This window comes from Petaurus breviceps, unplaced genomic scaffold (assembly GCF_028583685.1).
Source record: "Petaurus breviceps papuanus isolate PSGF00001 unplaced genomic scaffold, PetGlider_PUasm1.0 220, whole genome shotgun sequence".
NCBI lineage: Eukaryota > Metazoa > Chordata > Mammalia > Diprotodontia > Petauridae > Petaurus > Petaurus breviceps.
Genome location: NW_027185876.1, coordinates 1,910,103 through 1,982,191, shown reverse-complemented (window position 1 = coordinate 1,982,191; position 72,089 = coordinate 1,910,103).

Below are 72,089 nucleotides of genomic sequence, written 5' to 3'. Positions count from 1 at the left end.
CTTCTGTCCTATTTGCGTTTGACACTGCTCCTCCATAGTCCCTTCCTACTGTGGGATTCTGTGGCCCTAAGAATGTGACAGAAGGCACTAAAAGAAGAATAAAAGGATTGACATGTAGCAGTAAATTTAATAAAAGACACACCGTATCTCATAGAAGAGCCTGGATTGCTGACCCAGTGGTCATTACCTCCCATCAAATGGTTCTCTCATTCATTCTTCATTAATGCAATTGCTCAGGCTGTGCAATGAAAAATCATTCTGTCAGTATAAAAATGCCAAATGTGTTGGCAAACAGACTGTGGAGGTTTTGGAGTTCATTAGGAAAGGGCAAAACCGAAGGCTTTATATTAGAGAAATGTAGGTTTAGCCTCTGTTAGAGAAGCAGTGGGTAAATTCCTACCAAAAAGTACCTTGAAGTACCTGAAGCTTCTCTCCATTCCCACGAGGGGCCAAAATGGCTCCCATGGTGTGGCCTCTTCCAGTTCTCAGTATTTACACTGACTTTAGAGTGCAGAATTTAGAATCAGGAACCCCTACTATCGAATTTTTCCTTGATATTTATAACCAGGAGCAAATCACTTTACCAGTCTGAACCTCAACCTTGTGATCTGTAAAATGGGGGTAAATAACATTCATAATACTTCATATGGTTATTGTGAGGTACAAATGAGATAATCCTCAAGAGTTTGTAAAACTTTGTAAGCTTTAAAGTGCTACATGAGTATTATCAAATCACCTTCGGCATTTATTATACTAAATTGGTCATCATCATCTTCATCAACCAACATTATCATCATTAGGGCAATGATGCCCTGTGATTATCAGTATATAGAACTTCCAGGAAGGTTACTCTCTGCCAATTCAGCTTAGCGACTGTTAGGCATCTGATTGTCTTAGAAAAGGAGCTCTTAACCTTTTTTGCATCCTGGACCCACCAGGCAATCTGGTGAAACCTATAGAAATCCCTTTTCAGAATCATGTTTTTAAATGTATAACATAAAATACAAAGAATTATAAAGGAAGTCAATTATATTTAAAATGAAGTCAATGTGTGTAGATATGTGTGTATGTATACATGTGTATGTGTGTACAAATATACTCACTGAGATACCTATCTACATGTAGATATAGATATACCTGTTGTTCATTTTTCATTTTCAAAGAGTCCCAATGACAACATAGGGTGATGTTTTGACTCACATGTGAACTGGATTTAAGTGAGGCAGAGTTGCACAGTCATCAGCTTCATTCCTCTCTTCCAAAATCATCAAAGGTCAGTGTAGCAGCAAGGAACCTGGCATCCTCAGGGTTTGCTGCCACCACAGGTTCTTGGATCTGCTTTGTTAAAGGAAAGCAACTCAAAATGGGTTAACAAGCTTACTTTAATCAGTCAGACATATATCGTTTACCTTGTTCAGGGGAAAACGTCAGCACCCCAAACTTCAAAGTATACAGGCAGAATTATCAAGACAGAAACAGATCAAGTAGACAGATTTCCAAACTGTCCAACCATTACATCCATACCCAGTCAACATCTGGGTTTCCACATCTGGGTTTTTCAAAGCCGGGGGGGCCCTGGACAATGGCTTCCCAGAATACAGATCAAATCACAGAACACTTCTCAAAGTGAGCCCCCAAAACAAAGCCTCACATCAGGGCTTATATAGCCTTCTCCTGGCTCAGAGAATGTAACAACCTTATTGACCCATTGGCCAATCAAAAAGTATCTACTGAAAAACAAGCCTCCCACCCCAGGCTTCAGGTGCACTTTAGCCTAGGGGCAGGGAAGATCTTCCAAATTTGCATTCCCATTACAGTCAGTGGCAAAACAAGTCAAGATGACTAGTGATGAGGAGCCGGAATGCAGTCAAGAACCTTTGTGTCTTCCACGTTTGACCAAGCTCTAAAGCAATTCATGTGCCTGCTTCAGTTGCTTTCATGGCCAATGGAATAAATTGTTCTTATCCACCCATTCTATGTGGATAAGTTGGCTTGGGGTGGACATCTCCCTAACTCATAGATGGCTTTGAAGCTGGTCAGTTACCCTCAACCTGGTTTAGCCCATCTGTCAAGATGGTTCTACAACAGAGTATGGCCATCACTCAGGATACAGCTTCTTGGAGCCATGGGGGAGAGTGAATACACACATGTACATTCACACACACACACAAATTCCCCGACTCCAGGTTAAGGATAATCATATTGGAGAGTTGCTCTGAACACAGAGGTTAAATGACTTGGCCAGGATCACATAGCCAGCACATGTTAAAGGGAAGATTTGAATACAAGTTACCTTGTCTCTGAGGCCATGTTCATTCATTACTCCATGCTTCTTTCATTAGCAACATTCCTATCATTCACATTACCATCTCACCTCTCTGGTTCTCCATCATTTTTGAATTTTGAATTATGAATAATATCATTTGCCACCCCTCCATCCAAATTCATCAGATCAATGGATTATGGTCAAAGCATTTCCAATTGTCTAATCAAGGAGACTCTATTCCATAAAATCATCTGGAAAACATCAATAGGCATATGGCATCATGCCAGGAGCTCTACAAAGTGAACTAAACAGACATGGTTCCTGCCTTTTAGGGCCTCATCAATTTAAGGTAAGGGAAGAAAAAACAAATGGGGATAAAGGTCCCATCACTACAGAACAAATATTAATAGAAAGTTTGGAGAATATTCTAGAGATCTCAATTTTATTCACTTTCCAGATTGGCAAAGTTCCAAATATTGCCCAAGGCTTTGGGGATGTCAGTCCACATTGGAGTGCCTTGGGCAAGGTTAAATGTTATAATTCTAGTAAATTTACTAGCTCCTTTTCTGTCCTTATAGATCTCTATCAGGGTCACATTATAGTCCAAACTTCTCAGTGAATAGTTCTGGGGAATGGCCCACAAGGTCAGAGAGAAGATGGACATGATCTCCAGTGGGGTATTGCCAAACACAATGCTCTTATTTCACTGTACCCATGATACTCAGAGGAGTCTGGGGGATGTTCGAGGCTGGAGTATTGGTAGCATGCTGAAATCTTGCTCTGTTTTCTCACCTGTGTTATCAACAGATTCCGGTGGTTCAATAAATTAGGGGCAACTTTCTGGGAGCACAGCAGCAAAGTAGCTGAAACTCCATTTTGGGAAGATGGAGCGGATACAATCAATTAATCAATCAACATTCATTTAGTCAAAACCACCGAACCATGTGCTAGCCACTAGAGAGAGAAATACAAAGGATGAAACAATTCCTACTCTCAAGAAGCTTACATTCTAATGGGAAAGACAAGTACACATATAAGTATATACAGCATGGATATAAGGAGAATAAATGCAAGCATATACAAAACAGTTAAATACAAGGTAGTTTGGGAGAAAATAAATCAACATTTCAGGAGGCAAATAGGGGGCACGATAGTGTACTGAGAGCCAGAGGAACTCATCTTCATGAGTTCCAATCTGGTCTCAGACATTTACTAGTTGCATGACCCTAGACATGTCACTTAACCCTTGTTTGCCTTAGTTTCCTCATCTGTAAAACGAACTGGAGAAAAATGGCAAACCATGCCAATATCTTTTCCAAGAATGAGGTCATGAAGAGTCAGACATAACTGAAATGACCGAATAACAACTAAAATTATTGTTTTGGCATCAGAATTAAGAAAGTCTCCATAATACTGCTTCTTAAAGCAAAAGAGGGATTCGACGAAAGGGAATGGATATTGCAGGCATAGGAGATCGCCTCTGTAAAGGAGAAATAGAGAGGTCAGTTTAGTGGAATCAGAATGCTGGGAGAAGAATAATGTCCAACAAGGCTGGAAAGTTCATTTGGGGAGTTATGAGGGAAATTGGGAGTGGATACTTTATCCAAGAAGCAATGGATACTACTGGGGCTGATTGAGTAGAGGAGTCATGTGGTCAGCATCAGCTGACTTCAGCTGAAGAAGGTGGGATGGACTGGAGGGGTGGGAGAGTTGAAGCAGGAACACCAATGAGATGATTGTTACAATCATCTAGATGAGAGCTGATAAGGGCCTAAACAAAGCAGGCAACTATGTGACTGGAGAGAAAGCATCAGATGGGGGAGTGAAATTGGGAAGGTGAAAACAGCAGGATTGGGCAACTGACTAGCTATGTGGGGGAAGAGTGGAAAGTCCAGGGTAATGCCATGATTACTAACCGAGGTTACTAAAGGGATGGCAGTGCTTTTGTGAGAAGTAAGGGAGTTTAAAAGAGGGGAGAGGTTTCTTTGGGAGCGAGGGGTAAGACAAGCTCTGTTTTGAATACATTGAGTTTGAGATGTCCAGGATATCCAAGTGGAAATACACTTGGTGATGCAAGATTCAAATTTGGCAGAGAGACTAACTCTGGCTAGAATATTTGTGAGTCATCTCTATAAAGATAATGGTTAAGCCCATTGAAGTTTATGAGGTTACCAAGACAGAGATCAAAAACTGAGAGAAGAGCAAAGGGCCTAGGATAGAACACTGGGGACTCCTACAGTTGGGGCATGATGTTGTTGATGAGCCAGTCAGGTAGACTGAAGAATGGTCAGACAGGTAGGAGGAGAAGAGAAGTGGGAGAGAGAGAGAGAGAGAGAGAGAGAGAGAGAGAGAGAGAGAGAGAGAATTGGAGACTGTATCAAATGCAGCAAATACATGGGGTTTTGCCAAGTAAGAGATCATGGCCAACTTTGGAGAGAGTAGCTTCAGGTGAATGAGGAAGTCAGAAGTCGGATTACAAAGGGTTGGGGAGTAAGCAAGAAGAGAGGAGGTAGAGTCAATATGTACAGACAACTTTCATGGAATTTGGTTGAGATAATAACAATAGCTTTCATTTTTTGATCAGTCACATCATACTCTTTTTGACCCCTCTTTAGGATTTTCTTGATAAAGATACTGGAGTGGTTTGCCATTTCCTTCTCCAGCTCATTTTACAGATGAGGAAACTGAAGCAAATAGGGTTCAATGACTTGCCCAGGGTCACACAGCTAGGAAGTGTCTGAGGTCTGACTTGAACTCACAAAGATGAGTCTCCCTGACTCTAGGCCCTTCACCCTATCCATTGCACCCTAATTGTCCAGAGAATCAATTAAGGAGGAATAAAAGGACTCTCTTGGTATACTTAGTACAGTTATGAGACTTTGTACAGACTCATTCAGTAGTTTGTGAGTAGGAGTAAAGGAGGCAGGTGGTGGGAGTAATCCAGGGCTGAAGTTTGAAAAGGACCTAGGGTAAGGGATTTGAGACCAAAGGACAAGGTAGAGTTGAAATTGGATTGAGATTAGAGAGGAAGGAACATGTCAGATTATAAATAATGACCTCGGAAAATCCTGAAAGGTAGGGGGTTGGAGGTTTCAATGATGGTGAAAAATGGGTTCATGAAGGGTAAGGATTAAAGAGAATGGAAAGATAGGCTTTAGACAGAAGGAGAATATCAGAGTTTCTAATCAGGTAATGAAGATGAGATCAAATGTATTCCTGTCCATATGTGTGACTGAGGTGGTGTATAGGAATAGGTCATGCTATTTTAAAAGGCTGAAGAATTTGGAAACTGAGAGATTTAATGGAGGATCTAGGTAAATATTAAAACCCCATGCTATAAAATCAGGAGCTGAAGAGGAGAGAAAAATGTTGTCAAAAGCTGAGCTCTTTGAGAGCAGAGTAAAAATCACTGGGGTGACATGGGGCCCCTAGAGTCACTATCATTTAGATTAGGTAGAACATTTTGATCAAATGGACTTGAAAGGAGGAAAGGTTCCTCAATGATAGAGGTAAATGGAGACTCCAGAAATGACATTGGGGAGCAGGTCCCCACTAGATCACCCTTGAGGTCCCTCTCAGTTCTCCTTCTTTGATCCCAGAATTTCAGCATGATTTCATCCCAGAGTATCCTTTCCCCCCTATTGTACTAATTTACATGAGCACTGAGATTAGGAGTCTTTTCTCCATGATGTAGACCCTGGCTACTCTTCACATCTTTGTGGCCTTGAGAATGAATTACTACAAACTTCTCCACAGGAGATTTCCCTGAATGACCACCCAGAGCCTTCAGTTGGCCACAGTAGCATCAGTCCATCTGGCAAAAGGCACCTGGCAGGCAGACCACGAACACCTGTGCTCCAGTTTGCCCTGGCTCCCTTCTCAGTCTCTTGTGCATTGTGAGACGCCCATCTTGAAGTCTAGAGTTCTCAGTTATTACTTTCAAGACGGTGCCTCCTCTTGGCACCATCATGATAGTGGAAAACAAAATGCAGCAGCTAAGACACGTTCCCCCACCAGCAGGGGGGATCAAGCCAGGGCATTTTCAGAGAAATACGCTCCCCTCCTGCTCTGACAAAGCCACAGTTTGTCGTCTTTCGGGGGTGCGGTGAAGGAGCCATCTGTTTCGTCAGATTTTTGCCTGATGATGTGTGAGGCCCCATCAAGTGCGGTCCCAGGGAGGAGGCATTTAAATATTGCATTCCAGCTTTGTACATGTGCCTGGAGGCTAAGCACATTTCAAAATTTAAAAATACCATTAATAATAACGTCCTGTGCATCTCCGGAGGCGACAAGCAGTCTATTTATATTGGGGTGTCCTATTTTGCCTGGATTTCCAGGTTGGCAGTCTCACCCGGTTTCCTCTCGGATGCTAGCCATTCCCAATCACACTGTATTGGCAATGCAAAACAAGCTCTTTAGTAAGGTTAGGTCCTTGGCTTTAGATGTTTTTCCCTTTCCTTTTCCTTCCTCTCCCTTCCTTCATTTAAAATCTACAACACATTAAAAAGTTCTTTAAAAAAACCCAACAACAATACAGAGACAACACTTAAAATATCACCCCCCCCCCATCCAAAAATGTCTTGTCAGATTTCTTCCTCTTGTTTGCTTCAGAAAGTGGCGCTTTGATTGTCCATTAGAGAGTTGTTTACATTTCTGCAAAAGCTCCATTTAGTTTTCCTGACAAGGTGGAATAAGTGACTGGCTGTGATGGATAGAAGCACCTGTCCTAATAGCTGCTCACACTGTGCCCACTAGTGCACATTACATTGATAAATTGACAACAGTTGGGACATGCTCTGCTAGCAACAAGAATGAGGCTAGTAGGACAAACACAGGCACTCCGACAGTCTGCTTTCATATTCCTGGGAAAGGTATACAGCCTCCTCATCTAACAGCCCAACAGCTGTGGTGAGAAATTAGTACCGGGGTACAATTTCTTTGTTACCTTGACACACGCATTTGTGAGTTAGCCTCTAAGCATGTTTACCGTCAAATATTCCCCGGCCTTCTAAGTTTATACACCTGCAATTCTGGAGTTTGGTGCCCTAATTAAAATTGCATTATGGGATTTTAATTGTGTGTCTTTTTGTAGGTTTATAGTTTTTCATTTTTTCTTTGTAGACTTTTTTTTGGATAAGGCCAAAAAAAGAGCTACTTATTAGCTTCATGCCAATTATTGGGGAGATGTGGGGTGGGAGCTCAGTAAAGACTTAATGTGTTAATTATCTGGAATAAGGAGCCCTCGAGAGTTTCCAAACTTCAACAAATAAAGTGATGCCTGTCTAATACTTAGCACCACTCAACTAGTGAAATTTGAAGATGTTTGGTGTTCAGTCCAAACAACTCCCTGCTTTAATTTTTTTTCCCCATCCTTCTGGCTTACATCTCATAAGAGAGTGAAGAGAGGCTGTGTGAGGTAGAAGACAGAGAAGCTAGCTGGAGTTCGGAAAGACCTAGGTTCAGGTTCTGTTTCTAAATTACACTTGCTGTGTATGACCATTGACAAATCACTTAATCTCTCAGTGACCAGAAACAATTCCCTATGAGTCACAGAAGGGTTTCCCATTTGCATCAGTGAAAAGAGTTTCCAAAATTTGTTTCTCTGACAGGGAAGACATTAGTGGTCTGAACCTCTCCCTTCCTCTTATAAGAGTAAAGAAACACTCCAGAATGACATCTCCTTTTCTGCCTTTCTATTGATAATGGAATGATGTGGCTATGAGGAAACAGCAAATGGAGTATTGCATATAGTTTTGGACTTGGATTAAGGAAGCCCTGGGTTAAAATTCTGCCTATGACACTCAGCAGTCAAATGGCCATGATCTTTCTGAGCCTTAATTTCCACATGGGTAAAATTAAATTGAATTTAACAAGCATTTATTAAATGTCTACTATGAGACAAACCTTGTGATAATCACAAAGACAAAAAACAAATGAAACAATCCTTCCCTCAAAGAACTTGTAGTCTAGAGAAATGGTAATATTGAAACCTGTAATACCAGCTTCACAAGGTTGTTGTGCAACAACATTGTGTTGTTAATTGCAGTGTATACATTCCTCCTGACTGTTAAGACTATTGGAAAATTAAAGACCTCCATTCCCATTCTCTGATCCAGACCTACATCATTTCTCCAGGCTTCAGTTTTCTCAGCTTCAGGGGTATGCAGTGGCTTCCTCCGATGGAATATTCAGTGTGAAATGGACAGAAAATGCATAGAAATTGATAAACATTACAAATCGGGGATTATTTGTTGTATAGATTTCTATACTTAATAAGGTGATGGCGAAAAAGGTGATAATTCAGATTAAATTTAAAAGTGTGTCCTGTGTAGCATTCCCTGCCCCCACCCCTCCCAATAGCTGGTTGTTAAACATTTACTAACATGACTTTGTTCAGAGGTCTTCTGATCCGTGTGCTAATGTCAGTTTTTACTATTATAGGATCATAATTTTGGAGCTGGAAGAAGCCTTCCTCAGAGATGAACTAATTCGGTCCCTTCACTTTGCACATGAACAGGCTTAGATAAATAACATATGCCCAGTCAGGATTTGAATCCAGAGCTTCTGACTACTCTAAATCTAAGGGCTTGCTTCATCTCATCATACTGTCTGTCCAACATTATTAAAAGATCATTTCAATTTTTTGTCTTTCTATTTTCTTTCCCTTCCTCTTTCCCAGTTCCTTCCCCCAATCAGTGTGATAAAGAACAGAGAGCAAACCTTGAAACCATGTCACACATGGTGACTGTGTGACCCTAGGCAAGTCACCTGAACTCTCATTGCTCTAGGTAGCTCTGTATAAAAAGTGCTTGCCTGTAGTTTCCTTATCTAAGTGAAATCCTAGGTCTAATTCTTCTCTTTCTCCGTAGCCTAAATGCAAGCACCTTTAAAAATGTTTGTTGAATGACTGACTGTTCCAGGTCTCCATTTCCCATCTACCCATCTCAACCTCTCCAGGAAGACCTCATCTGCTCCCCAAGAGCTCCTCCTCCTCCATCCAGCAATTTCCACCCTCATCTCCACCTAAGATCAATCCAAGGCACTAAACAGCCCCAAAGCAAGCAGCTAGAACTTAATATAAAGTCATTAAAAGGGGATGGTGGTGATGGGGAAACGGAGGATGAAGGGGACCCAAAGCCAGGGTATCATGGACATCATAATGCTTCTCTGAGGGTTGGCTTTTAAATAGCCTAGTTACCAATTTTATGAGAAGACACAGTTTGCCTTTATGATTTGCATGGGTAATGAAGCAATTAGCAGTCCATCATATATAAAACATGTGAGTCTTCATTAGAGCTCAACAGAAAGGGCCTGAGCCTTGCCCCGTCTTGGGGCAGCCAGAGGCCCTGTCAGTTTCCTGCCTGGGGATCTCAGTTTTTGTTGGGAGGCTCCCCTCCATCACTGCGTCCCATTAGGTGGCTAGACTGTGGTTAGTTTGATGGTGAAATCCTGACTGGCTGGCAGGCTCCCGCCTTCCCCGCCCCCAAACTGCTACTAAATTTCATTTCAAGTTATAATTATTGACATTGGAAACAGCTCCTCGGATCACAACAACAAAGCAACAATTATGCAGGATCTGGTGTTTCTCATGCAAATTGCAGCCGTAAAATACAGGAAAATCCAGCCCACTTACAGACCAAGCTTTGTCTTTGGAGAACACAGTCTGAACTATTTGGTTAACTAAATTAAAATGTAAATCTTGGCTGGCTTTTCTTCTTAGATAGCGATATGAAACAGTTTCGAGGAGCCCGGCGCAAAAGCTTAAGGGACCACATTTCAAACAACTTGTCATGAATATATATATTTTTTAATGAATTAAGGCTGAAAAGCTTAACTGTCTCTAACAATCAAGGATTCTGAAATACGTTCAAATAGGAGTGGTGTAAATGAAGGCGTGAGGAGCCTGGGTGTTTATTCCTCCTATTTTTGTTTGTAAAGACCTTTGGGGGGCTTTGGAAGAGAGGCTCTAATGCAGTCCCTGGAGTGGACACTTTCAAAAGTAAGGCCCTATCACTCTTATCCCCAACAGGGCTAATACGTATATAATGAAATGCAGGGCCAAGATAGAGAGATTAGTTAAGTATTAAGACTGAGTCCTTCTACTTTATTAGAGTTGCCTTTCTTCTTACCTTTCTCCAGCTTTCTGCACACAGTAAGAGAGGGAGAATTTTTAATGGTCATATCGGTATTCGCCTGGAGAGGAGAACGCCATCACTCCTGGACAGAATCCTAAACACGCAAAGTTCCACAGAGGACTCTGAAGCAATGATTGGGTTCCACAAGGGATAGGTGTGGTTTATGATCTAGGACCATCATGGTTTATAAAAACACACAACAGTAGCAAAATGACAAAACACACACACAAGAGCATAGACACAAAGCCCCCTTAGGCAGGAAGAATTTCAAAAGAAAAAAAAAAGGAAGAAAAGGGATTGCTCATGTCCCCTTGTGTCCCTGCCCAGGCTTAAGCCAATAATGTATCAGGAAAATCATCCTCCCAACCCCCTCTCCCACCCCCAGCTGAGTTTGACCACAAGTAAACTGACCTGCATGAGATGGAGACAATGGTGGATTCTGACATTTTATTTATGTATTTAATTTTTTTATGCAGAGGCAAGAAATTCTGTGATCTCATCTCATTTATAACCAATCTGATCTTTAAAAGGCAATAATTTTACAAATGCACTTTTCCATTAAGAATACTGTTATCATAAGCACTGAACAGGCTGTGTGCGGCCAGTCAAACTCTGACTTATGGCCGCCTGGTTCAGCCTGGGCAAGATAACCAAGAGTAATGGTTTTTGATAATCAGGCCACAATATTAATATAACATGAACCACAAGTGCTATTCCATTGTAGCTCCAGCTAAACTACCAAATCTCATTGGAATATAAAGGAGAAAAAAAAGCCACATTCTGGTTTCTGCTATTTATGCCCCACAAAACAAAACAAAGCAAAATGTTTCAAAGTGCATCTGTAGATAGATGGCTCTTCTTTTTAATGTGGTTTGGAGAGCATGGCTAATGACCACACTTCTCTCTTTGGAACTTCTGAGACTTCCCATCGAGTTCAGGCTCACGGGCTCCTTCTTGGGTCAGAATTTAGGTTACTGGCACTTAGTAGAGAGTTTCTCCATGTTAGGGGGGGTTGTTGGAGAGACAGAAGTCCATGCTTTTGGAAGGAGGCACCCTGGGTTATGGAGGTGTCTCATTGCCTCTGATGGCTGTTGAAACATGGTCTGATCTAAATAAAGCTGCAATTCCTGTTGGTTGATAAAAACTAGGAGGAATGTTGTCCTTTATGGCAAATATACATAATGAATAAGATGTTAGAGAAATGCTATTCCTAGAGTAAAATGAAATAATTATTACAAGCAAAACCAACAGCAAGCAGACCACTAATTTTATTCTTAGAGTGAGTGGTGTTCATTATTTTTAAAAACACTAGACTCTGAGAAAATTGTGTTTTTCATTATATATACCTATAGTAGTACAGATGTATACGTGTAAAGTACATGTAAGAAGTTTCTACATATGTGCACTTTTGTTGTCGTTTAGTTGTGTCCAACTCTTTTTGATTCCATTTTGGGTTTTCTTGACAGAGATAATGTAGTTGTTTGCCATTTTCTTCTCCAGAGGAAACTTGAGGGAGAGTTAAAAGACTTGCCCAGGGTCACACAGCTAGAAAGTGTCAGAGCCTGAATTTGAACTTAGAAAGATGAGTCTTCTTGACTCTAGGTCCAGCAGTCTATCCAGTTCACCAACTAGCTGCCCATATACATGCACCCACATTTATATATACACATACACACATATAATACATATGTTATACATGTGAAGTCATGGGTATCTATACATACATACATATATGTATGCACACATAGAAACATAGGAGAGGCAGTGTTGTAAAGTGGAGAGAGGGGCTAACCTCAGTTAGGAAGACTCTGGGTTCAAGTCCTATCTTCGATGCATACGGAAATCACTGGGATTTCGCCAATGTAGGGAAGATGCTCCTACCATTATAAACTGATGGCCCTAGAGAGTTGCCAGAGGGGCTGAAAGATTGAATGATTTTCCGAGGGTCATACAGTTAATGTGTCAGAACCTGTATTTGAGCTCCGAGGTTATTTAAGTCATGCCGCTCCTCATATGTGTGTATGCATGTGGGATGCATCCAGACAAAAGGTCAACAGACTCTCAAAAAATGATCTTATGATGTACTTTTAAGTTTAATCTGTATTATTGACATTTTCTGTATCATTTTCTTAAGTTTAGAAGTCAACAGAATAATAAATCAATCCTAGATTTGTGGAATTTGCCAATTTTTGAGGTGTAAATACACTGAAATTTTAACAATTGGCTCTCATAAACTGGTATGCGCTGGGTCTAGCATTGCCCTGGATATAGCTATGGTAATTTCTTAGTGCATACTCACATAGGTCCAATTGTACTTTCAGAATTGACAACTGGATTATTTCAGAAAAAACTTCATTGCTGTGATTGTAGTATAGTAATGTTTTCTCCTGAAATTTTGCAGGTAAGTAGACAGAGGCCAGAAAATTTTGTTACAATTGCCCTATTCTCTAAGGGACAGCTCAAATGCTATTTTGCCCATAAAGCCTTTCCTGGTTCTCCAATTAAGTAATGATAAAGGATTGTCTCAGGCCTTTGAAGTGGGATTAGATTTATTCTGCATGGACCCAGAGGGAAGAACAAAGGATAGGAGACAGAAGTTTCAAAAATGTCAATTTAGACTTTATATAAAGAAAAAAAAAACTAAAAAAATACAAACAAACCTAAAATAGTTTCAAAGTAGAATGGTTGCCTTGGGAGGTAGTGGGTCCAACCCCCTCACTTGAAGTCTTCAAGCCAGGTTTGGATGTCTGCTTGTCAAGTAATGATATATAGGAGAGTCCTGCTTGGCACAAGTTGGACCAGATGGCCAGTGAGATTCTTCTCACTCTGAGGCTCTGTGGTGCTGTGACCTCCCTTTCCTAAGAGCTCACACAGGCCTTTGCTAATCCCTCTCTTATTATATTCATCATATATTGCCTTATATCACAGTGATTTGTGTACAATGTCTAATCATCCTGAAAAAAAATGTAAGCTCCCTGTGGGCAGTGATGACATGTGTTTCATAGTCTTCATTTATACTCTATAGCACCTAAGATGGTTCTTTCAACAGTGATAAGCATTCATTGAACAGTCTGCATAGAGAGCTGGCCTTGGTGCTGGCGAAGATGCTAAGTCAAGATATGATATATTAGGCAGGGTCAATGAGTATTTGTTAAATGTTGGATAAATAAAGAGTGTCTTTCCCCAATCACCATGCTGTATCACTTGGGGTGGCGGGGCTTCTTGGGAATACTTTAGTCAGGAAAGGATAGAATAGAGTTGTCAGAATAGATAAATCCATCGATTTTTTTTTTTGTTAAATACTTAACTCCATGAGAGGATAAAGAAGTGGGTCAGAATGGGGCTACAAAGTTCCAAATTGATAGAATATCAGTGGCATGGTCCAGTAAAAAGACCACTGGATTTTGTAGTTTGAGTACCTGGATTCAAATCTTGGCTTTGCCACTTACTACTGATATGAATTGGGGCAAACTATTTAAACTCTATGTGACTCAGTTTACTTATTTAAAAAAACAAAGGAGTTGGACTCTGTCTCTGAGATACCTCTTGTCTCAAATTCTCAAATTTCAATGTTCAATTCAGCATTCAAAGCTGAAATCATGATCCTATTCTCCAAAGTCTCTTCCCTTTTTAATTTCATTATTAATGTCAAGGGTGCCACCATCCATCCTTCCAGTCACCCAAGATTGCAACCTAGATGCTTCTTTGAATCTTCACTTTCTTTATGAAATCTGTTGCCAAATATTGTGGGTTTCACTTTCTCAACATCACTTATATACACGCCTTTCTCTTCTCTGCCACTGCCCCCACCCTGATGCAGACTCTCATCACCTCATGCCTGGACTAATGCAGTAGCCTGCTGGTTGGCCTCCCTGACTCAAGCCTCCACCTATTGCAGCCTATCTTTCACTTATCTATAACGGATCTTCTACTTTCCCTACTCAATAAATTCCCATGGCTCCTTATTGTCTTCAAATTCAAATATAAAATCTTTTGACCTTTAGAGCCTTTTATAAGCTGCTCCCTTCTACTTTCCAATATTTCTACCCTTTATTCACCTCTCCATACTCTACATTGGCCTTCTTCCTGTTCCTGACAGAACACCCTCCATCTCCCAACTCTGGATATTTTCCCAAGCCATCCTCCATACTTAAAATTCTCTCTCCTCATTCCCTCTTTCTGGTTGCTTTGGCTTTCTTCAAGGCTAACCTGAAGTCCCTCTTTCTTTGAGAAGTTTTTCTCTATCCCACTTAATGTTAGTATCTCCTCTCTCCACATTATCCACTTGTATATGCCTAATTTGCATGTAATTTTTGCTCATTTGTTCTTACATAGAGTTCCGTGTTCCTCCCCATTAGATTGGGAGACCCTTGAGGTTAGAAACTGTTTTGCCTTTGCATCTCTAGTGCTCAGAACAGATCCCAGAACATATTAGGTGCTAAATAAATGTTTGTTGACTTGTTGATTTTTTCATCTCTAAGACTACATTCCTAGGAAGCCTCAGGCTACTTTGAGACCTTGTTTGGCTGCATTGCAATGCTTTAGATACAAATTCCCCATACCTCATAGTACCTCCTTTCTAAATCTTCAGGGTATACATAGCAGATAGTGAACCATCAAAGGATCAGAGAGTTAGTCCAGGAAGTGACTTACATTTTATTGATGAAGAAACTGAGCCCCAGAGTTTTGTCCAAGAAAGATGATTGGAGTACAATAATAAATTCAAGCCTTATAACAACCCTCTGAGATGGGAACTATAACTATTATCCCATTTTACAGATGAGTAAATTGAGGTTAGGAGAGCCTGAGTCTGATTAACTCAGGAAAAGACAGTGCACTTCACTTAGTCTCTGTTTCAGTTGCTCCTCTGTAGTAGATCTGGGTTTAGTCATTGAATTGAATTGAATTTATAAGTAACATACAAATAGCTCTTCAGTGGGTTATGTGCCAAGGGTTTGGCACCAGATTTTTTCCCTCATTGGGTCAGAACTAGACACCAGAAACACTATTCATAAATTCATCAATTGGTGTTTCAATAAATTCCAGGAGACATGTTTAGTTTTGATGGGAGGATGAAGGAAAGATGGGCAGGGGAAAAGGGATGGGTAGGAGATCTACGGAAAGGAATGGGTATTTGAAGTATGTTTTCCATGTGAAAGAATAGCAAGCACATCTCAGGTATTTTTTGGGAACTTTAGAAATGTCATACCAGGAACAGGTTAAGGATTACTCCCCAGCCCCATCTGCCTCTCCCCCAACTTACTTGTGACCTATGACACTGAGATGCCCCAGGCAAGAGGGAAGGGGCCAAAGGGTGCTATCCAGGACACAGTTGACACTAATCTTGTGACACAAATTTATCACTGTCTAACCCTGTCCCTGAATCCTTGGGCAGCTTCATAGTATAGCCCAGTACACCAGACTTCCCTGGGGAATGAACATAGTATACAGTTTTCTCATCTGTGAAATGAGGATGCTGAGCTACATGACCTCTAAAGGCCTTTCCAACTTTAAATCTATGTTTCTGCGATCTCATGATGGGGGCACATGCCCATAAAACATAGGGAAAGATACCAAGGAATAGCCAAATCTTGAAGACACTTGGCTCTGCTACAGTAAGTCCCTAACACTCTTCTTTCTCCCTCCCCCTTCCAAAGTAATGAGGTCTTACACAAGTAGTATCATAAGGGCTAGTCTTATGTATGAGAAGTAAACCTTATTACTCTCTGCGTTTCTGTTCTGGCTGCAGGCAGCTCCAGCCTGGAATTTGAACTAGCCAAGGCCTCAGAGTTATTGCTTAAACAGAATTACTTGGCTACTCCCAACAGTGCACTTGTACCATCTCCCTTTGTTGTGCTAACAGAGAGATGATCAGTTCTCCTTGGTTCTGAGAAAGCTACCAGAAGCATCTTATGGGGAACCAAGGAAATGGGTATAGTCCTGTCTCTATTTTTCCATTATTTGCATTCTTTTATCATTTTCCAATCATTTAATACCTTTTGTTGGTATTACAGAGGATTCATGTTCCCACAATGCCTTTTAATTTGTGGGTCCATGTTCCAGGTTGGTGTCAGAAGGGACATACTATCCTGGTTTCCATCATCTGTATTCAGAAACCAAAATGTTGTAAGACAGAGCATATACTGCCCAGGAGAGGATGGGTTCAGCCTAAAGCTTTCATTCCCACTAACCATGGGGATTCCTAGGTCCTAGAGGCCTCTAGTGGCTAGTGACCTTAACCAACTTCCATATGAGCAAATTGTTGACATAGACAAAAAGATATTGAGCAGGCTTTATAAGTGACAATGATGAATTTTAAGAAATTAAATGTCATGAATTGATTTATACAAATCTTTTAAAACTTTCATTTGTCTTTAGTTTTTTTAAACACTTTAAATTTTAGTTTTAAAAAAATTCCCTGTATCTTTCCCTAATTTTCTTCCCTCAGAACCCTAAGTTGTAAGAAAAAAAATATCAGGGTGGCTAGGTGGCGCAGTGAGTAAGAGCACTGGCCCCAAAGTCTGGAGACCCAGGATCGCTTCTGGCCTCACATACTTGGCACCCACACAAAATAACTGGTTGTTTAACCTTGAGCAAGTTACTTTAACTCCAATTGCTTTAAAAAAAAGAAAAAGAAAAAAATGATCAAGGAAAACTGACCAATCCATCAATGGAGACCAACTGCATTGTCTACATTCAGTGTTCAGCCACCTGACCTCTTGACTCAATATAGGTGATTTTCTTTATTTTGAGTTCAGTCGTCACTTTGTGCTGTTTTGTTTACATTTTTGAAGTAACTTCATGTTATTTTTGCTCTCCTAACTTTGTTCTCTATCAAAGTATATAAATCTTCTCATGTTTCTCTAAATTCCTTATATTAGTCATTTCTTATGGCTTAATCATATTGAATTGCATTCATGTACCACACCTTGTTCAGCCTTTCTCAACTGATGGGCACGTGTGTTTCTTTCCTTTGTTCCTTTATTTGTTCATTCATTCATTTGCTCATTCTTCTCTCCATCCCTTTCTCTCTCTCTTCCTTCCTTCTGCCTTGCCTCCTTTCTTTTCTTTCCCTTCTTCTCTCTTTCCCTTCCTTCCTTCCTCCCTCCCTCCCTCCCTTCCTTCATTCCATCCTTCCTTCCTTTGTTCCATCCTTCCTTCCGTCTTTCCTTCTTTCTTTTCTTCCTTCCTCCCTTCCTTCCTTCCTCCCTCCCTCACTCCCTCCCTCCCTTCCTTCATTCCATCCTTCCTTCCTTTGTTCCATCCTTCCTTCCGTCTTTCCTTCTTTCTTTTCTTCCTTCCTCCCTTCCTTCCTTCCTCCCTCCCTCACTCCCTCCCTCCCTTCCTTCATTCCATCCTTCCTTCCTTTGTTCCATCCTTCTGTCTTTCCTTCTTTCTTTTCTTCCTTCCTTCCTTCCTTCCTTCCTTCCTTCCTTCCTTCCTTCCTTCCTTCCTTCCTTCATCTCATTCTTTTCTCCCTCCCTCTCTCTCTTCCTCCTTTTCTCTCTCCCTTCTTCTTTTCCTCCTTCTTTTCATTTCTTCCTCCCTTCATTCTTTCCCCTTTTCCTCTTCCCTTCCTCCCTCTTTCCCTTCCTTCCTTCTTCTCCCCCTAGTCCTTGCCCACAAAGTAGTCCAGTGAATAATTTGGTAGTTAGATGATATTTTTTCCTGCTTTTGACATCCTACACCCCAAAGTGAATTTTTGGGTCAAACGATTTGAACAGTCCATTCATTTTTTCCATTTAATTTGGAATTAAGTAGAATTTAGAATCTAGAATGGTTGGATTATTTCTAGCTCTACTAACAGTATATTATAGATCCTTACTTTCCAGTACCTCTAATATAAATTATTTTCACTTTTTATGATATTTAAACATTTTTTGAGTTAAGTGAACCTCAGAATAATTTAATATGTAGCTCTCATTATTAGTGATTGTGAAATTTTTATATAATTATTAATAAGCAATTCTTCTTTTGAAAGCTTTGCCCACTTATATATTGATACATGGACATTGATTTTATAAATATATCAAAACTCTTTATATTTTTGGAATTGGGCTTTCATCAGATGTATTTGTTATTAAGATTTTTTTCTACTATACAACTTACCTTCTTATTTTACTGTATCGATTTTGCTCATGCAAAAGCATTTTAATTTCATTTATTCAAAACAGTCTATTCTATCTTTTATGACCCCTTCTATCCCCTTTGCAATAGATCATTCACAGAAGTTTTTGAAGATGAGATGGGATGCAGGTCAAGGCTGAGTCAGGAGTGTTAGGGGAAACATGTACCCCCTTTGCCTCTGAACTATTGAGAGAAGCATTAAGAGTCTACAAACTGCTTTGGTATCAATGAGTAATGCCAACAGCTCATCTGTGTTCATCAGGAGGGGATCAAAAAGAGTCCCAATGAAGGAACACCAATACTGAAGTCTTACTCAGCCTTGAGGTCTCTTTTATGGAAGTAGAGTGAACTGTTGTTTTCAGTTCCATTCAAAAGAAAACTTAGTGTTTGGCCACCACTTCAATTAAGTGATGTGTGCAGGGAGGTTCATTCTCTAGAACTATGTGCCACCCACTTCTTTTTTATATAAGGAACTACCCACTTTGCATTGTAATGAGAGGAGAATTCCTTTTAGTTCAGGAAGATTCACAGAAGAAATTGACTAACTGGGGTGAATGAAAAGATAGTGCCTGAAAGTCAAATTTTAAAATTGCACAAATTAGACTTGTGTATAGTTGGTATAGCTTGGTTGATAGCTTGGTACACATGTAGGGCCTGGGTCAAAGGGGTGAAGGAGTGGACAAATGCTTGGACAGCATTCACAAAAGTCCCTTAAGTATGGGGGAGGGTGAAAATCTCATTCAGACCTGGAGGGCTAGCTTTATCTTCATGCATTTGGGTGTTTGCAGGGTATGAATGAGCTTAAAATAAAGGATTGTGCTGATTCCATGTTTTTAAGATAAGGGCCATGGTTAACACTAAAAGATGGGACTTTCTAACTGAAGCATGTTTCAACAATGATCCTTAACTTTTCAAGGGTTTTGCCCTTAAGGCTAGTTACAATTTATTTCTACTTGCCCTTCTGGGAATTTAAGCTGATTCTTTAGGTCAATTAGCTGGTCTCTCTTTAGAGGACATCACATTTATTAATTTGTTCAACAAATACTTATTAAACACTGATTATGTACAAGTCTGTGTCCTTGACATTGGGGATAATAAAATAAAGAGCTCAATAGCCCCTGTTCTCTCCTCTAAGCTAAAATTCCACCTTCTAGAAGGAGCATTTCAGATTTTCCTTATGCTAATGGCTTCCCTCTGTTGGTGGATGGAGTGTTCAGGCAGGACTGGCACCTCTGGTGTGAGGGCTTGCCAAGACCTTTTCAGGGCTGCCCATCTACCTTCGGAGTCCACTTGGTACTCAATTCTCACTTGTGGCTTCAAGAAGCTGCAGTGGCCACATCCTGGGAAAACCATCTTGGCAGATGGGCTATACCAGGTTGAGGGTAACCAACAGTGAGTTAGGGAAATGGTACTGAAACCTTTGAAGACTCCATCCCCCCCTGAAGAATGGGTAAATTAGAACAATTTGTTCCAATGGGCATGAAGGGTGTTGAAGCAGGTGTTGTGGAGTACTTTAAAGCTTGGTCAGACATTGAAGATGCCTAGGTCATCCACTGCATCCTGGACCATAGCCAGTCATTCTGACTTTTCTTGCTGCTGGACTTCAATAACTCTCAAAGGGATAGTGAGGTTGACAACTTTGCAACTCTGCCTCACGTAAATCCAATTTGGCATGAGTCAAGAAATCACACTGTGATGGTGAAGTCACTGGTCCTTCTCAAAAATAAGAGGTCAGCAACAAACAACAACAATAACAATGTCCAATTTACCTGCATCTGTTTGAGTATGATTGTTTGCACATGCCTCTCCTGTTAGACTGTGAGCTCCTTGAGGGCAGGGATTGCCTTTTTCCTTCTCTTTCATCCCCAGCACTTAATACATGCTTATTAATGAAAAGACTGTCTTTCAATGATCAGTCTTCATTCCTAAAATACTCTTTCTTTGCATCTTCACCCCTTAAAATCCTTATCTCCCTTCAAAGCACAGTTCAGTCACCAACTACTACAAGAAGTCTCTCCTAATCTCCCTAGGCATTAGCACTCTCTCATTAAAATTCCTTTGTATGTATTTTGTTTCGACATATCTCTCTGTGTTTCATGTTGCTTCAATAGACATTCCTTAATGACAGGATAGGACCTTACTAAAGGTCTGTTGTTGAATTAAACCTGCAACTGGATCTCATGCACAAAACAATAGCTTCCTTTCTGTTGACACTTGCACTGAACTTACTTCATAGGATCCTATGCAGATTTAGAGCTGGAAGAGATTCCAGAGGTCACCTAGCTAAATGTCTTTATTTTATAGATGAGGAAAGAAACTGAAGCCAGAGGAATTAACTTCAAGGATCTCAGACTTTTTGGTCTTAAGATCCCTTTACACTTAAAAATTATCAAGGGCATGAAAGAGCTTTTATTTATGGATCAGTTGTATATTTATCATATTGCACTGTCTATTTGTATATATTGATATTTGCTATGTTAGAAATTTTAATGCTAGTAGGAAATAGTTTGACTCCTGATTCCTTGAAAAGGTCTCATGGAATCTCCCTCCACATCCAGAGTCCTTGTAATACATTTCAACAACTACTCTATTAAGTGATTTGTTCAAAGTCCCATATTTCCGAGATGTATGATTTTGTTAGGTTTGTCTGCTAACGCAGATCAAAATCCCCCAAACACTTATTGGATAGACTTGAAGAAAGTGGGCACTATGCAATTCCTCACAGGACAGAGAATCTGGAAATAAAGGTCCCCAAGCTTAACTTGTGTTCAGTTATTTTACTCATGTCTGATTCAGCAGTACCTCATTTGGGGTTTTCTTGACAAAGATACTGGAGTGGTTTGCCATTTCCTTCTCCAGCTCATTTTTAAATATGAAGAACTGAGGCAAGCAAGGTTAAAGGACTTGCCTAGGGTCACACAACTAGTAAGCATCTGAGGCTGGATGAATTAAGGAAGAGGAGTCTTCTAGATTCCAGGTTCTATGCTCTATCCACTGAACTACTTACTATGCCTTCAGACAATATTATATACCTTATTGTCTCATAGCTGGGACCCTCAGTCCCATACAATGAAAAGAGTCCTGGCTATGGAGACAGAGGACTTGGCTTCAAATTCTACCTTTCAAGCTTACTATGAGGATGACTTGCGCATGTCCAGGGGCCTCAGTTTCCTCATGCATAAAATGAGGGGGTTGGACTAAATGGCCTTCCAGATCTGAATTTATAATCATAAGTCTACCTGCTTGAAATGATCACTTTTATGAGTTCTCAGAAGTAGATTTTATGCTTTGTTTACATATTCATGGCTCTTACACTAAAATCAAATGATATTTTATGGACATATTGAAGACTCTATTTGTAGAGATGGGCCTACTTGCAAAGGGGTTGACTGGTCTTCAAATAGACAGATGGGATAAGTTTAAATGAAGAGAATAGCTTGATTTGAGGCTTAAAAGCAATGAAGCTACTTTATAGGAATGCTTTTGAGTTTATCAAAACATCTCACTTTTAAAATTTAATTTATTAAAATTTTTAATTTATTCTTAATTCAATAAAGGAAGGTTTCCTTTAAGCTAATTAATTACATTTTTCTACATGTGAACTGGTCTTTCAATTTACAAATGGGATCTGCAAAAACATTCATTTCAGTTTCTCTCATTATTATCCTGTATTGATTTTATATAGTAAGGTAGGATCTTTAAAGAACAAAAGTTTGTTGAAGCATTTACCCAGAGTGGAGAAGACCAGATAAGATTCTACACCTCTACCATGAAAAGAGGGAAATCCGAATGGGGAGATTGCCCCAAAAGAGGAAGTAGAGAGAGACTAGGAAAAAGATATTACTTTAAAATAGCAGTTCTTTAACACGTTTTGTTGTCTTTCGATCATCATCAGTCATGTCTGACTCTTCATGAGCCCATTTGGGGTATTCATATCTCATAATAAAGGCTTTATTTTTCTCTCTTTCAATTTTAGTTGAAGAAGGGAGTGGGATAAGTGGTGCAATCTCCCTGCTTCCTTCAGTTGTTTTCAGTTGTATTTGACTCTCCTCATTTGGGGTTTTCTCAGGCAGAGATACTGGAGTGGTTTGCCATTTCCTGCTCCAGCTCATCTGACAGATGAGGAAACTGAGGCAAACAGGATGAAGTGACTTGCCCAGGGTCACACAGCTAGGAAGTGTCTGAGGCCAGATTTGAACTCAAGAAGGTGAATCTTCCTGACTCCAGATAAGGTATTCTACCCACTGCACCACCTACCTGCCCTCTCAGGGCAGGTATATAATTTTATTTATTTTAATAAAAATTTATTATATTATAAATATAAATTCTATACTTTATACTTTTACATATGTTATATATACTTTTAAATCATTGAAGACTTCTAAGAGATTTTGCTTATCGGTTTCAACCTATTGATATGTACTGTATTAGAGATGAAAACATTTTGATATTATGAAAACAGCTTTGACCTTGCCGATCTCCTGAGAGGATCTCAGGAACCCCTAAGGGTCGTCAGACTAGACTTTGAGATGCAATGCTATAGAAGAGAGCACTGTATTCACAGCAGAGCTTGGTTGGTCTAAGAGACAAAAACAACCTATATGGACTCGAGGGAGCTTGTTGAAATACAGCATCTCCCAACACAGTCATAAAGTAGTGGCTCACTTTCATATGGCACTTTTGCTAATGTTTCATTGAAGCACCAGGGTTTGATTCATCATCCCAAAATAATTTGAGATAGAGAGAGGGTCAAAGCAAAAGGAAAGTCCGGAGGAAATCTGCAGATAGAAATATGGTGAGAAGTGATCACATACTGTTTGCACTTGGAGTTTTTTCTCTTTTTGTTATTGAATACATATGACTTTTTTTGGTGAGTATATTTATATTTAAAGGTAAATTAACTAATAGGTTTCATTACCAGTAATAGTACTTTCCCTATGTTGCAACACATAACAATAACAACAACAATAATACTCACATAGAACCTTAAGGTCAGCAAAGTACTTTACATATGCTGTATTTTACAAAGTACTTTACATATCATTTGATCCTTACCATAGCACAGTGGAAGATGCTTTTATTATTTCCATTTTACAGGGGAGGAAACTGAGGCTCAGAGAGGTCAAGTGATTTCTCCAGGGTTACAAAGCTAGTGAGTGTTGGAGGCAGTCTTTCTGACTCCAAGTCCAGGGCTTTTCCTCTTGTACTGCAAAGCTGCTTCTCTGGCATATTGCTGGCATTCTTAGTTTTTCTTGCCCAGAATGGTTCATGCTTCATCCACCGTTCTTGATATCTTTTTGGACACTACCCAGGTAGGAGTGCTGACTGAGGGCAGGACATAGTCTGGAGAACGACCATCCTAGTGTGTTTTAGGACATTCCCTAATGCCTCGCACTGCCAAGGGAACACGACAGGACCGATTCTGCACTCTGGCCTTTTTGTGTCCTATATGGCTATACTGGCATTGTTTCCAACCATCCTCCTGTTACTGCCAATAGGAAGATGCCTTGGGGCACAGGAAGCCCAGGTCCACAGCAGGACGTCATCAGCAGGATTGCACACTGCACAACTGGGGTTGTATCTCCCCACCAGTCATAGTCAACAGAGCCAGATCGACACATCTGCATCAAGTGCGCCAAGGAATCCAGGACATAGGGAGAAAACAACGGGGGAGCCGTCTCTTGAATGGCTCAGCTGGAGTTGCATCTGCCATCAGCTGCTGCCCCTCAGAAATGCTAGGCCTGGGGCTACACTAATCATATGGGGGTGGTTTATCTGAGCGGTCCTTCTCCAATCTACTGGGCAAAGTCATTTCTGAGTAGGGATTCTGGGCATATCTATGGTTAAGTTACTCACACCAGACCTCTTAGCAGAAGTAGCCCTTCATCTCTACAGTGTCTGGGGATTTCCTGATGACATAAGAATTTGTGTGTCTCTCTCAGGGTCAAAGCCTTAAGTAGTGGGAATCGGTCACCACTGTCCCATATTCCTAGAGTGTGCATATAAGTTAATATAACAATAACAACAACAGTTATCATATATAGTACTTACTATATGTCAGAAACTGGAGTGAACAATTTACAAATATCATTTTGTCCTCACAACAATCTGGGAAAGTAGGTGCTATTATTTTCCCCATTTTACAGATTGGGAAACTGAGACAAAAGTTTAAGTAACTTGTCCAGGGTCACCCTGCTAGCAAATATCTAAAGCTAGATTTGAACTCAGGTCTTTCTGACTCCACACCCAGTTTTCTGTAGATTGCATTAGTTAGTTGCCCATGATTAGGTGAGTATAAGTAGAAAACAGGAAGAAGGTGGGGAAAATAGGCTTAAGGCAAATGCATATATACAAGAAGAAAACTTCCTGGCTATTGCTCTGAACTGGTTCTTCTCCTTGAGCTTTGACTTCGACATGATCACTACTTTTTTTTTAAGCAATTGGGGTTAAGTAACTTGCTCAAGGTTACATGGCAAGTTATTTCTGGGTGTGGTGCTGAGTATCTGAGCTCAGATTTGATCCCCAGGTCATCCCAACACTGGAGCCGGTGCTCTTACTCGCTGTGCTACCTGGCCGCCCCACATAATCACTACTTTTTCCTTGAAAATGATGTGGTCTCCCTTCCTTCATCATCAGTTCTGGAGCTCATGTCTCTCATCCTCAGGGCTTTACAGACCCTGGCTCTCTGTGTTCACAGAGAAACCTCTAATTCTATGGAGCTTGTCTTCCAGCATCACTGGTGAGTTCTTCCAATATGACACACCATCTTTCAGTCTCTGTCATGGCTATCCCCTATGGATGGAATATGACCCCCTTTCACCTCTGCCTCTTGGTTTCTCTGACTTTCTTCAAATCCTGCCCAGCTCAAGAGGCATTTACTGGTCCCCCTGAGCTACTGATGACTGACTACCTTCACCTAAAGAGTAAGAGAGAAGGGCATGAGGGTGTGAACAGTCTGCAACATACTATAAACAAAGAACTATGGGGAAACCTGTAAAGCATTCTCTCTGAGAAATATCAAAAGAAGTAAGTGGCTGGTTTCCATGGAGAGAACAAGTGATGGAGAGGTGGGTGCTACCATGGTCTTCTTACAATATCAGGAGAATGAGAGGAGGGCTACTTGGAATGTTGGGTAGACCTCCTGTGGGTGACTTGTGGGGGGCCATAATTGAGAGCTATGTGAGATAAGTAGGCAGAGATGGGTTATAATATGTATGTGTCACTGGAGGGAGGACCTGAATGGATGAGTTCACAGCTAGACAGATAAGCAATGGAATAAGGGACTAGATAGTGGCAGATAGGGTGGAGACTAGACAGTTTTGATTTTTTTAGTATAAGGAATTCCCAGAAGATGATTAACCTTCAGCCAAAGCAGATTGGCACCTTCTCCATTATGACTCTATTGGACCATACTAACAACAATGATGATAATGGTAGTAATAAAAGCATAATTTATATAGCATTTCAAGACTAGCAGAAATTATTTTATTTGATCCTCTAAGCAACCCTGTTGACTGGGAGCTATTTTAACTCCATGTTACAAGAGAAGCTGCTGAAGATGAAAGTCAGACACTCTGCTGAGGGCTGAGGATGCAAGGAAAGGTAAAAACAGCCCCTGCCCTCAAGGAGCTCACATTCTAATAGGGAAAACTACCAATGCAGAAGCAACTATGTAGATAAACGATACACACAAAGTGGATGGGAGGTGATCTCAGAGAGAAGGCACTCGCAGCGGAGGGGCATGGGGATACTTCATTGCTGCCTAGCACCTAGTTTACTGGAGAGTACAGACCAATAGCTATTTTCTAAGTCAATGCTTTTCAAACATTTTTTTATCATGAATTCCATCAGTAAAGAGGTATTTAACATGCATATGTAATATGTGTATACTTATTTATCAACTATATAGTAGGACTACATTCCTATAATTATTTATATTATAAAACTTACACAAAAATAGAAATTTAAACAAAGGATGGCTGAAGATGACATTATATTTGAGCTCGAATTCAATAGAGTACCATTAAAAATACTGAATGATATGATCAGAACTAGATTTTAGAAAAAAATAATTTTGGGGTTTGCAAGAAGGATGGTTTGGAGTGGGTGCCTCCCTTGAGGCAGGGGGACTATTACAGATATTACTGCAATGGTGGAGGTGAGAGGTTAGAAGAAGCTGAACTAAGGTGACAGATGTATGAAGAGACATATGTGAGAGGTATGAAGGTAGAAAAAAGATTTGGTAACTGGTTGGAGATGGGGAATAAGGAGTCAATGATGCTGCTGAACCAAGGGGACTAAAACGATGATGAACTTGAAAAAAAATAATGAAGTTTGGCAGAGGGGTATAAAGAAGATAATGAGATCTTTGGTGCAGATCACATCCATACTTGTCTGCTCATCTGCTTTTCACTGAAGAGTTGAAGGGTGAGTAGGAAGTCTGGGCCCTTCCCTTGACCCCACCCTCTTAAAAGTGCTTGCTGCTGACCCAAGGTGATCTGGGGTGGGGGGTGGATCAGGATGCTTTTGGGTGGGTCATTCTCAATGGTTCTGTGGGTATCTACAAAGACTCAGAAATATGGAGGTTGGGGCTTGCACCTTGAAGGGAGTCCCAGAGTAGGAAAGTGTTAAAGGATTAAAGTCTAGGTGTGTTTAAGTTGGAAACAACCCTTGAGATCAGCTGTCTTGGAGAAGGTGGGATCTAGCATATTTTCCTATGTTTTTATTGATTTGGAACTCTGAGGTGAAGCTTTGGTCCTCTTAGGGTCAGCAGGCCATGGAATCTACTTTGGAGAATAATATTGTGAGGATGAGGACAGTAAGGGAGGTATCTCCACCACTATTTACTTTAAAAATCAACAACAATAGCAACAAAAACACATTTACTGAGATTCAGGAGCAGCTTTTAAACTTTAATCACTACAGGGACACAAGGCGCACATCCCCCTTACTACCAAGCCGTAGTGTTGGTCAGGAAGATGGAGAGGTTTGGGGAGACATAGGTTTACTGGATAAACTTGAAGTTTGGGTAACTTGAGAGGTTTGTTTATCCCCACTGTCCCTGGATTCCACTAGCCAGGACAAGCTTGGGTTGTCTCAACCGACATGCTAAAGGTCCCTCTTAACTTGGGAGTGCAAACTGTTTCCTACTATTTGGTTTCTGTTCTTACTTCAAAGAGGATACTTACTGCTTTCAAAGAATGGAATCAGTGTGGAATAGTCATTGCTTAACTCAGTGGGGCCGGGAGGGGAAAGCACTGTTATGTCCTTGGGGGTGAGTTATATTATTTTTTTAAAGAAAATTAACTTTCCATCAATTTCTATTCACAGAAGGCCTCTGCTTTGAGATGCTGTCCTTTCAAAAGGCACTTCTGAAGGCTGGCTCCATCCATTTGGGTCCTTCTTCACTGCTTGCCAGAAAAGTGATGCCTTCAGAGATAGCACTGTCTCCAGCTAGCTTCTTTCCCAGAAAAGAACAGGCACAGGGGCTTTAGCAGTTGGAGGCATTAGTAACAGAGGCTGACTGGAGGCATTAAAAGGAGAGGTATTATGTAGATTAAATTGTATTATTGTCTTTAACAGGGAGATAAAAATGGGCCTGTGTACAAAAAATGTTTTCGCTAATCATTTTGAAGATCAAAGATTTCATTTCCTAAGAGCTCAAACCTCCCATCTTTCAGCAAGGACTAACTTGGAACCCTGTTTAATGATGCCGTAGATGGGTTTTTTTTTCTCTTGAACTACAGCTAAAAGACTTGTAAAAAAAATGTTATTTCAACACTGAAGCACTTTAAGTGACTGACTGGAAACCACAATGTTAGATGTCTAATTCAGGCTTGGCAGAAGGAGCCAAATAAATAGCGATGGTAAGCGGCCTATCGAACAATGTAGCCTCCTCATCTTATCATTACCACAATTATGCCTGTACAGTCAATCAGCACACTGCCTTGACTTTCAAGCCAGGGTTTGAATACACGCTTTTAGAGGTGGAGAGAGTGGGGGGCGGGAGGAGAAGAGCTGCTGTATGTAAACCAGCAAAGTGACTTCATGGTGGTTCAGAGCTCTTTGAGAAAACAACAACAAGGTTATACATTTGAGACATGCTTTGTTGTTTGAGCCGTGCTAAAAGTATTTGTATGAGTTCAATTTTTGTTTCTTGTTGAGTTGTTTCAGCTGTGTCTGGCTTTTTGTGACCCCATTTGGGGTTTTCTTGGTAAAGATACCAGAATGCCTCGCCATTTCCTTCTCTAGCTCATTGTATAGATGAGGAAACTGAGGCAAACAGGTCTAAATGCCCAGCTAGTAAGTGTCTGAGGCCAGTCAGGGATGGGGGGGGGGGAAAAGAGGAAGCTCTAGCGAGAGGGAAAGAAGGGGAGCGAGGAGAGGAAAGGGGGGGGAGACAGAGAGAGAGACAGAGAGAGAGAGAGGCAGAGAGACAGAGAGAGAGACAGAGAGAGAGACAGAGAGAGAGACAGAGAGAGACAGAGAGACAGACAGAGGAGTTCCTTTTACACAGGGAAAGCTGATTAGCTGATTTACTTACTGACCAGAAGTTGTAATTAATTGGATTGCTATTGGGTTTCAGGTGGGGACAATTTGCAAAAGAGGTGGCTATAGGGGCTATCCAAGGCTCCAGGGGAAGGAACCTGCAGCCTCGAGGCCACATGTAGCCCTCAATGAGGCCCTTTGACTAAATTCAAACTTCACAGAACAAATCCCCTTCATGAAAGGATTTGTTCTGTAAAACTTGGACTCAGTCAAAAAGCTGCACCCAAGGATCTAGAAGGCCACATGTGGTTACAGCATCTGCCTCACCCTCTCCATCCAAATATCCCTCATGACAATAGCAAGAGGGAGCGGGTGGGAAAGATAGAAAGAACAGATTTGCAGGTGCTGCAAATGGCTTTGGTTCTGTTTTGATCTGTCTGTAAAAGTGCACACACAAACTTGTGTGTACATGCATATACACACTATGCTAATATTTTTGCATCTTTCCAAACCATTGTGACATGCTGACTTCACTCATTACTCTCAGATACAGCCAAAGGGACATGGGATACAACAGTCTTCACTTGAGCTCAAGAATGTCTGCCATACACTGGTAGAAATGAGGTAAATGCTTTTTTAAAATATAGGGCAGAAATTAATAATATCAGAGTTTCACTTTTGACTTCAAGGGTGAGAACAATATTCTACTATGAAAATTATGTTAAAAAAAACCCAACAACCTGAGAGAGGGGGCCTCCCGGGTTCCCTGGGCCTGCCTTTTAAGAATGCACTACCTAAAAGCTATCATTTGGGGTGGGCCCTTCTAAGAGTAATTGTCACTTCGTTATGTTTGCGATGATTATATCCACTTACAGCTGCTTAATTTCCCCATATTGTACCTGTTTTCCCGTCACCTTTACCACGCCAGCCCTTCCATCTTCCCAAGAAGCAAAGATTAACTCCTCACACTTTGGGTGCAATTTCACATAATAATAATAATGATAGCTTGCAGCTATAAAGTGCTTTAAAGTTTACAAAGTGATTTATATCTTAGCTCATTTTATCCTTGCAACAACCATGTGAGGCAGGTAATGTAAGGGTTATTATCTCTATTATGTCTGTAATGCCAGGCCAGGAAACTGAGTCTCAAGAGGGGTTCTAAAAATTGCAGGGGGAATAATACCCGTAGTTTCCACCTCCTAGGGTCATTGTGAGGTTCAAAGGAAATATGCATGTAAAGTCCTGTAACACTTTCAATGTGCTGCAGAAATGTCAGTCATTACTCTTCTCCTTTCCTGCTTCACGATTTTGCCATCATGGCTTGGCCATCCACTTTTGCCTTTTCCTTACCCTGGGAGAGCTTTCCACCCCCCTTGACCTCCTTTTCCCGTTGGTGAGTTCTTCCTGGAACTTCCATCTTTGAGGGAGGACACTGGTGGGCCATCCTTCACTCCTCTCCCACTTCCAATTTTGACCCTCTGAACTTTGACACCACACCCTCATACAGGTGCCTTTTCCTTCTCCATCCCCCCTTTCAATTCCCTTATATGTATGGTCTTCACCAAACACAGTGTAAGTTTCCTGAGGGCAGGAACATTCTTTTAACATATATTTGTATTTCCAGATCTTAGTACACTTCCTGGTAAGTGTTTAATAAATGATGTTGCATTTTCACAGTCAAAGAATTTCAAACTTGCAAGGGACCTAAGAAGTCATTTTGTCAGACTCTATAGAGGAAAAAGCAAAATTTCCTCTACTACTGAACAAGTGGTGACACAACCTTCGCTAGCAGATTGGCCAGGATGGCTCTGATTGGTAGAAAGTTCTTTGTTATATCAAATCTAAATTTGCCTTCTTTCACATTTCCGTTTTCTTCTAATATTTTTAGTGCTGTCCATTGGGACAAAGCCAAGAAAATCTACCCTCTCATCCACAAGACAGCCTAAGTGTTTGCAGAAAGTTTAGGGGTATGCACACATCAATTCATATTGGCTTGCCAATTGTTAAATTTTGAGTGTATTTACACTTCTGAAATTTGTAAACTACAAATCAGGGTTTGATTTATTGTTTTCTGTACTATCTAGATTTTAAAAAGTGATGGAAAATGTTGATAATGTATATTAAACATAAAGGGTCCTGCATGCACTTAAAAATTTATTTTTGACTAGCCAGTTGTTAAGGGTTTATCAGCACATCCCTGGTTATAAAATACCTTCCCCATCCTTGTCTATAGGTCTTCTCCTCTGGCTTAACAGCCACAGTTTCTTCAATTGGTCCTAGATTACAAAGATCAGTTTTAGTTCATAGATTTAGAATTAGACAGCACCTTAGAGGTAACCTAATTCAACTTGTTTGTTTTACAGAAGAGGAAACTGAGACCCAGGGAGGACATGTTGTTTAAGATCACAGACATATTACATTGGGATTTGAACTCAGATCCTTAGACTCTTAATCAAGCACTATTTCCACAGCACCATGAGGATGAAATCGAGGTCCTTTGTCTTTCTTTGTGCCCACCTCTGGACTTTCTCCAAAGTCAAGTAAAAACTGGCCCTAGGTCACATATCTAATAAATGAGATACTACCTCCCTCTCAGGTTTGTTATGAAGATAATACCTATAAAACATTTTGCCAACCTTAAATTGCTATGTAAAATATACTTATTAGTCAATGAGAATCCTGGGATTTTGAACCTGGAGTTTTTAAGTTCAATAGTTGGAAGGAAATCTAGAGTTTATTACCTCCCTCTACACATTTTATATATGAAGAAATTGGAATCCTAGAAGAGGTGAAGTGATGCCTTCAGGGAGAACGCAGGTAGGAAGCAGGAGAGGGGGGCTACAAACCAGAGTCCTCTGACCCCAAACTCTCCACTAGATTGGGTCTTAGGGCAGGGTTCTTTCCAATGAAAGACTGAGGAACACTGTTCTGCCTTATTTTGAATCAATGACTGGTAAGGAAATGTGGATTGCTGATTGTTACTGTTTGGTAGAATCTGGTTTGAATTTTCTGGGTTACCAAAGCTATCATGTCCTAAGAGGATGAACAACCACTTTATTGATTTCATGAAACAAATATAAAACAGGAAAAGACAAGTACTTCATTATAAATAGGAAATTGAATCATAGTGTAATTTTTTTTAAGGTTTCCCAAATTAACTATAGGTTGTATGGTACCCTCTGAATCAGAGGCTAAGCAAAGATTCATTCGCGTTCAGAACTGGAAAGAACCTTAGACACCATTGGGTCAAAAATACTTTCATTTCATTTCATTCAAAGTTGAAGAACTTGAGTTTCTGGAAACCAAGCCAGATAGTGGTAGCCTAGACTTAAATTGTCACATTTTCCCTGTTGGAAATAATATCTGTGGGATTTTTGTGAAAAAATAGAAGATTGATAAATAATAGAGAAATGAGTTTTGATCAGAAGTTCTCAAGCTGGTATCTATGAACTTGTATTTAATTTTTTACATAATTGCATTTCAGTATAATTGGTTTCCATTGCAATCCTATATGTTTCATTTTATGCATTTAAAAACATTGTTTTTGAGAAAGATTTATACGCTTCCCCAGATTGTCAAAGTGCTCTCTCTGTCTGTCTGTCTCTCTGTCTGTCTCTCTCTGTCTCTCTCTCTGTCTCTCTCTCTCTCCTCTCACACACACACGGACACACACACAAAGTGTTAAGAGCCCCTGTTTTCAGAGAGGAAGGAACACTTGATTTTGTTGACTTATGTGTAGTCTGGACTAGGAGAAGTATATAGGGATAATTGATATTTATATAGTGCTTTAAAATTTGCAAAGTACTTTCTAAACATTTTCATATTTGACTATCTCAACAACCCTATGAAGAAGGTATGAGAGGTATTATCCCCATTTTATATATGAGGAAAATGAGGCAGAATTTAAGTATCTTGTCTGAGGTCACACAACTAGGGAGTATCTAAGGCTAGACTTGAATCTGGGATTTTCTTGGCTCAATGCTACAGGATGCTTCCCCTCCAGGCAAGCCAAGGAGCTACCCAAGGTGAGACCTGCTGGAAGCAGAGTTAGGAGAAAGGAAGGAACACAGGGAGCGCATGCATACATATGTTTGTCTGGACCTGTAATTTCAAAGGTGCAGGGAATCCCTGGGATGGCAATTCTTTACATTCATGAAGATTAGCATGCAATTTACAGTCAGTTGCCTGAGACAAAAGGAGATCAAGCCATTGCCCATATCAAAAGCTAGTGTATGTCAGAAGTAGGGTTTGAACCAGGCTTCCTGATTCTTCTGGGGTCACAGATACAAAAGTATAAGGGACCTTGGAGGAAATCGTGTAACACCCTCATTTTGCACATGAGGAAATTGAAGCACAGGGGTAGAAAGTGACCCTCCCAAGGTTCCACAGCTGTTAAATATCTCATCTCAGGCAGGATTTGCATAAATCTACTTGACCCCAGGTCCAGGATAATCTTCTATCAACTATGGTACAGTCTTTTATATATATATATATATATATACACACACACACTAATTGCAAAGTCAGACAATTCTCATCTTTGGTATGCCGGTCATTTTTGATCAAGAAGTTAAGTCTTGGGGACGGCTAGGTGGCACAGTGAATAGAGCACTGGTCCTGGATTCAGGAGGACCTGAGTTCAAATCCAGCCTCTTTACACTTAACACAAAAAACTAGCTGTGTGACCTTCCTTGGGCAAGTCACTTAACTCCAACTGCCCTACTTTCCCCACTCCAAAAAGCAAAAAAAAAAAAAAGGAGAAGTCCCATTTATTGTAGGGTTAGGGGCAAGGCGGGGGGGGGGGGGCATCCCTTGGACCATGCTCCATGTTATCCTTCATGGTCCATTTAAATTTTGGGACTTTCTTCTGGTCAGGTGGTGACCTAGTGATATTCATCTCTGTGATGATTTGGTATTTTTGAATATTTGTGACAAGCCCGGTCCTTGGTCCTCCTCTCCCTTGTACCCCCTCTCCCACAGAAAAGTAGAGGGGGGGCAGTAGAGCATTGCATTGGCTAAATGAAGAGGGAGCTTTTAGTTTGGTGTTTTTGCCTTTACTTTCCTATGTGGCAAGGACTCTAGACTCTGTGAGGGTGATTGGGGCTGGGTGGGGATTGTCTATGCTCTTCTCCCCAGCCTGTATTCATTCCCACATGGAGCATGGAGTAAACTAGACAAGCTTTCTGTTAGGCCCATGGCTGCCCTTTCTGCCTAATGTTTCCTTTACTGAGTATATAACCTACAACCCAGTAGGGCAGCTAGGTGGTGCAGCAGATAGAGTACTAGCATGAAGTTGGGAAGATCTGAGTTCAAATTTGGACTTAAACACTTTCTAGCTGTGTGACCCTGGGCAAGTCACATCACCTCTATTTGCCTCAGTTCCTCATCTGTAAAATGGGGACATACTGTAGAAGGAAATGCCAAAGCACTCCAATATCTTTTCCAGGAAAACCCCATGGACTTGCCCATGGGAGTCACAAAGAGTCAGACATGACTGTATAACAACAAATCTACCACCTACCACAAAGTGGATGCTGAGGCTTGAAAGTTCTTTGTTTCTAAGATGTTCAGAAGTCAGGAAGATTCATCTTTCTGAGTTCAGATCTAGCCCCAGACATTTATGAGCTGTGTGGCCCTGGGCAAGTCATTTAACCCTGGTTGCCTCAGTTTCCTCATCTATAAAACAAGCTGGAGGAGGAAATGGCAAACTACTCCGGTATCTTTGCCAAGAAAACCCCAAATGGGGTCACAAAGAGTCAGAGAGACTGAACAACAGTGAAAACAACAGCATTGTCTTATCCATACTTGTCAAAATTGGTGGATTCTTTAGGGCTGAGCCCAAATCATTCCTTCCATCAAATCTTCCCTATTCTCCCACTTTAAGAGATGCTTCCTTCATCTGATCTTCTGGGATTTGGAAACCAATCAGGAAGCCTGGATCAAGTGTTTGTTCAACATCTGCCATCTGTAAGGTACAAGTGCTAGGCACTACAGAAGGAAGGCAGCCCCTGCCCTTAGAAGGCTCACATTATCCTGGGGTCAGACAGCATATTCCCACAAGCATGTATATAGATACATACCTAGACACACACACACACACACACACACACACACACATATATATATTGCAGAAGGGAATAATCATTTATATAAAATCTACTTCATGTCAGGCACTCTGCTAAGCACTTTATAAATATTATCCCGTTTAATTTAATTGATCTACATAGACCTATCTATCTGACTTTCTGTCTGTCTGCCTGTCTTTATATCTATCTATCTATCTATCTATCTATCTATCTGTCTGTCTGTCTGTCTGTCTGTCTGTCTGTCTACCAGTAAATCTATCTACACGCATATACAAGCATATGTACATATATATGTATGTATTCATACATATATATGATGTGTTTTTAAAGTAGATGGTGATGAGAAAGGACACTAATAATTGGGGGAATCAGGCAAGTCCTTTTTAAGGAGATGACCTTTGAGCCAAGCTTTGAAAGAAATTAGGGTTTATAGGGGTGGGGCTGTTGATATGCCCGCACTCAGGACATTTCTGTGTCAGAGACCTGAAGCAAACAGAGACTGGGGAAATGATTATGAAATGAATGGCTTAGAACAAGAGGGAAGGTTAAAGATGTTAAATATAAATAAGGCTGACTAAGCAACAACAATTAACGGGGTATGTGTTAATAATTTACAAACATTTAAAGGCTACAAATATTAAGGCAAGAGCAGAGTTTCTAGAGCATGTTACAGAAAGGGTATAATCAGAAGTAAGAAGTAATGGGCTAATAAATGCTTGTGGAATTGCATTGAATAAAATTAGGAAAAAAAGGGAACATTTAGACCAAGTGTCAGGAAAATCACCTCGCTGCCAGACTTAATAATAGTTGACATGAAGGGAATCTGACTGTTCTGATACTCCATGAAATTGTGCTCTGCTTATCTTGATAATAATAATGGCTGTATGGATCTGTCCAGCCCAGGGTCAGGGCTTGGGACATGGGGCAGGAGGGCATCATCCAGAGGATGAGGAAGGGTCATGGAAGGAGGCTCGTTTGTAGTAAAATGGAATCATAGATTTTCAGATGTTGGAAAGGACCTCACAGGTCTTCAAGGTCCAAGCTATTCCAGAATCTGAAGAATTCCCAATATTAGTCAACTAATTGGGTAGTCATCCAGCCTTTGTTTGAATTACTCCACCTGGTGGAGGTGAGGGGGAACCCTACTGCCTTCTCAAAGGTAGAATTCTGTAACTGGGCTATCAGTAAAGGGTTTGAGAAGGCCAGAGGCAAAGGGCAGTCTGAATCATACAATGAAGAAGCAAAGTTATCATGATGGAGATCAGAAATGATGAGGGGGAAAGGATGTGTTAGGGAGAGAACATAGCATCTGTCTATGAGGTTCTGAGAGAGCACACATCAGCTGAGTCAAGGGGCAAAGGGAGGGTCATGAAAACCAGGAATGAGACAGCTCGAAGGAAGGTGATGAAACACTGCAGAGAGCCTACAATGACCATTGGCTGCCCTCAGTGATCTGGGAACACCTGCGAGCTTTTAAGCCAGCAGGGCAGACTTGGAGCCAACCCTCTGATCTCTGTGATCAGCCATGATGTGGGAGTGTTTGACTCTCTTTGGCTTCCCCCTGAATAGGATGCAGCTGTGTTTGGATTAGCAGCTGACAAATAAGGGAGAAAAAGCATTGTTGTAGTTTTAAAGCTAATTATGAGGATAAAGATGATGATGGTGGGAGTGATGAAGAAAATGAGGATGAAGACAACTCATTTGCATAGTGCTTTGACATTTTTAAAGTGCTTTTCCCACACCATCTCCTAGAGATAGATTTACCCCCATTTTACAGATAAGCAAATTGAACTTTGAGAGACTGACTTGTGAATAGTCAGAAACCATGTAAAATGGATGTAAGTGATCATGTAAGTAGGATTCAAATCCGTATCTCAATGACAGATAGACTGACTCTGGGTTCTAGTCTTGCCCTTTCATCAGAACGGTAGGCCTGTATTCTCAATTGTTCATATAATATCTTGGATAACTTTGTTTGGATGATTTGCTGTTATTTCAAGCTACTTGTATCCAACCACCTCCCATTTTCAGCTTCCCATCTCTGCCAGTGGTACCACCATTTTGTCAACTATGTTTGGTTCTGCCTTCATCTGTTAGCTTGTTTGTTTGTTTGTTCATTCATTAATTTATTCATTCATTCATTAATTTATCAAAAAAGACTACTTGGAAATTATTAAATACAATCGGTCTCTCCTCAATGCTTCAGCCCATTGATTTATTTGTAGTGTATCATGGTTCTGATCATTCTTCCTTTTTGTCCTTTTCTCTCTTGGCTTCCATTTCCCTGATTCTCCTATTTTTTTCACAGTGGATTCCTTGTGTCCATCAGTTTGTTTCTCCTTCTTCCTAACTCCTTAAGGGTGACTGCTGAGAATCAGGTGGTATCAAAAAATGAGTGATGGACCCAAAGAAGCAGGAGACCTGGGTTTGTTTGAATGGTTCCTTTGACACTTATTAGCAGTTTGACAGATCATGAATTCAGCCCTACGTACCTCTGACACAAATTGGCCTTGGAACTCTGGGTGAGCAACTCAACTTTTCAGTAGTCTAGACCTTTTCAAAAATGATAGAGAGTCATTAAAAGATTTTAAACCCTGGAGAGATAAAATCAGATCCATGTATCAGAAAGAGAAATTTGATGACTATTTAAATAATTTAATTGGGTGGGGAGGAAAGGAAGGAGGAAGAGCTAGCAGGTGAGGAGACCAGTTAGGGAGCTAGTATAACAATCCATGAAGGTAATAATGAGGGTCTATACTAGAGTGGTAGCAATGAAAATAGAAATGAGGGGAAAGATATGAGAGAGATTGTCAATAGGTAACTGATTGGATCTGGAAGAGGAGAGTCCCAAAGAATACTAAGGCTTTGGGGATATTGGAGTCATAGACAGAAATAGAGAATGAGAGGCAGGTTTTGGGGAAAATCCTTCAGTGACTCCCCATCTTCTTTCCCCTTCAGGTTTTCTAAAATCCCTCCTTCTTCAGGAGACATTTCCCAATCCCTCTTGATTCTGGTGCCTTCCCAAAGATGACTATTTCCTATTTACCCTGAATAGATCTTGCTCATGCATAGCTGTTTACATCTTGTCCCTCCTCTATTGGATTGTGAACTCCTTAAGAAGAATGATTTCTTTTATCTTTCTTTGTGTCCCCAGCACTTAGAACAGAGACCGGCACATAGTAGGTGCTTGATAAAATTTATCAGCTGACTGTTTGGGATGTCTCTAGTGTAACAAAATGGAGATCTCTAAAAGCTAGTTGTAATTTCAGTTTTATAGGGTGGGAAAGAGGCCAAGATTGGAGATAAAGTTTAGGGAGATATTTCCATTAAAATAGTTGTTGAAGCCATGAGAATTAATGAGATTTCCAGTGAAGAAAGTGCAAGGAGAGAGAAGATCACATATGGAAACTTGGAAATAACAACAGCTGCAACAACAATAGCTAGCATTTGACAAGCACTTGACAAGACTTATCTTCTTGGAACCTCACTACAATCCTATGAGAAAGGTGGAGAGAGTGATCGCAGAACGGTTACTCTGAAACTGATTTCGGCATCTCTTTTTTCTGACTTTCGCAATATCACAGAATCTTAGAATTGTAAGGGAACACAGAAGGCTCCAACCTACCACCTACCTGAACATCAGTCCCCTCCACCATCTTCCATTCAGGCTTGTGTCATATATGTCTTATTTCCCCTTTAAATAGAAGCCATTTGGAAGTCAGGGGCCATGTATTATACTTCTGTATATGTTATGACTATAAATAAATGGATTGCTTTCTCTAAACTTCATGATAAAATAAATCTTCACTGGATTCCAGGCAAACTTGTCTGCTAGCTTCCATCCCTCATGTTCTCATGTTGGGTGGTCCTCCATATCTGGATCATCCATTTGGCCTCGCACAATTCCTATCTTTCTTTCCATAGCACAATTTGGGCCTTTCCAATCATCAGTACTCTCTCCCTCTTGAAATGACTTCATGTAACTTTGTATGTCATATATATGGTATAGGATAGGGATTTGACTTCTGAGTCATGAAGACTTAATTCAATATGCTAACTGTATGACCCCAGGCAAATCTCAGTGCCCCAGGAGAGTCTCCAAGACCATATAAATAGTACAGTAGGTAGCAAGCTGCACTGGGAAAGGGAGTTTTCTTACCTGGAGTTGCCTATTACCATGTATTTTAGATCTTCTTGTTAAACATGTTCTTACTCCTTCCTAGAGCTAGGTGGCACATTGGATGGAGTACTGGGGCTGGAGTCAGAAAGACCTGAATTCAAATTCTCTTCAGTCACTTACTAGCTGTGTGACCTTGGGCAAGTCACTTTATTTCTGTTTGCCTGTTTCCTCAGTAAAATGGGGATAATGACAGCACCCACATCCCAGAGTTGTTATGAGGATTAAATGAGGTAATTATAAAAACACTTAGCATAGTACCTGGCACATAGTAGGTGCCAAACCCTTTTGGCCTTTTTATTTTGGGGGGGAGCAAAGATACTGAAGCAGTTTGCCATTTATTTCTCCAGCTCATTTTACAGATGAGGAAATTCAGGTAAACAGGGTTAAGTGAGTTGCCCAAGGTCACCCATCTAAGTAAGTGTCTGAAGCCAGATTTGAACTCATGAAAATGAGTTTTCCTGATTCCAAGTCCAGGACTCTACCTACTGTGGCACCTATTTGCCCTCCTTTTACATATATTAACTCATTTTATTTTCACATAGATAGTTGGTGCTATCATAATCCCAACTTTTCATATGAGGAAACTGAGGCAGTTATAGGTTAAGTATCTTTCCCAGAATCACACAGCTATTAAGTGTCTGAGGCCAAATTTGAACTCACGTACTCCTGATTTCAGGCCCAGCACTCTGCACTGTGGTGGCCCCTACTTGCCTATGTAATCAAATTCACAGTGACTACATCCAAGAACAGAGGTTGGATTTGGACCCAGGTCCTTTGACTCCAAATGCTGTGTCTTCCTATTGCCCCACACCACTAGTCAAAGGAGATATTAAGACTTCAGGTGGCTTGAATCTCTAAATTTCTGCATAAATAGACATAAGGTTCCTGTGACCAAGGGTGAGGCAAAAGATGTGGGGTGGTCTTTCTCTCCCCGAATGGTAGGACCCCATGAGCCCTCCATTGTTTGGCATACTTGGCATCTTGTCTAGCCCTAGGAATGCCCTTCCTTCCCTGACTGTTGGGATACCTGGGACCAGGACACAGACTCCAACTTTCATTGAGACTTTGTTTCCTTGAAAAGAGCAGATAAATCTGTTCAATAATTGTACTTAAATAGAGGGAATAGGGACGTGGCCCTGTGTTGTGGAGAACTCTCAGATGGGGAGATTTCATCTACCATTATAGATTGGAACCTTCTCTGCAACTTGCAGTCTTAGAGAATTGCCTAAAACATTGAAAGTTTAAGTGAAGGGGTGTCTAGGTGGCACAATGAATAGAGCATCAGCCCTGGAGTCAGAAGGACCTGAGTTCAAATCTGGCCTGAGACACAACACAATAACTAGCCATGTGACCTTGGGCAAGTCACTTAACCCCAACTACCCTACCTTCCCCCTTCCAAAAAGCACACAAAAAAAGTATAAGTGACTTGCCCAGGGTCACAAAGTCAAAATGTGTCAAGGGTAAGGCTGGAATTAGCCTCTTTTTGACTCTGAGGCTAGTGGTTTAGGAGGACTAACGTCATTACAGTGGCATCACTGTGCCATGTGCCTCTGAATTCAAATATACTTAACAAATCAGGTCATTTTTCTGCTCCCTCCAATGACCTCAACCCCAAGTTTTTGACAAAATCTTCATTAAATGGAATCTCCCTATTTTATAGCCAAATCATCAATCTTCCTTCTAAGATTACCTTCAATTTATCCTGTCTACATCTTGTATGTGAAAGGACAAGTAGGTGGTGCAGTGGATAGTGTACAGGACTTAGAGTCAGGAGGACCTTAGTTTCAATCTAGCCTCAGACACTGTGTGACCCTGTACAAGTCATTTACTCCTAATAGCCTCAATTTCTCCATTTGTAAGATCTGGAGAAGGAAATGGAAAACTACTCTAGGATCTTTGCCAAGAAAACCCCAAATGAGATCACGGAGAGTTTGATATGACTGAAAGACCAAACAACAACGTGCTTTATTTTTTCATACTTATTTGCATGTTTTCTCCCTATAATGAGAAAAAAAAGTTTTATGACCTTATTAAAATTGTAAGAATGTTTGTTAATTTAGCCTAACTAGCTCCATTTTGTTTTAAGGCCCCATTTTGTGCCAGAATTGGTTTAAATTGTTCTTCAACAATAAGATGACTACTTGTATGATATTATATAGTAAACAACTGTAGCGGCAACCACACTGGCATACTCAGGATGGCTGCTAGGACAGGTTCTTAGATCTGCTTTGCTGGGAAAGATAGATGTTTAAGGGGCCAACAATCTTTTTAATTACATTCATTAGTTGAAGGGAAAAGTCAGCACCCTGAACTTCAGAGAAAATACAAAGAAAGAAAATAGAAAAAATACAAGCAGAGACATAAAGACCAACAGACAGGGCTTCTAACTGTCTAAGAAATTAGTACAGATCAAAAGACAGATACAACGGTGTGACCAAGGCAATATATACATAGTTACCAGAGAGAGAAGCACCAACATCTGGGATTTTCAAAGGCAGGGGGCTCCTTAACAGCTACCCAGAGTTTCATCTGGCCAGATCACAAGAACATTTTTCCAATGAGTGATCCCCAAAGCAAAATGCTAACTTTCTTCCCTCTTTCCCTATATACCCTTTTTAGAGCCAGAGGACTCCACTACCTTCATGACTCAGTGCCTAATTAGAAATTAACAAAAGGTATGAAAGCCTTCCTACAAGTAAATGGGTGGGGAAGATCTTAAATTCCATTAACATAACAACAACATGTGTGTGTTCTTAAACAACTGATAAATATGTGAACTCTCCGATAGGACAGACCACCAATGGAAAAATATTATAAACAAATTCATCAGTAGTTTATGTAATGAGCTACAAATCAAATTGTGTGCTAAACAAATGAGGGATGCTTATACATAGCAAAATATTGTAAGGAACCTACTGGAGGTCCCTGTCCTCAGCCTGTTCTTTTGGAGACTGGGAAAGACTCATGCTTTCCTAAACTTGACACTCAAGCATTTCCATGTTCCTTGGAGTCTTTGAATTTCTAGCACTTAATACGGTGTTTGCCACACAGGAGGAGCTTAATAAATGCTTTTTGTTGACATAATCCTGAAATGATTCCCTAAATAGACATGCTGTGAGTACCAGCTGTATGGAAGAAGTGCTATGTGGTAGATGCCCTTCTGAGACTGTAGAGCACGCACTTCTCTTTCCTGAGATGAGATGAGTGCAATGAGTTGCTAGACTCGGTTCATCTCCAATTTCTAGGATTCTTTGCTGCCACATGAACTGCTCTCTACTTGACTCATTCTATGCCTTCCCGCCCGTCTCAATCTGCTTGTGGAGAAGTCCTAGAGACAGCCATCTCCTTTCCTTTCTTTTGGCCAATCCTCTCTCCCATGCACTTGTCATTTTCTGTCCCTTCCACTTGCACCATATTGATCTGCTTGAAGCTCCCCCTGCTTCCCTCCTATCCTTGCTAAGCCTCTCTCTTCTTCTCTGTTCCTTTCTGTGCTTCCCTTGTGGGTCTCCCATTATCTTTTAGCTTCTCTATGTCCCTCGAATCCTCTTAATTTCAGTTATGAAATGTGCGCTATGCTTCCTATGAACATCCTGAATGAAATAAAGGGGAATTTACAAACAAAAGCTTTACACGATGTAGCATTCATAAAACATTGATGCAATTTACAAAATAAAACAGAACAAAAAATAGATGCACGTCAATCCTTGTTTTCAAGTCCCAACCTCTCTAATCTTGTCTTCCCTCCCTCTTTCCTTCCTTCCTCCCTTCATTCCTCCCTCCCTTCCTCCCTTCATTCCTCCCTCCCTTCTTCCTTCCCTCTTTCCCTTCTCCCTTCCTCCCTCTATCTCTTCTTCCTTCCCTCCATTCTTCTTATCTCTTCCTTGCTTCCTCCTTTCTCTCCCTCATCTTCCTTTCTTCCTCTCTTATTTCCTCCTTCCCTTCTTCCTTTCTTCTTTCTCTCCCTTCTTCCACTCCTCCTTTTATACTTCCTTTCTTCATGCCTCTCCCCTTCCTTCCTCCTTTTTTTCTCTCCTTCTCTTCTTCCCTCTCCCTGTCTCTATCTCTCTTCCTCGCCTCATTTAACTAAGGATTTCAAGTCATTTTTTTATCTCCAAATTTTCATTTTAATTAGATAAATTAACTGCTAAAGAATGGCGCTGGGGAGGACAAACATTTATTAAGTACTTACTATGTGCCAGGCTTTATGGTAAGCCCCTTACAAATATTTTCCCATTTATTCCTCACTACAGCCCTGTCAGTAAAGTACTATTGTTATTCTTACTTTACAATTGAAGAAACTGAGGCAGACAGAGTTTCTTGCCCAGGGTCACACAGCTACTAAGTGTCTGAAGCAGGATTTAGACTCAGATTTGGGATTTGAACCCAGAGGGCAGTTAGGTGGCACAGAGAAGTCAGGAAGACTCATTTTCTTGAGTTTAAATCTGGCCTCAGACATCTACTAGCTGTGTGACCCTGGGCAAGTCACTTTATCCTAATTGCCTCAATTTTCTTATCTGTAAAAATGAGCTGGAGAAGGAAATGGCAAACTGCTGTAGTATCTTTGCCAAGAAACCACCAAAAGGGTTTACAAAGTGTTAGATGGGACTGAAAATAACTGAACAAAAATGATCTGACTCCAGATTTAATGATCTTTCCATTAGTCTCCTGGGACTTATCTGCTAAGTCATAGTTATCATGGGCTTGGTGGAGGGAGTAACCTATTTGATGAAATCACATCGAGAAAAAATCCTATTAGCTATAGAAATTTATTCTCCTCCATCCATGTCCCTCCTAACTTCTTTGTTTATTCAACCACTCCCCTATGCAGGTATATTTCCCATCCTCTTCCCTTCATTGTATTTTCAGTAACTTTGCTGAAGCAATTTTTTTTCCTCCAGATTTTAACTAGTAGCTCAAGTACGTGATAAGATAACTTGTTTCGCTGTTTAAAACTGCTGCATCAGCACAAATTCAGTAAGGAACATTAATTATCAAATGTGCCAGTTTTGTGACTATTAAGGACCTCATTAGATTCTGTTTTGGAAGTTGCGTTTATGTGCATTTTTTAGAGAAAAAAGAACAGCATGATTGGCACTGTTTAACCACAAAACAGTCCAAAGGAAGATCACATTTTTAGCATACCATTTTAAAAATTTATTTAATTTATTTTTTACACCCTTTTTGATAATGCAAAAATAGAAGTGGGAATTTCTCTTTGTAAACATACCAGGAAAAAAAAAACACCAACATAACTGAGTCCCCTTATATTTAGCTTATCTTAAGGAAAATACTCTTGTGTGTGCAGGAAGAAAAGAAATTTGTCGAATGTATATCTTAGAAATTTATATGTAATTTCCTGCTTTAAATAGGGAACCTTGTCTACCTAGGTAGATACCCCTTTCCATTGTGCCTGATGGAACAGGGCAGAATGAACCTTTTCAACAGCCTTTATTTCTTATTATCCTTCAAGAGAATTTTTCCCCCACTAGTGGTTAGCAAGAAAATCTGATATGCTTCAACTCTGAAGGAGGAAAAAAAAAAGACAGGAGAAAAAATAAATTAAAATTGTGTTTAAAATATATGATATGGCCTAACCTTTTCTCCATTAGGGAAAATATGCCTGCAAAAACAGATTAAATACAAATTTGCTTTGCTTTTAAACCTACTTAAGAAGCACCTATCCTCTCTGTCCATATAAATTCCAATGGAAAACACGATGACACACAATTACTAACCTCAATGTACACAGCTATGCCTCGGGGACTTGGTGGTTCATATTTTACTGTTCTGTAATCAAATACAAAACTAATGAGTAAAAATATGCTTCCCCCAATAAATTCCCAGCACCTGGACAAGTGTCTGACAGGGAAATGGAGGATGCTTGCAGAAAATTCATTCTGCAAAGCTATTAAAGTGTTATGCTTGCCAACAAGTGTTCATTAAACAAGAATGAGGGATCTTTATGCTGGTTTCTTACCAAAGGCTTTTTAATATTTTAATGGAGAGTAAAGACTATTTATCTGAACTCTGATCAGCTAACGTTCGAATCTGTTATGAAGAAACAAGGAGTCCTTTATAATACCTTTCATAAAAATCCACTTTGCAATGCTTCAAATAAAGACTAAAGACTGTAAAAGATTATGCCGCATATAAACAAAATCAGTATCGTTTTGAAATTATATGGTTATCCCTGGAACTCCTTAGTACATTCGAATCGCACTATATTTTTATTTAAAAAGTGGTTAGCAAAATCCAGTTTACAAATGGAAAATGGGATTAGAGGTGACATCACATCCATGTGACTTTCTCTAGGCTACAGAAAGCAAAGAACAAATTTAATGGGACAGATGAAAGAAATGGCCAGCTAATCTACCATATAAGACTTGGAAGAAAAAAGGAAGATGGAAACCAAAGTATTAAAAGAGGCAGGGAGAGTGATTATCTCTAACTGGGATGCAAACTTTTGCTTAGGGGTCAGTACATATGACACAGAGCCTCAATAAATTAAGCAAATCATAAAAAGTCACATCCTTGCTGTAGAGGGGATCACAATGAAAATTGTATACAATGTCTTCAGATTATGTTCTTTAGTGCTAGGATACCATCAATTCCCTAATCTATAATATAGTCGTGTTCCATTCTAAATTTCCTGGGAACCCTTTTAGAATATTAATCTTGGGATCTAGGGTAGAGCAAAGGTAGAAAGGGGGTCATGAAATACAGAGAAAGAATTTCAAAAATACATTCCATATGCCTGGATATTCAAAACCTGCTCCGGCCCATGCCAATCAGAAAATGGGGCCGACAAAAGTATGAATTTCCAGTTGTGGAGGCTGGGCACCTCTCTAAGCCAAAGTTGTTGACAGGTCAAAGGAAAAGATCATGAGACTCATGTACAAGAAAATCTAGGATCAGAATTTGATTGATTTTTTTTTCATTAAAGTAGAATTGTCAAGGAGGAAATGGGTAGGATTCCAGGAAATATCTTCTCCAAGAATTCAGGGCTACTGGGGATGGTTCCTTTCTGGTTGGTTGTCCCATGTCATATGATATCTTGGCTGCCTTAGAATGTAAGGTCCTGGAGGGCAAGGGCTATTTCTTTTCTGTCTTTGTATCTGAAGTCCATAGCTCAGGGCTTGGCACTTAGTTGGTGTTTAAGAAATGCTTGTTAATTGATCAATTTAAGATAATTAATTATATGTAGCCCTAAAGTAATGAGGACCCAGTGATGTTCTCTTTGAACTCCTCATCTCGCGCTAGATGTGACCCTATCTTCCCCAATGCCTAGCACATAATAAATGGTTAGTTAAGTTTGTGTTGAATGACTGACTCGAATTCTACATTAATGAACTGTAAACTCTGTTATATCCTATGAAGTTGAAGGGTTCAAGTACCTCTCTGGTCATGGACGATCTATGTATACTCTGAAGTTTATCCTACTTAAGTTCATAGAGACCCGTCCAAAGAAGGTTCCGCACCAGGTGACCTGGTAAAGATCTTTTTTTTAGCTTCCAATAATCTCTATGACTAAGGTGGAGGGGGTCTACATTCTACATTCGGAGGTCTACTCAAATAGATGAAATTATGAATCCTTGACATGTTGAGCCTTATATCCTTAGAGATGGGCCATGACAAATCATGCATCCTTTTCTGGAACATCTCTAGGTGGAATTAATGCTGTGACATGCTTGATCAACTCTTACTTTAGCCTTAAATTCCTAAAGTAGTTGTAAAGATGAGACCTAAAAGCAACATAGGAATATATTTTCCACATCAACAGAACTTGTACAGAAGAAGTAGGAAAAATATGTCATCCAAGAAACATATGAACACAAAAGAAGAGTGAGTGAGATCAAAGGAAAACCAATGGGGTCATTCCAATGATTGGAGGACTCTCTTGAAAGAGTCCCAAGACCCTGGGTGGTGCACCAATAGCAAACACATGGGAACCACAAAGAAGCAATCTGCATCTTTGGAGAGACCACCCACATTAATTTAATCATAGATCCAAGGGAATATTAAAGTTATTTACACATTCCAATGATACGTGAGTGAACTGTGGTGATAAGATCCTAGCCAACTGAATGTGAGTGGGGAAAAAAAACTACACCCTCAATGACTGGTTCATTATTTGTTCAGTTTAGGGTTAGAATTGAAATATATAAAAATATAATGTAACATTCAGAGTTGCTTCAAATAGAGTTTTGATTTCCACAGTAGTGGTTTATAAAGAAATTTTTTCAAAACTTTTAAGACAGCTATCGTCTGCATAGTTTATCTTAACTTTGGTTCCAGAAGGAATGGTTGCCTTTAGGGGTGTCTCTTTCTAATGAGAAAAGGAAGACTAGTCAGGAATTGAATAAATGAATTAGACATTCAGGCCAAGGACCAAGGTTGAGCATCTTGAGTCTTGGCCCCACAGTAACAAAGTCCTTCTTTCTGGTATTCTGTTCATTTAGCTGTTAATATAGTCAGTCAGCAATTTTCCAGACCTGTTAGAAGCCCACAGGAGCACAGTCAGCCTTTTATAGCCTATAGTAGATCACTTTATATATGAAAACCCAGAGGGCTGGTCACTTCCTGTGGGTGATCAAATAGACCCCAGGCAATAAGTAGCATTGGTACTATGGCAATTGATAAGGGGAAAGGGGGAGGGAATAGGAAATTAAAAGAAGACTAATAATTGGGGCAAGCTCCATTTGCAAGAAAATGAGAAGCATTCCAGCTCCTTCCTCATCCGCTCCCATTTCTTACATCTAGACACCCATAGTCAAATGGAAGAGAAGATTGGTTTTGCCTTTTCTTGCTGTTGCTACTCTGAGGTTGGGAGATTGTTTTTATACTAAAACCTGGAACAAAAATGAGGTTGTCTCTGTACATTAAAATGTCTTTTCCTTATAAGGAAGCTCTTGACTGAATGAGATTAAACTCATAAAAGCTAATGAAGATTCCTCCTTAATACACATTTCTTTTTTCTTTTTCCTCCAGTTTGGACTTGAAGTGACAACATTACAGAAACACCCTGCAGGTTTTTTTTTTTAATTTAAATAGCATCCTATAAAACAATGTCCTCTTGTCAGTTACCAGTAATTCAGTAAAGTCAAGCTATAAATCTGTCCAAAGGCCAGCAAAGTGCTTAACTTGGCACATCCCTAATAAAATTAGGAATGTGGGTTTACTACACAAACCTTAAGTAGGTTTGGCTAGATATTCAGATTTTTGCTTATGGCAACCATGGCTAATATGGATTGGTATTTTCATTATAACACAGCCCCCAGCATTTCCCAGAAGTGGCTCGGGTTTCCAAATTGGACAATCATTTTCTCCACTGCCTGACAGAACTACCCTGCTAGGTGCTATGGAAGGGGCCCCAAACCTCTGAGAACTTGCAACTTTGGGTGCTGAGGATAGTAATGGCTTTCCAATGATGTTAACTCTGATGGACAAAGTCCAATTAATTAATATTTCTATTAATGTAACTTGATTTTATAGAATTTTGTATGAAAGCACTTACGGGCCCTTACCATAAGCTCAGAAATCTCCTTTCAGCTTGGAGCAATTTTGAAAAGTGATTTATCTGTCATAGAAAATGCTTGCAAAATAGTAAGATTTGGGGTTTGCAAAAGGGATTTTTTTGGCCTGGGGGCTTGGGGTGTACAGATACATACATATGTGTATGTATATGTGAGTATTTTAAAGTGAAGGACAAAAAAGGAAGGAAACATACATTTATTAAGTACCTACTATGTGTTAGACACTGTGGTAAGCACTTTGCAAATATTATCTCATTTCTTCTTATAAAAACTCTGAGAGGTAGATATTATTATCTCCATTTTACAGGTGAGGAGACAGAGGCAGATTGTAGTAAAGGGGCAGCTAGGTGGTTCACTGGGTAGAGCCCTGGGCCTGGTGTCAGGAAGTCTGAGTTCAAATCCAGCCCCAGATACCTACTGGGCAAGTCACTTAACCCCTGTTTGCCTTAATCCACTGGAGAAGGAAATGACAAATCACTCCATTGTCTTTGCCAAGAAAACTCCATGAACAATATTGGTGTTCTATAGACCATGGGGTCACTAAAGGTTGAACACAACTGAAATACTTAACAATAATAAGGTTAAGTGACTCACCCAAGGTCGTACTCAGATCACCCTGGCTCCTGGCCCAGGGCTCTATCCACCTCCGTCACCTAGTTCCTTCTAATACATTTAAAATAAGCCTTTTGTTAGAGCTTACATAGAATTGCAATAATGTCTATTTTGTGGCCATTTGCCAATTACAAATAAACCATCTTCTGTGTCTTATTGAGCACAGTAAAGTAGTCAGGGGAGGTGCTATTAACCCCATTATGAGAGGCAGTTTGGTATAGGCAATAAAATGCCAGGCTTGGAGTCAGGAAGACCCTAGTTTGAAGTTTTCTTAGACACATATTAGCAATTCGACTCTGAATAAGTCACTTAATTTCTTCTGACTTGATTTCCCTTTGTTTATCTGTAGAATGTGAATAATAACACCTATATCACAAGGTCATCATGAGACTCAAATGAGATAATATATGTAAAGCATTTTGAAAACCTTAAATTGCATATAAAGATTAGCTGTTATTTTGAAGAGATAGCAAGTAGCCTCAAAGAAGTTTCCCAACATCACATAATCAATAGATAAACCAATAATTCACAGATCCAAAAATGGAGAGATCAATCAACAAGCATTTACTGAGCATTTGAGCAAAACATCTACTAAGTTCCATTTACTCTACTATGTACCTTATACGTACATTTAGTATGTATCTTGTAGGTAAATGGTTATTTACGTATTGTCTTCCCCATTAGACTGCGAATTTCTTTAGGGCAGAGACAGTTCTTGACTTTCTTTGTATCCAGCAAAGCTTAGAACAAGTCCTGCATATAGCTAGCATTAATCAATTTCCACTAGTTGATTAACTGACTGAAAACAAAAAGGTTTTCTAACCATTATGGTTTTACTCATGTCATCATATCTAAAGGTACAGCTTTTCTAACTCTCAATCCGCCCATATTTCTTGATTCCTTCTTGAATGCAGTGAAAATACTCACTCTCAGACCCCCAGGAATATTATCTTCCCTTACATTCATTGTCTCCAGTGCTCCTGAATTAGTTGATTCAGAAATTATAATTTACTTTTGAACACATGTCCCAATTCATCCAATCTTTTCTTTACTTCTTCATTCTCATTGGGTTGGAAAGTGCATCCAGATATGGGCATTTCTTCCTTCTCTTGCCTCCACTTTGGAACTGTAGAATTTCCTTCAATTACAGCCATTGCAATGACCTGTCCTCCCCAGTGATGCCATCCAGGCTCCAGTGGGAACAAAGGCCTCCATCTCGATTGGCTGGCACACGATGAAACCCTAAATGCAGGCCTGTGTGCTGCAAGCCAGAAGGTTCTCTTTCAAACACTTCAATATTAAACTTCTGTAGATGGGTAAAGTCACTAAAGTTCACTTCATGAAAAATACAACACGCTATGGAAAAGAAGTATGATTGATGCCCGCAGAGTAGACTGTTTATCAGACAAACACATTTTGCAAACTTTGACATAAATTGTTAAGTTGTCTTATCGGGCTGACAATGGAAGCCTGCTATCTTTGGAGCAACTTTCCCCAAACTCTTTAATGACCTCTAAAAAGCATTATCTTATCACCATCAGACTTGCTACTATAATAAATCATTTACAAATAGGTTGAAGGGGAGGAAAAAGGACTGGTATTAGAAATATGGATTCATTTTCCAAATCTAAGAAGTCTTCAGCACTTGGCTGGCTATTGTGGAATTGTGCAGAGATGATAAAACACTAGAGAGGTTCAATCCCCAAAGATTCAAAAGGAGAAAGAGAGCCTTAACCAATTATGGTTTAATATATGAGGGATAGTCCAGTTTAGGGAGCACTTGGGGACCTTACTGCTCTTCCTCTTCCTTTCTGTGGTCTAATTTTTGTCCATTTTTGCTGCTTATTTGTAATTCCCCTAGACCATTAAGGCATGGCAGGGCCATCTCATCCATGTGGTGAAGTCCCTGTGTGGAAATTCCCTCCAGGCAATCAGGAATTCATCTGTAACTAAAAGTTATGGGGAGTGGCACTGTGAGGTAAGTGAGTTACCCACAATCACAGTCAGTGAATGTTAGAAGCTGCAATTAACCCCATGTTTTCCTTCTATCCACTATGGTAAATTAGTAAACTTAATAACTTGTGAATATCTGCCACATGAAGAACAATGAAAGATCTTGCACCACACTCCCTCCCCCAAACTTCAACTTTTTCTCATATTTCAAAGCAATTCTTGGTTCAGTCTATTCAAATTAATTTTCAGGAGTCTCAACCCTTGAGAATATTGTCATTTTATGATCAGTTTCAAGACCTCATATGTTATTGGTGAAAATGGATAAAATGCTTCAGAAAAGCAGGGTAAAAATCAGGAAAATATGTTAACAGCAAGCTTTTCTCAGGCTCAGGCAAACCCTCTAAGTTCTCTACCTCCCCTCTTGCACATTACTAGGGACAGAACGTTTTAAGTACTTAGTCCCTTGGCCATGTCCCATTCTGAGGAAAGCAGAATATTGAGAGTCAAAAACTTGCCCCTCTGAAGACCATGAAAGGTGGTGAGTCTGGATACCTGGTCATCCCCACTGTTCACTGTGTTGATCTTTGAGAGACAGAGAATCTTAAAGGGTTGAAGTTTCCAGGGATGAGAAGATCATGGCCTACATTGAGATCCAAACCAGTCAAGAGGAGTGGTGATGAGACCTGCCAGAGTCTTCAGGACTGCTACATCAGTATCCAACATCTGATGGAGTATAACGCTCAACTCTTACCAGAACACAGAGCATCAGGACCTTTTTCTCCTCCCTAGAATCCCCAGCCTCCTTTAGAAAAATTCTGATTTGATGGGTGTGTCCCAGGATTATACATGCTTTCCATTGATGAGAAACAGTGTGGTACCATGGAAAGAGTCCTAAAATTGGAGTCAAGGAACATGGGTTCAAATCCTAGCTCTGATACTTATTTTTTGTATGATCTCAGCCAAGTCATTTAACTTCAGTTTCCTGTAACTGAAAAAAAGAAGTTGGATTATATGACATTGAAAATCTCTTCCAGATCTACTATTCCCTCAACCCCTCTTCCCCTGATTCCTTCTGATCCTAGAGATTTACAGGGCAGTAATAGGTTGAAGCCATAAGGCGGACAAAGAAAGATATTACATCTTAAATGTCATCTTCATGGCTGAAGCCAGGTTATGCAGGTTTTATAAGCCAAGTTGAGGTGTTTCTATTTTAACCTAGAAGTAATAGGGAATTATTGCTTTAAGAAATAGTAAAAAAGTGACAAAGTTAAACCTAAGTCAATTTGGCAGCTATGTATGGGAAAAAAAGAATTATATGTGTAATTAAGAAATGACTGCATTTTATACCTACAAATCCAGTAAAACCTAATAAATAATTTGTGAATTAAGTCAAATTTCTCAGTTTGTCAAGCAAACTCAAAATTTATTATATAGAGCTTTTTCTTTTTCCTGTTTGGTTTTTTGGTCTATTACACAGTCCCTAGAAACAAGAGAATCCCTTGATGCAAGGGAAAGAGAGAGAAAACTAAAAAAAGTTCATAGTAGAGGAAATATTGACTATTTTCTCTCAGACTATATGTTGGTCCTACCCTTGGACTGGCCTTACGTATAGGCAGAGTAGGCAGTCACCTGCACAGTGGGATTTATGAGTCATAGGTGGACCTACACTCCCCTAAATATTTCCTTCCATCCTGATTTACTGCCTACACAGGTCTAGAGGATTAACAGAGGTGCAGACCAGCTGCTTATAGGTCATGTATCCAAGAGCATGCACATTTAGCTCTGATAATTCCATACCTAGTTCATGTTTAATGAAATTATTCATGTTTGATCCCAGCTGCATTTTTGTGCTAATGTTTCCTGGCCTTCCTCTGTTGGAAAACCTGTACTAAATCCCTGCTTTCCCCATAACAATCTACTTGATATACCTGGGTCCTCAGTAGAGTCATGCCTTGGTACAAACTGCTGGATGCCCTCTGAGCTCCCTCACAGTGGCAAGGCCTTAGCTGGTCCCACCATCTGCCTATAGTAACTTCAACCATGTACTATAGGGAATGGGATACAGAATAAGGAAGATTTTATGGACAGGAGGGCAGGAGAAAATATAGCTCAAAACAGACTTGGAACTTAGGGCTGTACCCAAGGGAGAAGGAGCAGACCTAAATGGGAGAACTGCAATATTTTCAATGAATAAAAAAGATATTGGCTACTTCAAAAGGGGAAGAAGCTACCAAAATAAAGAATGGGAGGGCAAGTAAAACAAATATCAGATATTTGCCATGGGAACAGTTCTACATTATGGGACATGATGAGCATCTTATAACTCGTGATTTCTCTTAAAGCAAGAGAAAAATAATAGGGTTTTTTATTTATTAATTTTTTTTTGCTTTTTGGAGGAGGGAAGGTAGGGCAACTGGGGTTAACTGACTTGCCCAAGGTCACATGACTAGTTTTGTGTTAAGTGTATGAGGCCAGATTTGAACTCAGCTCCTCCTGACTCTAGTGCTCTATTTACTGTGCCATGTAGCCACCCCATAGATTTTTTTAAATTAAAATTTAATTGGCATTAACCAATGTTTAGTGTGGCACATTTTCTAATTGGAAACACCTGAAACCACGATGTCATTTTCCTATTTTATAAATTCTAGTGATTCCCTATTACCTTGAGGAGCAAATATAATCTCTGTAATATGGCTTTTAAAATCCTTCACAACTTGGGCTCATCTTCCCTCTTCAGTTTTATTGCATGTGACTCCCCCATTGCTTAGAATACTCTCCTTCCTCGATTTTATTTATTAAAATTTCTATTTTAGTTCAAGGTTTGGCTCAGATATTACTTTCTATGCCTCATTTTTATGGAGTGCCTTAATCCTCTTATACCTGGTTAAAACAAAGATCAAAATCAATATCAGCTTAGGAGAAAAAAATTTAAAAAAATATGGCATGCAATTAAAGCTATTTCAACCTAACCTACTTAAATATACTATTTGAGAAATGGATATAAAAACAGATACTAACACTAACTATTACTACTTCTCTAGGAATAGGAATATTCCCAAAGAAGTTAAACTTCCATATGAAGTTTAATTAATTTGAGTGAACTTCCACACCAATAAGATTAAAAGAATCAAGAAACAACTTTAATCAGCAAATATTTGATATTCTTGGACCCAACTTTTCTTTCCAATTCTATTGCACAATATTTCCCAAAAAGGACATCACAGCTGCAATAAAAATTATTTTCCTTCCATTCATCATATATGGTGAGCCATCTCCTGCATCTAAGCCTTTTGCTAACTTAACCTCAGAGCCAGGAATGCTTGTTCTACTTATTTTTGTGTCTCAGAAACTCTGATTTCCTTTAGAACTCTGTTCAAGTTGATAAGTAAGACTTTATTAAATGCCTATTGGCTATCTGGCACTCATATATTAATAATTACAAATACATATATATATACATATGAAATTGGCTATTTCATAAACTTATATGATAAACCTAACATAATACTCTAAGTGTGAAATTAGTTATATCTTTTTTTTTTTTTGCTTTCTGGAGGGCAATTGGGGTTAAGCGACTTGCCCAAGGTCACACGGCTAGTTTTTGTGTTAAGTGTCTGAGGTCAGATCTGAACTCAGGTCCTCCTGACTACAGGGCTGGTGCTCTACTCACTGTGCCACCTAGCCCCCCCCTCCCAAATTAGTTATATCTTAACAAATCATAAACAACAGGTTACCAATGTCAGAATCATATCTTAATCAACTCGCTATAAATAGACCAATTCTTTGATTATACTCTTTCCTTACTTCCATCTATTAGAAACTCTGTCTTCAAGGTTCAGCTCAGAAGTCATTTCCTACTTCCACAGAGTGCCTTAGTCCTCTTATCTATGGTTAGAAAAAATATTAATATCTATACCAAATTAGAAGAATGAAAATGAAAATTAAATATGGCATACCATTAAAACAACATCATCCTGACATATTTAAATAAGGTATTTTGGAAATAGACAAAAGAACAGCTACCAGGACAGACTATTCCTATTTCCTTAGGGAACTGAGGTAATATGAACCAATAATCATACCAAGGATTTTTAAAAATAAGTAAACAACCTTAGCCAGCAAATATTGACACCTTTGCCAAAATGAAAGTTACGGGATCAAAGGGAAATACCCTTTTAGAATATAAGTTCATGGATAAATGTCATAGAGGAGAATATTACAAGAACAGTATTTTCTCTTAATACAACAAGAAATTGTGTGTGTGTGTGAATGGGGATAATTAAAAAAACTTGACAAGAGACACAAGTTAGATAAGCTTGAAAACATTTAAAGAAGAAAGGAGGACAATAATGGAAAGATGTAAAACATTGCTCAAAATAGCTATTTAAAAAAATTCCCCCCCCACTAGTGATAGTATATCCATCACACAAAGACTCAACTTCATTGTCCCAAAATGATGAGGATGTAGAGATTGCACCAAAGCAAATGAATAGGAGACAGTTTGATTTTTATTCTATATGAAAACATAAAAGGTCTTGGTGGTGATACAATTTTTAAGGTGTTGAGTGATAAATCATCAAGTTATCTGAATATAGTGAGATACCAAGATTTTGTTTAAAACAATTCAGGTGGTGGTATGATTGCCAAAAAATAAGAAAACAAAAGATGGTACAGAAAACTCTAGTGACTACTGGCTCAGATACCTACTTTTCCATTTTTATAAAATCATTACAAGAACAATCTACTAAAGGATTAAGGGAAGATAGGAGAAGTAAATATGCAGGATTCAGAAATAATATTCTACAGACTATCACATTGTAATAGCCATGCAACTGACTAAGGGTTCATATGATGCAATATACCCTTTTGCTTAGTTTAAAAAAATATATTTCCAGTAGAACAAAATGTCTTTTATTTATGTTAAAATCATAGCAGCTCTTTTAAAGAGGAATCAAGAGATAAAATTTGCTTGACAACTCTGGGATTATCAGTAGCAAATGAGGCATAAGTCAAGGAGCTATAATCTAACTAAATATACCCTCCCCCCCCACACTTTTTTTTTAAGCAATTGGGGTTAAGTAACTTGCTCAAGGTTACACGTACAGTTATTTCTGGGTGTGGTGCTAAGTATCTGAGCCCGGATTTGATCCCCAGGTCATCCTGACACTGAGGCTGGTACTCTTACTTGCTGAGCCACCTGGCTGCCTCCCCACACACACTTTTGAAGGATGAGCAATGCAAAGTCTAAATCATAGAAATATTCCACAGATGGTAAAATCTCCCATGAGATTTTGTTTGTGGATTAAAATCTGCTGATTGCATCATATTCTGGAACATTGCAAAATATTCCAAATGATGTCCATAATCACAGAATTTAGTCTAACAATTCACACAAGACAAACCAAGTGGATGAAGAGTGATTATTTTCAAACTGTGATGTGTAATTGGATTGGTTATCCCATAGAACTTTTCTATTTAGTATATATTGTGTAGACATTGCAGATAGACTATGAACTTGGGTACAGAATTGAGCAGGAGAGTGAGCTGAATTGCTTTTGGGGAAGTGAGCAAGTTTTAATGACTTCTATTTTTCTCTCTAAAAATAGGCTAAACATTCAGAATCTGGGATAATATAGATGGGCCTTTTCTTGAACGCCATATCTCTTTGTTTTGGGGGCATTCCCACCTGGCTTTGAGACACAAGAGAAAACTAGATTCACTGCCATTGTCAAATCAAATGAGATCTCTTACTTCTAAGAAAGCTGAATCCCAGAGGTAAAAAAAGGGGAAGATAACAGAAATAACCTCTGATTTTAACTCTAAACTTTCACTGGCTTACATTTGGAAAAACAGAGAAGTAGAGAATACAAACAAATCTTATTTTGCCAGTGAAAAACTCTCAGTGAGCAATATAAAGTAAATTTACTTCAATTTAATATGGATAATCATATGCAGGTCTAGAGTCTTTATATTTTACGGCTCTCCTTAATTCCACATCTTCCTTGCGCAGACAGTGCAGGCATAAAACATTTCATCAGTGTTTAGGGGTTTAAAAAAATAAAAGCTTTCTCCAGGAACAGCATATCCTTTCCAAATTCCCGGCTATATTACTTACAATACTATTTTCCATGTCAGGGTCACAGAGCTGCTCTGACATGCCTAATTGAGACTAAATAGAGAAGTGTACAATGAAAAGCAGCTCTGGAAGGAAGAGGGAAAGGGCTGCATTTTTAAAGGCCCGGTTTGAGAGAATAAGTGTTCCTGATAAGCCAGAAGTTCAGCTACTAAGTGTTTGTCACGCTGCACTCCAAAGACAATAGTTCTAAGGCTCTGAGCCCTCTAAGAACAAAAGTCAATTTCTCCTCCGTATTTAACATATGAATTAGCATCCTGAAAGCAGTGCCTGTGTTAAACACACACATGGCAGAAGCCTCCTTCTACATGGGTGCCCACACAAAAGATCCACAGCATGTCATTAACCACCTTGGTTATCAAAGCTTAATGAGCTCTGAAATGGATACAATCCCAATATTGCAGCTCATAAAAGAAAAGAGTGATATTTTATTTGTGACCTCCATCATTCATAGCTGAGAATAACCAAGAAAGGAGGGTGTCCGACTCCTTTTCCACCTCTGTGGCCAGTTCACTTTTTTTTTTCCTTTAGGACGACCTCTCCCTTCCCATGGTGAAAGCAAGATAAAGGTTTATGGGAGAGTGGACACTCAGGATTCCCCCAGGGTTTGGTTGGACAATCAAAAAACATTGATTGTCTTCTATTTGCATTATTTTAGGTTTTTAGGCAGCTAGGTGGCACAGTGGATAGAGCACTGGGCTTGGAATTGGAAAGAGTCATATTTGTGAATTCGAATCCAGTCTCAGTCACTTACTAGCTGTGTGACTCTGGGCAGGTCACTTAGCCCTGTTTGCCTCAGTTTTCTCATCTGTAAAATGAGCTGGAGAAGGAAATGGTAAACCACTCCAATATCTTTGCTAAGAAAACTCCACAGAATGGGGTCACAAAGAATCTGAAATGACTGAACCACAAAGGTTTGAGGGATACAAATAGTTTAAGACACAGATTCTATCCTCAAGAAGTTTAAGATCTAATGTGGAAGAAAATATCCTAATATTCTAAAGTTTTTGTGACTCCATTAATGGAGACACTCCATCCAAATTATCTAGATTTCATCAAATTCATGCTTGCCCATCCCGTGCAACTCTTGCCAGGGTCCACATAACATATACACCAAGGGGGTGATGTGATATAACAGAGAAGGAACTGAACTGGGAGGGCTGAATTTGAGATCACCAGACCTGAGTTCTAATCTAGCCCTTGCCATTTATAATCTGAGGGCCCTTGGACAAGTAACTTGATCTTACTGGGGGTTATTTCCTGAATTGTGAACCAAGGAAATCATAACAGCAGGCCTCCAAGGTACTTTTTAGCTTTAGATACATGCTAAGATGAGGTGTATGTTAATATATAACTGGAAAATGTGTCATTACCAATGAAGAAACAACTTTTTCTATCTTCCAATCAATACACATCTCTTTGAGCCTACTGAATATAACTGCCTTAGAGAGGTGTTATTTCCCCCTAGTTTCCTTCAATAGAATGCTAAATTCAAGGGCTATGAAGAAATTGACACCCTCTAGATAGTGTTCAAAGCCTCCCACCCCATCTTTGAGCATGGAGATGAAACTCATTCTGATTTATATGCCTCTCCCCAAGAGTCTTCATCCCTTTGGGGGTTCAGCACCCCATTTTGCTGTCTTATATTGCAGCAGGGAGAGGAATAGCTTTGGGGATCTGGTGATGCTGTCTAGGTCTGAAGGGAGAAAGCAGCTGGTTTTAAACTTTCATTTGAGCCCTGCTAACCCTTTAAACTTACTTTAAAAGCTATTTTACTACAGAGAATGTGCACTTTAGCTGGCTATCATCAAAAGGAACCACTTTTTATTAACGGTGGAATTGTTTATTTGAACAGAAAATTGACTGAAATATCTTTGCTGGGTTCCCTTCCCTCCCATTCCGCCCCTACCCCCTCTCAGTCTGAACACAAACAGATATTTTTTCCCCCTCTGATTCCCTGTCACTTTGCTAGGCTGCCTTCTCTATGTTATCTTGGCCCTGTTTTCTTGAGTGGTTCTCTCTTTTCCTCCCTCTGCTCCACTCCTCCTCCCTAGGCCTTATTTAGAAATGATTTTAAGCTCAAGCTTCTAGTCAGAAGAAGTCTAGCACATGCCAGAAGTACTGTTGTCAGGCTCCACATCATGGCGTTTTAATGCTGGAAGGGCCTTCGAGGGGTCAGGTAAGTTCACCCTTCTGCCTCAAGGCATGACTGCACTTAGTTCAGGCCATAGTAAATGCTTTCAGGACGCAGAGAAGAAAGCCCCAGCTTCATGAAATGAGGATGCAGATCGCAGGGAAACAAGAGACTGGCCTTGTGCACAGCAATTTTGTTCAAAGGCGTATGGTACAGCCTTCAAGTCACTAAGTCGGGCATTGGGGTTCTCTGGACTTCAGTTTCTCTATGCATCTTTCCCTCCTGGCTTCCTTCAAGTCTCAGCTAAAATCCTACCTTCTGTGAGAAGGCTTGTTGTGTTCCACCTCAAGGGTAATGTCTTCCCTTTGAGGTTATCTACCATTCACATGGTTTGTATATAACTGTAGGCTATTACAGTGGGAACTCATTGAGGGTGGGTATTGGTTTTATAGATGCATAGCACAATACATAGTACACAATACCAGGCCCGGTGTTCTATCCTACCGCCCAAGGTAGTTTGGCATTTTAAATAAGATTTTCTAGTACGACCAAAGCAGAAGAAAGTTTGTTTTCTAAGGACCTTCTTTACAATCATTCAGTTGGTCAGCAATAATTTATTTATTCATTGCTTTTTGGAGGGGGTAGGTAGGGCATTTGGGGTTATGTAACTTGCCTAAGGTCACACAGCTAGTAAGTGTTAAGTGTTTGAGGACAGATTTGAACTCAGGTCCTCCTGACTCCAGGGCCAGTGTGCCACCTAGCCTCCCCACAGTAATGATTTATTAAACACCTACTGTGTGTCATACATTAAGTGGGGGTGCAAAGAAAGGCAAAAGATAGACCTTCCCTTGGAGGAGCTCTCATGTAAATGGGACTGGCCATTGGTGGGTTGTCCATGGCGACCCATGAGAAAGATACACACCAAATGACTCTTGTTCCTATGTAGCTCCTTTGCCTTCCTGTGGCCACAGTGACAGGTTGGTAGTAGAGGGAGTAGAGGGAGCTAGGCAACATAGAGCTTTTAGAATATCTATACATTTTTGTTTGATTCTTGGTAGTCTAAATATGTCATCCTTGTCTAATGACCAATGGGTGGACCTGAAGCTAGTGGAGCTGAATCATATCAGATTCGACGTTCTTTTGAAATATGGAACCAGAAGAGAGGAGAAAGTGTGAGCTAATTGGAAGAATGGCTCAGAGATGCTCCTTGAAGAAACAAAGAAGGCAATGAAGAGAGTTGGTTTTATTGTATACCCAAACATAACTAGAAATGTTATTTCATGGGATATCAAGTCATCTTGTGTTAGAGTACTGATGATGATGATGTGTGCGTGTTTGGGAAAATGCCACCATAAAACAAATAGCTTTTGTACCATGAATTGTGGAGGATGAAGATGTAGAGCGCTTAGCAAGAACTAGATAAAATTCTCCAAGTCAAATCCCCAAACATTCCCTCTGCTACAAACTACAGAGCCAAATCCAATGCCATTTTAGAATAGAAAGTCATTTGCAGAGGACTATGGAAGAGGATGGTGAAATTTTATAAACAATATCACCTCATAAAAGACCAACAAAGAGAGAGGGGAAATGGGTCTCCAAAAAGCTTGGCTCCGGGCCCAACTAAGCTAGATAAAAGCATTTATAGGTGAAATGAGAACAACAAATAGACAAAAATGGAACAAATCTGCCAGTATTTTTACAGTGACTTATTTCATTATCTATGAAAATGGAACCATTGTATTTGTTCACCGACACTTAGGAACCCAATGTACTAAAGGAGGAAGTGGAAATGGCACTACAGAAAATACAGTCAGAGAGGGCAGCTGGACGAAATCAAGCACTCATGAAACAAATCCAAAATGGAAGGGACATGAATTTTGAAAACAGTTGAATTGATCTCTTGTCTCCTCTCTCCTCTCTTCTTCTTTCTTTTCTGTTGTTTTCTATAGAGATGAATTTTGTTTGACTTTATTTATTTATTTAGTGTTTTGGAGGGCAATTGGGGTTAAGTGACTTGCCCAAAGCCACACGGCTAGTTTTTTGTGTTAAGTGTCTGAGGCTGGATTTGAACTCAGGTCCTCCTGACTCCAGGGACGGTGCTCTATTCACGGTGCCACTTAGCCGCCCTGTTTGAATTTATTTTAAAATTGTATTGATACCTTTTTTAAAAAAAATATCATCTATGTTCCAAATATGTCTCCTCCTTTCCCCTCCCCAGGAAGTCATTCTTTGAAATAAAGAATAACATAGGAAATTAAAAAATGACTACAACAAAACTAACGACACATCAACCAAGTCTGATAAAATATGAACTGTTCTTTACCCACTGTCCTCTAAAAGGAGGGAGGAGATGAGAAAGAATGTATGACCATCTCTTCTTCAGAGTTAAGCTTTGTCAGTGCTTTGATAATTTCTGCTATGGCTTTTTTTGAATTATTACAACTTTTTGTACATTATTTTCCTGGTTCTGTTCACTCTGAATCAGTTTATGTGAGTTTTCCTGTATTTTTATGCATCCTTCATGTCAATTTCTTATAGAACAGTAATATTCCATTACATTCATGTACCATGATTGTTTATTCTTTGTCTGGTCAAGACTCATTCTTTTTTGTTTTGTTCTTCATTCTTTACTACTAGCATTACTAAATATATTTTGCTGTAAAAGGGAACTTTCTTTTTATCACTGACCTCTTTGGAGCATATGTCTCACAGAAAGCTCTAGGTTACAGTCTACAGACATTTTAATTACTTTTTTATAGTTTTCTTTGGGGGGGGCAAGACAAGACAATTGGGGTTAAGTGACTTGCCCAAGGTCATACAACTAGTAAGTGTGTCAAGTGTCTGAGGCCAGATTTGAACTCAGGCAAGTCCTCCTGACTCCAGGGCCAGTGCTCTATTCACTGCGCCACATAGCTGCCCCCTTATTTTCATCACTTTATAAACAGAATTTCAAACTGATTCCAAGGTTGGACCAATACATGGATCTACCAACAGATTTGTTAGTATTCCTGCTGTTTTACAGAGACCCTTTTCCTCAACATTGACGAGTTTATCTTTTATCATTTTCACTGATTTTCTGCATGTGATAAGAAACCTCAGAGTTGTTTTGATTTTTATTCTTCCCATTATAAGTGATGATCTATTGATTTTTTCCTTGATCAATTGATTTCAAGATTTTGTAAAGACAGAAGCATATGAAATGCTTAGAAAATATAATAGATGGTATTATCACCTCCAAACAGGTGATAAATTGAACATCAATAGCTATCAACCTAGATGCAGGCTGGATTATATTTGAGAAATTACGTAGTTCTTTCCAAATTTGATGCAGAAACCCATCTTTATAAATACTATATTCTTTTAGTAATGGTATATAAGTAAGAATTACAGAATGACATAATTTCTGAAGAATCAAAATTCTTGGTAATCCAAAGGCCATTAAAGTGAAGTATGCTGATGGATATGGCCAGTGATGATTTACACAAATGATGCGGTGGACAAGGTATTATGAAGGAGATGTGTGATCAGAATGGGGTGGGGAAGTCTTAATGAGAATGAAGGCAAAGTAGCTTTTTGCCCATGTATTGAACTGGTCCTTACAACATGCTAAATAAAAATTTAAATAAAACAAAACTAGATGAAAGCTTCTAAAATGTTGAGAAGATCCTTTACAGAATTTGAGGGAAATAATGGACAAAAATCATAAAAGATGGGAATTCAGGGGTGGGCTGCAATCACTGAGGGACTCACAGATATATTGAAGAATTATTTTCAATGCTGAGAAGTTATGAGAGTGAAAAACATTAGTGTACACCAGTTAAATTGATTCATTTGATGGAAGTCATTTAGCCTTTCTAAACCTAAGTTTGCTTTTTTTAATCTGCAAAATGGGGATAATAATACCAACAATATCTAGATCACAGATTATTTATTATACTCTAATGAGATAACTTTTGTTAAGTAAAGCATTTTGCAAACCATTAAAGGTGTTAAATATTAGTATGGGCAGTTAGTTGGCATAGTAGATAGAATACTTGACCTGGAGACAGGAAGACTTATCTTCCTGTGTTCAAATCTGCCCTCAGATACTTACTAGCTGTGTGACCCTTGGCAAGTCACTTCACTCTGTTTGACTCAGTTTCCTCATCTGTAAAATGAGCTGGAGAAGGAAATAGCAAACTGCTCCAGTATCCTTGCCAAGAAAACCCAAATGGCATCACGCAGAGTCATACATGACTGAAAATGACTGAATCACAACAACAAATGTTAGTATGTTATGTTGTGGGTATTATTAGTGCTAAGAAGATGAGGGGAGGGAAGTGTTTTTCACCTGGTTCTGGCAATGGAAAAGCCTGGTCATCTCCTCAGAATATGTAATGTGCCCATTAGCTTCCATTGGTCCATGAACTCTGGTTCCTGGGACATGCTTGGCCAGGAGGCTGTGATATAGCCGGATGATGTATTACTCTACTCAGCAAACTCCAGTGAGCCCGTGAAGTTCATTAGGTTGGTGCTAGGTTGTTACTGCAGGAATCAGCTGCATGCTAAAGTTGGAAAATATTTCCTAAGTGGAGACAGCCTATTTTCTCTTGGAGAAAGGTGGAGGATGGAATATCAAAATGTGGATGCAATCCCAATGTGGGAGATACTACCCAACATAAAGGGCATTCAATGCTTTGTGCTATCTGTGTGACAGGAAGGAAAGGACAGAAGGGACAAAGGAAGAAAGGAAGAAAGGAAGGAAGGAAGGAAGGAGGGAGGGAAGGAAGGAAGGTGGGAAGGAAGGAAAGTGGGAAGGAAGGAAAATGGGAAAGAAGGAAGGAAGGAGGGAGGGAAGGAAAGAAGGAGGGAAGGAAGGAGGGAGGGAAGGAAAGAAGGTAGGGAGGAAGGAAAAAAGGAGGGAAGTAAGGAAGGTGGGAAGAAAGGAAGGTGGGAAGGAAGGAAGGAAAGAAGGAGGGAAGGAAAGAAGATGGGAAGGAAGGAAGGAAAGGAGGAGGGAAGGAAGGAAGGTGGGAAGGAAGGAGGGAAGGAAGGAAAGAAGGAAAGAAGGAGGGAAGGAAGGTGGGAAGGAAGGGAGGAAGGAGGAAAGGAAGGAGGGAGGGAGGGAAGGAAGGAAGGTAGGAAGAAAGGAAGGAAGGAAGGTGGGAAGAAAAGAAGGAAGAAAAGGAGGAAGGAAGGTGGGAAGAAAAGAAGGAAGGGAGAGGGAGGGAGGAAGGGAGAAAGGAAAAAAAATGAAAGGAAAGAAAGAAGGAAGAAAAGAAAGAAGGAAGGAAGGAAGGAAGGAAAGAAGGAAGGAAGGAAGGAAAGAAGGAAATGACTGAGTCACCCTCCATTGATTGGGCCACCCTGATTGATAGGGGTGAATGCTTTATTAAAAAATCCTATGTTTGGGACTTCAAAAGGGAGACATACTATAGACATCCTTTTTACATATGGAGATCAGGTCCAATATCAGACTGCAATAATAAATCATGTTTTCCTAGGAACACATAAACTCCTTGCATAAGAATGCTTTGGTCATCATGAAGAGTAGCAGAAGTGGAAATTCATCAAAGAAGGAGAACTATCCATCTTGTCACATATACTCACCGCTTAGGGAGGGGCAAAAAGTCACTGCAGTTGTATCATGTCAGATAAGCATAACAGCATATAGGCACTTGGAAGTCTTTACACTTAGTGAGTCAATTAATAAATATATTAAGGGTGGCTAGATGGCGCAGTAAATAGAGCACTGGATCTGGAGTCAGGAAGACCTGAGTTCAAATCTGGCCTCAAACACTTAACACTTACTAGCTGTGTGACCTTGGGCAAGTCACTTAACCCCAATTGCCCAGCCTTCCCCTTCCAAAAAAAATATTAAGAACCTACCCTGTGCCAGTCACTGTGCTAAAATAATATCTGCTTTCAAGACTAGATAGATAGATAGACAAATATGTAGATAGTCTACTGAGTGTTTACTTGATGCCAGGCACTTTCTTCTAATGGGTGAGATAAGTTTCTATGTAAGTATATGCAACATAAATATAGTGAATAAATATAACTATATACAACATAATTAAATACAAGGTGTTTGGAAGGGAGTCATCTAGAGCAGGGGTGGGGAACCTGTACCCTTGAGGTCATATGTAGCCCTCTAGGTCCTCAAGTCAACCCTTTGACTGAATCTGGACTTCACAGAACAAACCCCCTTAATAAAAGGATTTCTTCTGTAAAACTTGTACTTAGTCAAAAGGCTGCACCCAAGGACCTAGAAGGTCATATGTGATCTCAAGGCCACAGGTTCCCCACACCTGCTCTAGAACATCAGAGGGTTAGGAAAGCCTTCATAAAGATGATACTTGTGTTGAATCTTAAAGAAAGAGAGGAGCTCTAGGAGAAAGAGGGAAGTAGAAAGTGTATTCGAGTCATGTGGGATGGCCAGTGCAAAGGAGATGGGAGATTGAATGCTTTGTGAAGAATGGAGTCAGTTTGACTGGGTTGCAAAGGGTAGCAAAGGAAATAACATTTCTGGGACTGGGAAGACTGAATGAAGTCAGGTTAGATAGGGCTTTACAAACTAAAGAATATTTGTATTTATCCTAGAGCCAATAGGAAGCTTTTGTAGTTGATTGTGAAGAAGAGTTACCTAGTGAGATCAGTGTTTTGAGAAAATTTCTTTGGCAGTTGTGAGAGGATGGAATGGAATGGGGAGAGGTTTGAGGCAGGGAGACCAATGAAAATGTTACTGTGAGAATATAAGTGAGAAATGTTGAAGGCCAGAACTATGATGGCTACTGTGTGAGTAGAGACAAGGGGTCAGAGTGCAAGATGTATTTTGATGGTAGAAATGGCAAGATTTGGCAACTCTTTGGATATTTGGGGTGAGGGCAAGTAAGGAGTATGGTTTACTCAGGGAAGAGTTAATGTCATGTCAACTTTACCCACTATTTCAAGATGGTGTGTGTGTGTGTGTGTATGTGCGTGCGTGTGTGTGTGTGAGCTTTTCCAAACCTTACTTGTTTATCTATCAATGATGGAATCCCACTAGATGGTCTCTGAGATCTCTTCCACTTCTAGAGATACAGTCCTTTGACCTGTGACAAATTATACCTTAGAGTAAGAGTTATTATTAGTCTGGGGTCCATGTATCTCTTAAATTGCAGGGGGTCTGTGAATTTGGATGGGAACAATACCTCTTTATTTTAACATAGTTGGTTCCTTGTATAATGCTACACATTTTATTTTATGTCTTTAAAAACATTATTCTGAACAGGGATATACTATTGATGGGGTCCAGGACAAAAAACTTTAAGAACCTCTGTCCTAGAACAGCAATTCAGGTGTTTTCTGTCTTGCCAGCAAGATAACCAGCCCTCACTAATGCCCACTGTGGAATTTTCCATGAATGTATTGTTCTCTACCTAAAACACTTTCTGAACTTTTCCCAAATTGAGTTTCCTGGATTAAGATTTCTCTCTTTGGTTCTTTCTCATGCTAACTTCATATAGTATAGTGACCATGGCTGACTGGTACTTGAAGGAATTAGAGGTAGTTTTAAAATACAATGGAGATACTTCCAAGGCTACCCACTACTGGGTTGCGTGACATCACTGTACCACAGATGATTCTGTGCAGATAGGTAACTATCCACAAAATGTCTCTAGTCTGCTCATTCTGACCAGAAACCAAAGGATGAAGTCAACAGTCTTATTAGAAAAATCTTCAGGCCAATATGAGTATAACCTTAGCAATTATAAAAGTACTGATTAAACATCCAATATGTGGCCAGTGTTGGACCTCGTACTAGGGAACACATTTTTTGCCCTTGCATTTATATTCTGTTGTGACAGGATCCATGTTTTCTAGGGTCTTGCCATATAGGCTGGGCTAGCTTTTTCTAAAGTCCTACTCCATGGAGGATAGGATAGATTTTCCCTGAAATAGATTGAAATTGTCCTCAAGACTTAATTGGGTAAATGGATATTGATGTAGATTCTTAGTGGACTTCTGGTGGACTGAGTCCAAAAAAGTCAGGGTGCAAAAAGTGACTTGGTTCCTCCCCTGGTCTGACCAGGAACCCCCCTGGGCACACAGACACAGGGAAACTGGATCCAGATGAAGCAAAGTCGTATCCTTGCTGAATAACTTTCCGCTGCTATGGATCTCTTCCCTTTGTTATGGCCAAGTTAATATTATTTTGTGAACTATCAGCTGTTATACATGGGTCACATTTTGTTCCAGGCTCAAACCTGAACTAGTAGCCAGGCATGGCCTACTACCCCTATGCTTTATAATTCCTTAACCAGGAAAGTCTCGGAAAACTAAGTATTACATCTAAGAGTCATGAAGATCTCTAGTACTGGTGGGTGACCAGGAGGGGTGTACATTATGGAGAATATTAGATTTCATTGATGCATAGGTGGATATAATACTTAGTCTGCTAAGAAGGCTGTGAGCCAGAAGACTTCCTACAGATATCCATCATGGTGTCCAGGCCCATTATTTAATGTAAATGTTTCATCAAACAAATCTTACCTTTGCAACTTCCTAGTACCTTTTGGAGGAACAAGTCAATTTGTATCCATGGTTTCATACCTGCAGGACTTCCAATGATAGCTTCAGAAGTAATGTGAAAATGAAATTAAAGGGCTAGAATCCAAGAAAAATGAAGTCCTTCCACCCGGGCTCAGAGTCTTACCCATTCCTTATTCTTCAGGTTGCAAATTTTAGTCATTCTCCACATTTCAGCCCTAAAATCACATTTGGCTTCGTTGATAACTGGGAGCTGAATATGACAATTTAGATTCCCTTTCTGCAATGATTTCGGCTTAAATCTGTGTCGTTGAGTAGAATTGGTTCCGATAAGTTGTGGGTATACTTTAGGTTTTAGAACTTCCATTGAAGGAGGTCATCAGGTCAACCAATTCTTCATTTCCCATCAGATTGCACTTGTCTAGATCCTGCCACCACTCCCTCATTCTGAGTCCCCTCTTTCTCTCTATATTTTCCAGTTTTCTTTGATAGGTTATCCCCCTGCCATTAGAATGAAAGCTACTTTTTTCCTCCTTGTGTTTATATTCCCAATGCTTATCATGGTACCTGCCACACAATGAGGAGTTCATAAATGCTTATTGACTTGGTTTGCTTAGATTATAATATTAAAATAATAGCTAGAATTCATAGAAGGCTTTGAGGTTTGCACCTAGACTCTTTGCAGGTAGATATTGGCCCATGGTTCATCTTTATAACATTAGTACTTACCATAGTTCCCTGTAAATAGTAGGAATGTAATAAATATTTGTTGACAGTGAAAAAACATTGGATTTGTGGCCAGAGGAATTGTTTCCATCCCAGATCTTCCATTTACTAACACTATGACTTTGTGTAAGTCACTTAGTTTCTCTGGGCTTCAATTTTCTCAACTATAAAATCAGGAGTTGAACTAGATAGCCTTTATGGTCCCTGCCAGGGCTAAAGCAATGCTACTTCAACCCTACTCTCATACTTCAGTGACTATGTGATCTAATCTCTCTGACTGGCCTTTTCCCTACAATGACTAAGATAGAGGCCCAGCATTGCTTCCTCATCTTGTGCAGTACACATTCTTGGCTCCTTGTAGATTGCCCACAGGGGTCCCCTCCCCACAATGGATTGGAGGATTTTCTCCATTCTCTTGACATCTCAATGATACCAATATGTCAAATGGGTCATCTGTGACTTTGGTTTCACTGTTGCCCCAAGCCCATTCAATTTCTAAAAAGAAATGGCATTAAATCAAAAATATATTAAGGATAATGGACATTAGATGTACACAGACACACATGCTGGCTGAGATTTGAAATGTTCTATTCCAAAGTCACAAACAGTTCCCGAATCCATTTGTACAGACCATAATTTTCACATAAATGTCACAATCATTTAAAGGGCTCCTTTTAAGGTTTGCATAGCACTTTACATAAATTATCTCCTTTGATCCTCACAAAAACTCCATGAGGTACCTACTAGTATTATCTCCATTTCACAGATGCAGAAATGGAAGCCCAAAGTGGTTAAGTGACTTGCTTAAGTTTACCTAGTCAGGAAGCCTCTGAGGGAGAATTTGAACTCAGATCTTCCCGATATAGTCAGTCTCTCAAAAACTTTCATTAAATGTTTTCTATGTGTGAGACACTGTGATAAACTCTGGTGATACAAATAAAGCTAAAATAAACGGACAAACAAACACAGTCTCTGATCTCAAGGGTCATATACCCTATTGGGAAAAAAAATATGAAGTGCTATGTACATATAGGATATGAACAGTGTAAACAGAAAATAATTTTGGAGGGAAGGCACTAGGTAGAGGAAGGAAGACTGCTTGCAGAACATGGCATTTGAGCTGAGTCTTGAAAGAAGCAGGACAAACCAGTAAACAGAGGTGAGGAGGGAAAACATTCTAGAACTGGGAAATTATCTTCTGCAAGGACCAGCACATTGGCCAGTGCATGTGCTACAGAGGGAATGAAGTGGTGGGCAATAAGGCATAAGGAGACTGGAAAGGTAGGAGGGGGCCAGGTTGTGAAGGGCTTGAAAAGTCAAACAGAACATTTTATCTTGGACCCTGGAGGCACGAGAGAGCCACTGGGATTTATTGAGTAAGAAGGTGACATGGTCAGGTGGTGCTTGAGGAAGATCACTGAATGGAGCAGTTGAATGGAAAATGGATTGAAGTGGGAAAAGGCTAGAAACAGGGAAGCCAATCAGAAGACCAGAGCTTTATCTAGCTGTTACATCACCTTGCTTTGTAAATGATCAACATCATAGAAATGATGAATCTAACATAAGTGATTATTATTCCACTGTGGATTTCTGTGTTAATTATACTTTTTGTCTTTCCTTAGGCTTAGCTAAATATCTCAGAGGTCCAGTACCCATATCCGTTTTTATGGTTAATCACCTCTGTTCTCCAAGCCTTTCAAGAGCTTCCTAGACTTGTCATCATTTCTTAGGACGGCTATCTAGGTTCTGACCCTTAGCAGCGGCTTCCAGAAAACTGAATAAAATGAGAACGTGAAAAATGCTGTATATCCATGTGCCTCAGCAACACTAGACCAATCAATCTTGGAAATACAGATTTCTATTTGTTTTTATTTTTAGATTATCTAGGAAGCTATTTCTCACTAAGTGACCTAATGAATGAGGGACATACTCCAACCAGCCCAGATATTGTTATAGAACAATTCTAGGCTGTTAGGAAATTCCCCTTCTAGAAGTTAGGGAAAAAATAACAACAGCAACAATGGTAATGACAACAATATCAATTTCAACAACAATAAAGCAAAATGGTGAAAGCCACCAACGAGGAGGCCAGATTGGAGCCCAGATTTTGGCCCTAAGAGTCAGAATTCTCATGGTTCTCTAAAGAATCATCAGTGACCACATAGAACTAATGGAAAAGGCACTGGATTGATTGTGAGTGACAAAATTTGAGTTCCAGTTCCAACCTTGCTACTTCTTAGTTGTGTGACCATGGGCTAGCCTTTTTTTCTCCCTGGGGCCTTGAGATTCTTACTCCTTTTCTTAGTGCTGTCCAAAACAATTATTGTGGTACTTGCGATATGTCAGGAACATCCAGCCTGCATCATTTTCTTCCGTAAGAATTGGAATTTGTCTCCTTTCAATGAGGACGACTTCCTTCCTGAACAAGTTGACTGTCCTGTGAATATTAGCCAAGTAGCCATGTTTCTTTGACTAATGGGACTGCATTTCAGAGGCCATCAGGAAAAAAGGATATATGTACATACCTCACACACATCCAGACAGCTGATTCAGAGAGCATGGGAGCATTTAAAATAGCTCCAAGTGTTCCTTTGGTTAAAAGATTGGAACAAAGTCACTCAAAGGCTGGGGAAATCTTTTTTGTAAGGATGCTTCGTTTGATTTTTCAAAGTGCAAAAACCCCAAATCCCCCACACAAGGAGAAACAGAGTTAAGCTGCACAGTTCCGTCTCGAGTATGCAAATATCACAGCCCGGTCTTATGTCAGCTTGAAAAGATAATGTCATGCAGAAAATTAAGACCATCTGATGAAATAATGTTGTGAAATGTGGCTTGAGAGAGCAGCCTTTTGTATTGTTGCAACTTGATATATTTTCACACCCAACCCTAAATGAACAGGAAAGGAACCTCAATTAAGGAAAAATTTGAAAATTTCAGACAAATTTACAAGGTGTTTACTGAAGGGAGAAGGGAGGAGGGAAGCTTAAGAAATGCTATTGCCTTGTAACAGTCTTCATCTCCTCCGTGTGTGTAAGGAACTGACTGTCTCAGCTTTTCATTTCAAGCTTTGAATTTAATCTGATGGCAGTTTGGATACAATAATGATGCATTTATTGTTAATTTCCTTAAAGCCCCGCAATCTAACAATGTCGACCATATCGCCCCAAATGTTGTCTGTGTTGGTAGGGATTTCTATATTCCATGG